This window comes from Jaculus jaculus, chromosome 6 (assembly GCF_020740685.1).
Source record: "Jaculus jaculus isolate mJacJac1 chromosome 6, mJacJac1.mat.Y.cur, whole genome shotgun sequence".
NCBI classification, from domain to species: domain Eukaryota; kingdom Metazoa; phylum Chordata; class Mammalia; order Rodentia; family Dipodidae; genus Jaculus; species Jaculus jaculus.
This window is the reverse complement of record NC_059107.1, coordinates 77,707,719-77,764,224: the sequence shown is the minus strand read 5'-3', so window position 1 is coordinate 77,764,224 and position 56,506 is coordinate 77,707,719. Positions and strand designations below refer to the sequence as shown.

The following is a 56,506-nucleotide window of genomic DNA, read 5'->3' as shown; positions in this document are numbered from 1 at the left end:
CATGTGTATGGATGGGATGTGTGGAAGGGTGCTGTGAAGGTGGAGGCAAGAGGTGTGCTTACCATGGGACAACTAAGGAAACCTCTTCAAGGTAAAAATACCTGTAGAATAACCACAAATGAGTATGGTGTTGTAAGGTCATAGATAACCAAATTCAGTCCTTATAGTGACTGGTTTTGTTTCCCTCCTTTTCTCCTACCCTCTTCTTTCCTGTTGTTGACACCAACTGAACTATAAAAAACTAATGTTCATTTCTATAATGTAGTTAGGATGGCATTATAGATTAATAATCTCACCTCAGACATCTGGGGCAAAGCACTGCTCTGCCAGTACTAACTGATGGAGAAACTTGGTTGACCTATCCCAAGTAGTTATCTGCAAAATGGAGATTAATAATATTATCCACCTCACTGAGTTGCTAAGCATTTCCAGGAGATAATATATGTCATGGGTGGCCTCATACAAGAGATGTTGGCTTTTATTGTTATTGGGAGACTGAGAAATTGCATTTAAATTTCTTCTGGGAATGAGAATGAATTGAAAAGATCCATTTGCACATCATTAGATTTTCCTACCAATAAATCACAGATGTTTATGTACTATGGATTTTCACTTTACAATCTGGAAAAAAAGAGGAGATGAGTATTCTACCTCATCCAGGAATGACTGAAAGTTGGTTGTTTCCTAGGATGCCTGCAGAAAACAAATAGAAAATATACTTTGGGCCTATCAATAATCTACTGGCAGAAATGCTATTTCTACTTGCCAAGAATGTTTGATTGCTAAACTCTCATGAAATATCTGAGAACATTTAATAACCAGTGATGCTTCTTTCTGTTATTAGTTTGTGATATATAGGGATCTATAAAATGTGCATTTTTATTATTCATCATGAACTCATTCACTTATTCAAAAATACTTGTGGATATCTACTGTGGTGGTCAATCTTGATTGTCAACTTGGCTGGATTAGGAATTACCTAGGAGACACACTTTGGGGTATGTCTATGAGGGTGTTTCCAAAAAGGCTTAACTAAGAAGGGAAGACCCTCCATAAGGGTGGGTTTGGTGCTGAAACCTAATGAAGGATTTTGGAAAAAAGGAGAAGGAAAGCCTGATGAGCACAGGCATTCATCTCTCTGTCTCCTGACTGCAGATACGACCTAACCCAAGAGCTGCCTCATGCTCCTGTTGCCATGCCTTTCCTTCAAGACATGAACCAACATAAACCCTTCCTTCCTTTAGGTTATTTTTGCTAGGTATTTTGTAATGTGAATATAGTATAATGATAAACTTTGATTCATGTGCCTATTATACAGAATACCCTGTGATTACAACTAATGTGTACTTCACAAAGTTGAGCTAGGGTGCAGAATGTATAAGCAGTATTAGTACAAAAAGTGGTTACCCATCTGTCAGAGAAAACTCAACATATCCCTTGTACCTCTCCAAGACAATTTCATGAGAATAACAGAATCTTCTTTAATACATTTATTGGGAAGAGTTTTTCAAGGAGATGATTGGATTAAAGCAAGTACTTCTCCCTGCTTGAATGAGATACCTTTTCACTAAGAGACTAAGTGTTCATGGAGGCTCCCAGGTCAATACGACTAAGGTATGGACTATATAAACTGCTTCCTGACCCACTAGAAATCACTAGGGCATAAAGAGCTTGAGAGTAGAGCTGAAGTTAGTAATAAAATACACACTTAACATACGTGTTTGCCTCTGAGCATTGAGTCATTTGGGAACTTCTTGGGAGAAATGAGAACTGGGGCAGATTTTCAGAATGAAATATGTGTATGTCTAAGATGGCTATCTAAGAAACCATCTCATCCCAGACCCTCATATTTGAAAGCATTTGCCCTTCCTGTGACAAGAGTAACAGTGGAGAAATCTTGGGTTACTCTTGTAAGAGTCTGAAAGTGCCCTGCAGTAGGGACCAATTCTGAAACCAGAGCTGATCTAACTTCAAAACAGAGAGTTCAAGGCATAGATGGTGCAACCTTAGGCTTTATTTTCTTCTCTGTTGTATTCCTTATCAAGGGTGAAGCCTGGCCTTCTATGAAGTCTTAATCATATCATAAATTTAGGCACTTAAAAGAAAATAGTGGAGTCAATGAATAAACATAAAGAAGACTAAGGGCCTCTCTAGTTAGGGAAATTTTTATCTTAAGTTGACACAAATGAAATTCTCAATGGAATTCTTACAAATCCAAGTGTCAACAAGGAATTAAAGATCCATACTCAGAAAACTGTCCCCTAGAAACCAGATCTGCCCAGAGGCAGAGAGAAATCTTTGGGAAGTAGATAAGGAGATATCATGATTTGTTGTTTGAATAGAAGGCTGTAAAGCTGAAGTAGCATGGTATTCATTATAAATTAGTAAAATCAGCATAGAACATAGTTCTCAGTCACACACTTGACTCAGGATCTATAGAAAAGAGGAAAGGAAGAGAGGGGGGAAAAATCCAGATCCAGCAAGCAGGGACACCTTATGAATATGGAGTAAGTATTTTTGAAATGCTTTTTCTACATGTTGACAGTTCCATATAAATCATGTTTTTCTAACATAGAATTACTACAATTAAATTGTCTAGCCTTCGTTGCTTCTAAAGGTACTTACACAAACTTCAGTACAGAGGCTGGAGAGATGGCTCAGCAGTTAAAGATGTTTGCTTGCAAATGGTGATCACCCAGGTTTGAGTCCCCAGTACTCACATAAAAGCAGATGCATAAATTTGCTTGAACTGGCAAGAAGCCCTGGTAGTCCATTTTCATTCTCTCCCCCTTTCTCTACTTCCCTCTCTCCTTTTTCTTCCTCCCTCTCTCCCTCCTTCTCTTCTGTCTGCTTGCAAATAAATAGATAAAAATGGTAAAAATACATGCTATAGTACAGCTGTGACTTTCCAGTTAGATGACTTCCCACCCTGCTACAATATATCTTCATATATTTTCTATAACTTTCCCATTATATTTTCCTTCACTCTTAATTGATAATACTGATTTATATTTAATGACAAAATTATAATCCAGAAAATAGTTATGTGAATTTTACACTTAGGAGCAATGTCTCAGAAGACAAGCCAGAGTGTGAGTTGGAGTTATGTGTGTGTTTAAATGCTCCCTAAGGTAAATGAAGAGTGTGATAAGAAAAAAGAGTCAAGGTTGCAACCCAGGAAAACACTAACATTTGTACAAAGCTTGGCACAGAAAGATGTTTCTAGGAGGAAATAATCATGAATACCAATTGGGTAGAGAAATGAGAAAGAGAAAACTCTTCATTAGATTTAACAACTAGAAAGTTCTTTGACAGTCTTCATGAAAGAAGCTTTGTGGGGTATGGGAGAAGAATCCATACTGTGATGACTGGAAGTGTATATGAGGTATCAGATAGAGATGGAGGGCAGAATCTCCCTGGGATTTTTCTCAAAATTCTACAAAAACCAAAGTAGGGGCAGTGAAAACAACAAAACTCATGAGACTAGGAAAGGAATAGTAAACAAAACAGGCAAATCTAAAAGCTGTGGAGCTCCATCTAAGCTGATAGTGGGGAAAATCATGACCACTCTCATCTGTACCACATCCCTTGTAGTGAGGGATGAAGTGTGGCCCTGACAGGAAGACCTTGGTCTGAAAAATGTTTCAGTGTCAGAGCTTCGGAAACTCTCTGGGTAGCCACTCTTTGCCCAACCCAGCAAAAGATTGGGGTGCTGTTCTCTGAACAGCACAATGTAGAGGTTTTCTGGAGAGCCCAAACATAGCTGAGGTTATCATTACTTTGCTGAAAATCATGGGGTTGTGGAACTGGATAGATGTTGGATGCTGGGCCTTTGGGCCCTGCTCCTTCACAGGTTCTAATGTGCTTGCAGGCAGAACTTTACCTTGCATCCAGGCAGGAGACTTGGAATGTGTCAGCTCAAGACAAACATCCCGAAGTTACTGACATCAGGAATTTATTCAGGACTGATAGCCCAGTCACTATGCCCTGAAGCCTACAGAAAAACAAAAAACCCAAGATCAGCCTGAAGACTCACAGCCTTGCATTTTCCTACTCAAACACAGGCAGCTAAACAAGAATTTTCATGCAATCACAGAAAGACTAAGCTACTAAAAGTGGTGATGGAGGTGCATATAGAGAAAAGCACTTAGCAGTAATAAACAGTAAGAAGAAGAAACTCTCAGAATTGTAGTTGTCAGAGAGTTATAGAAGATATTACATCGATAAGGTAAGAAAATGGTACTAGAAAGGAGGAATGTCCATAGGGAAAAGAACTCTTAGAAATTAGAGCCTGATAGTAAACTTGAAAAGCAAGCAAACAACAGCAAAAAATAAAAATAAAACAAACTCAACAGAATAATTGGAAAATAAGCTTGAAGACATTTTGAAGGAAGTAAAGTAAAGCAGACAATGCAATGAAAAGGGAAAGGAGAAGCCATAATTGAAATAATGGATAAATGCAAGATGGTCAACATCTGAGTAGCAGAGTCACAGACTGGGAGAACAGAAAAGAAAACATGTCATAGCAAACAAGTCTTCTTAGAATGAGGGATATGAGTTTCTGGTTTGAAAGAATCTTTTGAGTGCCCAAGAACAAGGGTTAAAAATTACACCTATTTCAAGTTCATTAGTAAACTCCAGAATATTTTTAACAGATTTTATAGATTCTAGAGAAGAAAATCAGGTCACATATAAAGGATCAGGAATCATGCCCCCCCCCCAAGACTATTCAGCAGTAATATGGAGAATCCAGAAGAGAGTGGATGTTCTGAACCTCAGAAAGAAAGCACTTACCACTCACAAGCATGTCCCTAGTCAAACTACCCATGAGCATCAGGATAGCATAAGACAGTTCAACAACAGGCACAGCATTAACAAATTCAACTGTTCAGATGGTGCTGGGAGAGCTCCACTAATATGAAAGAGGAAAGGCAGAAGACATGATGTCAAGGAAACAGGGTGCCCAACTCTTTTTTTTATTTTATTTTTTTATTATAATTTTTTTGTTCATTTTTTATTTATTTATTTGAGAGTGACAGACATAGAGAGAAAGACAGATAGAGGGAGAGAGAGAGAATGGGCGCGCCAGGGCTTCCAGCCACTGCAAATGAACTCCAGACGTGTGCGCCATCTTATGCATCTGGCTAACGTGGGACCTGGGGAACCGAGCCTCGAACTGGGGTCCTTAGGCTTCACAGGCAAGCGCTTAACCGCTAAGCCATCTCTCCAGCCCCAGGGTGCCCAACTCTTGATGGCTAATTTAATGTGTCAACTTGGCTTAGCTATGGTGGCTAGATGTTAGGTTAAATAGCAACCTATAAGTTACTTTGAAGGTTTTTAATGTGTGATTAATAATCATAATAACTGTGATTTAAACATTATTATTATCCTTATTCTGTGAGTGAAAATTTCATGGCTAAATGAGGCCCAGAGAAGTCCAATACCATTCCTAAAATTTGCACTCCTGGAATTGATAGAGCTTGGGTGACACCTAGCCTCCTGTGCTATGCGCATTCTTCCTTATCGCCCTCAGAGATGAAGGGAGGCTATTGATGACTCTACAGTGGGAAGGTGAGGATTGAAGGCTTTGAAAGATTATGCTTACATGTGAAACACAGTAACCCATTTATTATTGATTATTTAATGCACTTATCTTCCTAATTCTTAAGCATTTATTTTTTTCTGCATTTTGTTCATGTCATTGAACTTGGTTGTTTATTCCACCACTGTGAAATTGGTTTTGCATCCTAAGTTTGCAATCTATCTAAATATTATAAATGTTTAAATGATAATATGACCCTTATGTTTAGGTGAGAGGATGACAAAACTTTCCCTTGACTTTTATCAGGGACAACCATCCTTGTTTTCAAGCCCAGGGCTGCCACCTTATTGATTATAAAGTTGCTTTCACAGAAGAGATATGCAAAGCAGGCAAGTGAGGAAGAACCCCTCAGATAAAAGTATCACTGTATCTTCCCCTAGTTGCTCATGCAATATCTGTCCAAGCAACTCATGGTCTAACCTACTCAGCAGCTAACAAACTGATACTTATACAAGTGCAATAGTGGCACACAGCCATGGTGGGCAATCACTTGCTCTTGATTTAGCTAACTGATCTGTTCAGTGGAACAGAACCCATAGCAGGAGCTTGGACACAAGTCAGAACCAGATCCAAAAATGAGCCCACTCAACATTAGCAAGCTCCCACCAATCATGGGCTACAAGTGGGCCTACACCTATTAAACTCTCTCTAAAAATAATGGTCATCAATTTATCTGGTGCTAACTTTACTCCTTTACTCTCCATCAGAGAATCTGCTTCTCTTTGTCAGATAGACACAGATCCTAAGGAGAGAACCACCTCATCATACCTCAAAAGGGCCCCAGCTGAAACTAAGAATAATTGGGGAAACATGCAAGAGTGCTGGTTTCTTGGCAAACTGGGAACCAGCACAAGGGTGAAGGAGATAGACACAGAGAACAATCAACTCCTACCAAATCAGATGTCCAGAAACACAGAGGCTCCCAAGACCTTATCACTGAAGCAGACCTAAAATGAACCCAACATGACTCAGGGAAATTTGCAGAAGAGGAGGTGGAAAGAATGTCAGAGCCACAGGTTAGGTCATGATACACAGAGACATTTCCTCCTACCCAAAACCAATGGCTAACCCCACAATGCATGACACATATACCCCAACAAGGAGGGTCCATGTGGATGGGGGAGGACAGGGAGGAGGCTAACAATGGTACCAACTTGGCTGTATTCACTGACTACAAAAATAAAAATAAAATAAAAAGCATCACTGCATTTAGCTTCCTGGAAGGCTGACCATTCCCATGACCATCCCCATGCCCTGGTAGGTGGGACCCTGGACTTGCTTAGCTGATCTGCCAGGACTTTTTCCAGAATTCTTTGGCCTCTATCCAGCCACATATGTCTGCCCACAGACCTGGTCTCCATGGAGCTTGTGAAATAGAATTTCCAGATACTTCAGGGTCAAAAGTGGGGTGCATCTCCTGGTTGAAAACCTGAATAAATGCATTCCACTTGAATCTAGGTCATTCTGAGTCTCCTTGAAAGCATGCAAGCATGGAGAGCTACCCCTTTCAGCCCTTGTGTGTGTCTACTTCTCCCTGAGTTGCTGGAAAATGAATCCTTTTTGCTTATCCTTAAAGTTTTCCCTTGATGAATGAATACCTTGAAGTTGCTAGTAAAGGAATAGTTAATACTATACTTGTCAAAAGACTTGCATATAGTTGGGCATGTAGCTTGATGGTGCATCATTTTCCTAGAATACTAGGTTCAATCCCTAGTACCTCACCACCACCACCCCCATGCATGCACAACCCCAAAGGGACTGGATAGTCCTGAAAGTAGCAGGTAGAACCAGTGCTGAGAGGGAACTTGGGTACAGGGATGAACAAGAGAATCATGGAGCAGATTTCTGTCAGCCAGGGGTTTTTGCAGCTTGCTTGCTATAAAATAAATCACAAACATAATTTATCTTATTTCCCATGGTTATGTGGGTTGATTTGAGGTTTCTCTTGTGGTTTCAGCAAGATGCCAGCCATTCTAGCTACAGTCATCAGAAACATCAACTGGGTAGATGTTCAAGATATCCACCTGCATGGGTTGTAGTCCATATCTGTTAGGTACCCTACTGTGGCTACAAATCTTCTCATGTATGGGTGCCCTGTCCATGTGGTTTGGGCTTTTTGGAGTATGGCAACTGGTATCCCAAAAGATGTACCCCTCCTCCAAAGTGAGCATTTCAAGGGACTTGGGCAGAGGCAGCAAGCCTTCTCATGCTTTACCTTTGGAAGTCTCAGAATGTCACTTCTGTCTATCTTTATTGACCAAGGGAACTTATTATGAAAAATCTGGGATCTAAAAGGAGAGAACTAGACTTCTTTGTGATTCAAGGCAAAGCATGTCTGTAGAGTGAGGAAAGGAACTGATAGAGGCCCTATTTTCTCTGTGTAACAGCCTGAATAGACTTTAGCCCAGACTTTGAAGCTGATGGGTATGGGTATGGAATCTCGGTAATGGAATAAAATACCACATTAACACCTTTGTGTGCATTGTTGGGTTTAATATTTTCAATAGCCATATAAAATAATGTGTTTTATTATTTTTTTCATTGTGTGTGTGTGTGTGTGTGTGGTGTTTGCATGGGTGCATGTGTGTTTATGTATAGGCCAAAGACAACCTTAGGTGTTATCCTCAGGTACACTGCCTGCCTCTTTTTGAGACAGAATATCTCATTTGTCTTGTAACTCACCAATTAGGCTAGACTAACTGGCCAGTGAACCCCAGAGATCCATCTGTCCCTACCACCCCAGTGCTGGGATTACAGACAAGTGCCATATGTGGCACTTTACATGTGTACTAGAGCTCAAACTCATGCTCATGAGACAAGCACTTTCCCAGCTGAGCTATCTCCGCAACCCTAAAAGATAGAATTTTTACTACCAACTCTTCATAGCACCCTTTATCCATGTCATTGCCCTGTAACTGCTTAGTGCCATGAGAAGACATAGAGGCTTACTTTCCTGCTGCTTGACTTTAGCTCAACTGTGGGACTCACTGTGGCCCAGAGGATAATTATAGCTTTGACACAAACAGTGTTTTTGAATGTACTTGTAAGACTGACCAGGTCTCTGGCACTGCTGTCCTCACCTTGAAGAGTGCCTCTCTGGGATGTGATACCTTTTCTACCTGGAGCCTAGAATGAGACACAGAGCAGACTGGAGCAGCTGGACTTGTATCTTGAAGAAAAGATATTCAGCATCAGTCTGTTAGTTACTAGCTAGCTGCCCAGGCATGGTTAAAAATTAAATGCTTACTTTTGAATGCTGCTAATTTTGTGGTTGCTTTAATGGTGAATAATGTAGTTGCTACTATTAGCTCTAGTCCTGAGCAGTTAATTTAGCCAAGAACCAGTTTTCACATCAATTTCTGCTTAATCTATCACCTCATGTTGTTTTCTGTAGGTACTATAGGACATGGGCTAAGCCAGCTGTGGCCAGGCTTTCATAGTGCCCTTGTGGGGTAGAGGCTGGAAGGAACTAGCGTCTCTGTGGCAAGTCTTCTTATATGTATTTCTTCCCTAGGAAGTTCTTAGAGATTGCTAAGAGCTTTGATCTCTCTCCATGAATACAAGTTCAAGGGAGATGACTATGTTGAGTTTCACTGTTTCCTGAACAATTTCCATTGAAGAGATGAACTAAGGAGGGTGGAACCATTTGCCTTCCTAAAGCATGAAAGACAGCATTGTTGATTGGGCTATTCTGTGTGCTTAGCTAAGGAGCTCCAGAGCCCTAAGCAGGCATTGGTCTTATTGAGATCAACCCATGTGTGTGTGTGTGTGTGTACTTGTGTATGTGGTGTGTGCCCCACAACTGTGGTCTTTGATGCTCCTCACATTGGCATGACCTTCCTCTAATACTTAGCTTAAGAAACTCATGCAGAGTACAATTCTCTCTTCCATAATCCAAGCCTGCTCCCACAATGGAGAGTATTGAATAAAATGTGTCTGAGAAAAAAAACCCTGGACTCGGACACCAAATAAGACTCACGCCTGCTCCTTCATCATTTGCTAGCTATGTGTTCTGAGAAAAGACTTTGCCTTGCCCAGCCCCAATTTCCTCAGAGGACTATGAAGTCCTTATCTACTTCATACTCTGAGAGACAAGAATCTTAGTGCAGACTATACACATTACATATTCTTGGAATATCAGTTGTTAATATGTGAAGAAACTTAGAAAAATAGTTCTTAATGCTGTTGATATTTTTCCAATTGAATCAAGTTAGTTAATAGCATTCTCATGAAATGAGTTTGAGGATATTCTGATTTTTCCTTATAAACTTGAATAGTCTGCATGAGATTAGAAAACTGCATATCTTTAGTGTTTATAAATATGCTGGGAAAAACATTTGTCCTGCACTTTGCTTTTGTGACGCTGTTAAAGTTCTGAACCAATTGCTTTACTGACTATCTAGTATTTAGTTTTTCTCTTTCTTCTGAAGTCAGCTTTAGCAGTTACTTTTTAGAAATCCAGTTGACATAAGCTGTCTAATATGTTGATAAATAAAGTGGTTTACACTGGTTCAGCCCAAGTTTCAGGTATAACATAATAGCATATTGGGGCTTGGACAATAGGGAGGGTAGAGCTTGGGGAAGGGTGGGGGGGGGATACAAAATTTGAACCCAAATAGAACTAGTACCATAGAATCCTATATCCTGGAAATCAGACTAAAAGGTGGAACCCTCAAGCAAACCTTATAGGAAGCACCTGAATTGAAGAGACCTGGAGAGAGTGAGATAAAACCTAACCTGAAATTTCTCCTGTTTCTCTTTCTTCTCTGGCTTTTTCTTTTTTCTTTTACCTTGGCACTGGCCTGTAATTCCCTGTACCAGGATGTGGTCTATATCCTCAATGAGCTGTTGATCAGAGAGACCTACTAGATCTCCCAAAACAAACAAGTCAGAGTTTGTCAGAGCACTTGATTATCCACCAGAGGTTAATGGTAAGACCCTACTGCTGAAGACACCAATCACTGTCAGCATGGACACTAGAGAGACCTGGTTGGAATCCAGAGGAGAGGCAGTCCTCAGATAATTAGCTCATCTAGTGCTGGAAGGCACTGCATGAGCTACCAGGGGAAAGTGGCCAACATCTGTCCAAGGAACTCAAAGTCTAAGCACTCAGAAGCAAACAACCTGGCCTGAAGTTCACACAGTGCAATAGTGGCACACAGCCATAGTGGGTAACCAACTGATCTTGGACTGGCTAACAGACCCACTCAGTGGAAAGGAAATCATATCTGGAACTGGGAAGCAAGTCAGAATCATATCCAGATAATGATTCTACTTTCCATTGTCAAGCTCCCACTAACTTTAGACTATAAAAGTGTCTAAACCCTTGTAATTCTCTCCAAATTAATAATGGTTATCCCATTTAACTGGCACTGACTTAACTCTCCCCTGGAGAATCTGCTTCTCTTTTTCAGATGGGAACTGGACCTGAGGAGACACGCCACCCTGGTCCCAGCTGAAACCACAAAGGAACTAGGGAAATGAGCAAGAATGCTGCTCTCTTAGTTAAATTGATATCAGGATAAGGGTAATGGAGAAAGATACTGGGGACACTCAATACCTAACAAACCAGACATCTAAATGCTCCTAAGTACCCATCAGTGAAGTAGACTTAAAATTCTCCTAGCATGGCTCAGGGAATTTTGCAGAAAAGGGGGTGGAAAGATTGTTAGAGCCATAAGGGACATTTTGCACAGAGACATTGCCTCTCTCCCATAACTGACTGCTGCCCCCATAGTGCATGACCCACAATCCCCATGGAGTTGACCTGCATTCCCAATGAGGAAGGCTTCTTCAGAGAATGGGCAAGAGGAGGGAAGAGATGGTACCAACATGAGATGTTTACATACAAAATATGTCCCTATCTAATAAAAATAATTAAAAAAATAAATAAAAATATGAAGTTAATCAAACAAAGGAAAAATAAAGTGGTTTACAATACCATCTTACTAACAACTTAATTTCTGTAACATTTGTATGTAATTTCCTCTCCTTTATTATTCTGAATTACTTGTTTATGATTTATCCCTTTTTACTTGGTGCTCATTTTACAAGTTTGTTACAAAGAACCAAAATTTGGGCTAGAAGAATGGCTTAGCACTTAAGGCATTTGTCTGCAAAGCCAAAGGACCCAGGTTCAATTCCCCAGGACACATGTTAGCCAGATGCACAAGGGCTACACGTGTCTGGAGTTCATTTGCATTGTCTGGAGTCCTGGCCTGTCCATTCTCTCTCTCTCTTTCTTCCTCTTTCTCTCTGTCAAATAAATAAATAAAAATAAAAATATTTTTTAAAAAGAACCAAAATTTGACTTTGCTGAGCATTATGATTATGAATTTGTTTTTATTAGTGATATCAGTGAATATCTTTCATCTTGCTTTCTTTGGAAATAATATGCTTTTGGAAAAATTTTAAAGGTGAAGACCTTATTCAATGTTCTGCTTTCCTTCTTATACAAAATGAAGATTTAAGATTATGAATTTCTCCTATGCATTGCCATGATACTACTCATGGGGTTTTCTCTGCAGAGATTTCATGAATGAATAGTTCTACCAATTAGTTTTTTTAGGCTGGTATTATAACATTTATTTAATGCTATGGGTTAATAGAAATAGCAAAGAACCAAATAATTAAGATGCAAGCAATGTAAAATCTCAGCTAAATCCAAGAAGTGTCTAATGTAGTCATTCATTAGCTATCTAAAAGCCCAAGAAAGACAAGATATCCAATATAATAAAGTACTGCAAAATAATTGCTAATTTTCAGTTATCAAAGTGTGGCTTTTGCATTTTGTATCCTTTTCTCAATCAACAAAAAATTTAATGCAATACCAGTAAAAATTCCAGCATCATGTTTCACAGAGATAGAGAAAATGATCTCAAAATTCATGTGGAATGGCAGCAGGCCTCAGATAGCCAAATATATTCTCAGCAAAAGAAACACCTCTAGAGGTATCACAATACCTGTTATAAAGCTATTATGCAAAGCCACAGTAACAAAAGCAACATGGTACAGGCATGAAAGCAGAACTATAGATCAAAGGAATAGAATTGAAGACCTGGCCCTTATGTCAAGTAGCTACAGCTACTTGATGTTTGACAAATGTGCCAATAATGTAGACTGGAGAAAAGACAGCATCTTCAACAAAGGGTGCTGGAAAAATTGGATGACCATATGTAGAAAAATGAGACTAGACCCACTCATCTTGCCATACACAAAAATCAACTCCAAATGGGTTAAAGACCTCAATGTAAGACTCAAAACTCTTTAACTCCTAGAAGAAAAATAGGAGGAAGGGTCCATGATATGGGAGTGGGAAGGACTTCCTGAACAATACCCCAGTAGCCCAGGAAATTAAATAATCATTCAACCAATGGGATCTCATGAAACTAAGAAGCTTTTACACAAACAAACATACCATAAACAATGCTAATAGATCACCCACAAAATGGAAGAAAATTTCATCAGCTATACCACTGACAGAGGCCTAATATCTAGGATCTACAAAGGACTCAAAAAAAAAAAATTAAACAATCCACTGAAAAAAATGGGGTAAAGAACTGAATAACTGAATAACTGAATAGGGAGTCCACAGAGAAAGAAATACAAATGGCAAGCACACGCTTAAGAAAATGTTCATCATCCCTAACCATTAGGGAAATGCAAATGAAAACAACTATGAGATTACACCTTACTCCAGTAAGGATGGCCACCATTAAAAAAATTCAAATGACAACAAATGTCGGTGAGAATGTGGGGAAAGAGGAACCACTATGATTGATTTCCACTTTGGAAATATATATAGAATATGAATACAATGAATATAGAACTACCAACAAACCCAGGTATTCCCTACTGGGAATTTATCCTAAATGTTCCATGCTTCACTACAGAGGAATTTGATTAACCACGTTTATAGCTGCTCAATTTATAATAGCTAAGAACTGGATCCAACCCAGGTACCTATCATTGGACAAATGGATAATGAAGTTGTAGTGCATATACACAATGACATCCTACTCAGCAGTCTAAGAACAGATCATAGCAAACATACACAATCACAGAAAGACAAACATCACATGTTCTCACTCATCGGTAGTTCCTCACCTGGGTCAGCTTGAATTGGTGGCATATCAGATAGGCAACTTAAGGCCCAGACAATAGGGATAGAAGGGTTTGGGGGCAAGGGGAACAGGGTGAGTGGGGGAAAATAAACACAAATTAAACCCAAAATGAATTGGTACCATAGAGTCCTTTTTACTTGAAGGTAGACTAAAAGAAAAGATATAACCCTGGAAAGTAGTATAGCAGAAGCCTTTGAACTGAAGGGCCCTGGAGAGGGTGGGATGAAGTCTAATTTTAAAAAGTGATGGCTCTAACCTGTAATCTGCAATACCAGAAATAGGTGTTACCCACATTAAGCTGTTGATCAGAGAGACATACAAAGTCCCCAAAACAAGACAGGCTTCTGTCACATCACTTGATTGCCCACCTGGGGTAAAAGGTAAGACCCTATTGCTAAAGACACCATATGCTGCTCGCACAGAACATGGAGAGGTCTGACTGGAATCAGGAAGACAGCCAGTCCCCAGATGGCCCATCTAGTGCTGGAAGGCACTACATGAGCTACTGGGGGAGAGTGGCCAGCAATGGTGTGCACCACCAGCGGTCTAAGCTGCTCAGAAGCCACCATCCTGACAAGAAGTACACACCAATGCATTGGTGGCACACAACTTTGGTGGGGAACCAAGGGCTTTCTGATTGGCTAAGAGATCCTCTCAGTGGAAAGGAACCCATATTTTGAACTGGGAACCAGGACTGAATCCTATGAAGACAAAGATTATGCTCTCCAATGCCAAGCTTCCTTTTAGACAAGTCTTTGTCTAACAGAAGGGCTACATCCAGCTAATTCTCCCCAAATTAATAATGCTTATCCAATTTAACCTATGCTGACTTTACTTTCCATTGCAGAATCTGTTTTTATTTTTCACAAGGTAGTGAGATCCGAGGAGATAAACCACCCTTCGCATCTCCATCAAGGCCTAGGTGAATCCCCAGAGGAAGTGTGAGGATGAGCAAGAGTGATGCTTGCATGGTGAGCCTGACAATCAGTGCCAGGGTGGAGACTGATGATGCACAACACCTACCAAAAGCAGAGATCCAGAGGCTCCTAAGAGCTCATCACTGAAGTAGACTTACACCCAACAAGTCTCAAGGAATTTTGCGAAAGAGGGGTAGAAAGATTGTAAGAGTCACAGTTTGGGATGTCATGCCCAGAGGCACTACCTCCCTCCAATAACTGACTGTGGCTCCCACTACCCCATGCAGAATACCAGCAACCCTGCTGGGGGGAGAGGAAGGCTGGGGAATGGGGGAAAAATGATAACAACACATGATGTTTCCATACAAAATACATTCTTAATAAAAAAAAAGAAAATGCATTATGTATGATGCTAATGGTTTGAAATTTTGAGATATGAGTTATGATTCAGTATGTGATCAACATTTATGACAGCTCATTGTCAACTTGATTAGAACAGTAATCAAGTAAGATATGTAGCCCTTGGGCAAGTCTGTGAGGTCCTTTCTAGAATGGATTAGCTGAGGGAGGCATGAGTTCCCCAAGAATGGCCAGCCCTTCTTGTGGCAGCCTATATAAAAAGAGGTTCCAGAAAAATGCAGTGCCTTTGGCCTGGCTACTTACTGGTGAGTATATCTACCCTGGCACTGCCCTATTTCAGTGATGTTGGAACCCAGCTTCTTCAGCCTTCAGTAAAGACTGAAGACCAGAAACTCTCCAGGAATCCTCCAGGCTATCAGTGTCTGCTGAGACAGTTGGTCTCATGGACTGGGCAGCTACTAGGTTCTAAGCCTTCCCACTGTGAAAATAGCCACTGCTGGACTGTCCCAGCCTGTACTATGCAAACCAAATAAATCATCTTAATAACATACACTCACTCTATTTGTTCTGTTCCTCTAGAGAACCTTGACTGATACAGTATTGATGCAAGTTCCATATAGTCTTAAGAAGAATATGCTTTTTGTTGCATTCTACATATGCTCATTAATATAAGATAGCACATTTAAGCTTTATGTCCATAATTGCACCACATAAAAGCTACTGAAAACATGTGTGCAAAATGTTTGACTAGGATAGTGAAATTGCTTAATTCTCCATTCAGTTCTTACAATTTTTTCTTTGTTTATTTTGATAGGTGTGTGTAATCTAGAAGTTTCTATATTCCCAGTGAGTTTAATATTGATCGTGAAATAGTGACTAAATAATTTTTCTACAAAGCGTGTATTCTTCAGTGCCCAAAGTCATGCTCTTTGGCATCATAAAGAGCTATGAATAGCAGTTTCATTTCTTTTTTAAACCTTCAGTAAGGCAGCAGCTACAACTGTGATTGTTGATGGGTCTTTGATAAGATTCTATCTGTTATGGATTCAGAATATTTCAGAAATAATGCTGATTTGGTAGTGTACTTCATGCAAAGAGCAATAAAATTGAATCAGAATAAAAAACACTATCTTATTTATCTTGCAACAAGAACTGATCTATAGTGTGTGTGCGCATGCGTACAGATGTGCAGATGTGGAGGTCAGAAGACAACTTTTGAGTGTTGGTCCTTGCCTTCCTCTTCTTTTTCTGAAGCAGGGTCTATGTTTGCTTACCATTTTGTTTACCATGCTATCTAGCCCATGAGCTTTTGGGAGATTCTCCTGTCTCTACTTTCCATCTCACTGTAAGTGTGCTGGGATTAGAGATGACTGCTATGGTAAGTGACTTACACTTGGACAGCAAGCACTTTATACTGAGCCATCTCTTCCCTCCCTGTATTGGCTTTTTCTTAATAGCCAGGAATGCATATCTTTAGCTTTGTTAGGGTTATTTAGGGGTAATTCACCCAAAGACATGGGAGTGGAGTAGGAATCCACTTCTGGCCTTTAGGATTTTGAAGAGTATATGAGAATTTTTATTTTTTAATTTTTTTTTTTTTTTTTTTCGAGGTAGGGTCTCACTCTGGTCCAGGCTGACCTGAAATTAACTCTGTAGTCTCAGGGTGGCCCTCATGGCGATCCTCCTACCTCTGCCTCCCAAGTGCTGGGATTAAAGGTGTGCGCCACCACGCCCGGCTGAGAACAACTTTTAAAATTAAGTCCAAGTTCATGCTGTGATACACAATGTTGGGATCTCTTTCCTTCCAGCTTGTTCTCCTGCAATGGAGACTCTTGTGCTGTGTAAATACCATGTAATTTTACCTTCCTGTCCATCAATGAATAGAGGTTGCAGACTATTGAGCCAAACAGGGTCAAGGAAATTTGAAGGTGGGATTAAACATTAGACAGCATGTAAACATGGAGAAGGATGCTGATTCATCATTCTTGTTCATCTATCAGGTGTAAGAACAAAGGAAAGAGGCCATCTTCAGAATGAAGACTAACATATGGGGGAAGCAATGTGGTTTTAGCGATAGAAGAGGAAGTCTTGGATTCTTGGTGTCAGTAAAGGTTCAGTTCTAGTCTCTGATACCTAGCTCCTCCACTTTTATTACAGATACTCTAGTGTCCCTGGAGGTAGTAAACCTCCCTTTCTGGTTTAGGCTATTAAAATTTTTGTTCTTGCTGATCTGAAATGCCACTTTGCATCCAGCTATATAAGGCAAAATTCCAAGCAGTGGGATGGTGTTGGGACCATTTCCAGGCTGGGAGTTTTAGTCTATGAAGCATCTGAAGAGTCCTTTACAGGGGACAAGTTTTGAATACAGAATGATGGTGGTGCCACCCCACAACTCTGAGCATCATGTGCATTCCTGTATAAATCACGAGCAATGTTAGTTCAAACTGAGTTTGGTGCCAAATACATTTATTGAACTTTAAAGAAACTAAGCATAACTCAAAGAAAACATTTTCCTAATTATGTGATAAAAATGGTTAGAATCCACATTGTATTACAAAGCACATTCTGGTTATTAAATTCGTGGTAGCTTCTAAAATTGTTCCACTGTTGATCCACAGAAGGACATATTCAGAATCCAGAGTATATTAGCAGTATAGCACTTTTTTGAGTAAAAAGGCAAGTTTGACCCTGATAAAAAGAAAAGAAGATGATTATAATGAAAATTCAAAGATTCTTTTTTGTTGTGGGGGGATAGAATGGGAAAGTCACACAACTTTCAACGGAAGAACTAATTTCAAGATTTATCACTGTCTGTCTGTCTATCACTGTCTATCTATATATCATCTATCATCATGTTCTGTGTATCTGTTATTTCTGTAGATTCAAATTAGAAATAGAATCTATAGGCAGATTGTATCTATGTAGATAATCATTTACCTCAGAGATCTGGAAAGTAGCTCTATATAAACACTTTGGTTTTATGTAATCTATTCTTTAATATTCAGAAATTAAGTGCTGAGGCTATAGAAAGTCCATAAATTTCATTGGCATTTTCCTGTCCTTTAGCCATCCATGCTTTCCTTTGACTATGACTAGAGTTTCCCATTCTCCCTGCCATCTGCCAGAGAAAGGCAGAATTCAAAAAAGGTAAAGAGCACAGAACTTTACCCAAATGCTTGGATTGACCCATGCAAAAGTTTTGTGATCTCTCTCTGTACCTCAGCTTATTCCTGCATTAAGGAAGATTGACACTAGAACTTGTAATATAGACTGCTATGGGGAGCTAATGAACTAACACGTGTAAGGCCTGACATGGAGTAAGCACTAGAGTTAGCACTGATGAGTACTCTCGCATGGTTGGTGCCTTCTATGGTCAAGCTTGATAGATCTATTGGCACTAACTTGGGATGTACCTTAGGAAAGGTACTCACCTGGAACCTCCTCAGCAAAATAGGTTGGGAGCCCCTGGCACATGCCAGCAATCTTTGTCCCAAATCTGCTCAAATCCTCCATTTTGTTAGGATTGATGGAATACATCAGGTCCTTGGGAGATGGTCCTCTGGGCTCTTTACCTTGAAGCTGAGTGTGCAGAAGAAGAAAGTAAAGGAAGAAAGAAAGAAAGAAAGAAAGAAAGAAGGAAGGAAGGAAGGAAGGAAGGAAGGAAGGAAGGAAGGAAGGAAGGAAGGAAAGAAAGAAAGAAAGGGAGGTGAAGGGAAAGAAAAAGAGAAGTGATGAGAGCCAAGTTCAGGGGTGTGTTTATTTGAAGGGGTATGAGGACTATGGATATTTCTTAGCTACCACTTTTTGTAACCCAGGAGCCAATTCTAGCTGTGAATGTGTCAGTCTTTCTAAGTCTCTAAGGGAATTAGATGGTTTGAAACCTCAGATGTTCATAAAAACAGAAGTCTGAAGCTGAGTTTATTTTAAAACTTGGACCTCATTTGTTTACCTAAGATACTTTTGGGGTTGGGCTATGTGATAATTCCTGAGAATGTACCTTTTTTATTTTTCTACCTTGTCAATGGAAGCTATCCATTTATTGGCTATAGGAATATAAACAGGCAATGTTTTTGGTAAAAACATTCCTATCTCCTCCTATCCACTACAACTATGGTTTACAGATAAATTTAGGACAATCAGTTACATTTGAATTTCATGTAGCTAATAAATCATTTTCAGTGTAAGAATATCCCAGGTATTACACAGGACATACTTATACCTTAAAAATCTATTATTTGTCTGAAAATTCTAACTTAGCTGGATATCCTCCTTTTTTGCAAATATTGGTAAACTTGACTATTAATCACAGGCTAATGTCCTTGAAGTCCTGAGGGCTTGACTCCACTCTGTAGAGTGAGCCAGAGCCTCTTTTATGGTGGCAATTGCCCCTTCCCACTCAGACAATTTCATGTTCTTCCCTGTGTGCCATTTACTACAACAGAGATTCTGACATATTGTCCCCAAGAGGGAATGAGTGTGATCCATGCATTATTACAAAAGGGGCCATGAGACCTCTCATCCCAAATAAAGACTACTTTTTACCTTCTTCTCCTTGACCAGTGCATCAAGGGCTTGAATGGAGGGCATGACATCCTTGTTCATCTTATGCACAATGCAGGTCTTCTTGGCAAAGAGTCTGGTTGCAGCAAAGCTCTGTTAAAGGAGAGAGAACACATGACGTGTATGTTCCCCAGAGCTTTATCACAAGACAATTCCACCAGCAAAGGGAAATGGAACTCTAGGATCATGATGAGCTAGGACATGCACACTGAATCTGGTTGTCTTGTATTCATGTCTATGACCAATATGCTGTGGATGAATTCTTGCAGGGCAGAGATGGAGAACCTGACTCATCCCCTTGATTTGAGTCTAGCATGATAGGAAGTAGTCTATGTATGCCTCTTCAAAGCTGTTGCAATTTTGTCTCCTTTGCTCCTCCTTACATTTTCAGGAAGCATGTAGAACAGAATTTTCTAATTGATCAGATAATAAAACTGAAACAATATAGTTTGCTTTTAGAAGCACAAAAATACAAAATTAGTCATTGTAGAGGAGTGAGGGTCAATTGGTGTTTGTCCTCTTACCAATTAATATCATCATTTACAATTTCTTTGGTGCTTTTGAGTTACAGCTGAAACATTAAGTTTATAAAATCCTTTCTGAAGCTCTCTGCAGGTAAGGGCAAAGGATGTTTATATTTGCCTTATTGCCCTGCAATTCCTTGAACATAGTTTATCCTTACTGTCCATTGGATTCACCTTTAACTGATTGTGTGACACTTCTTTTCTAGGGAACAAAACTGGATGAACAAAACAGTTGCTTTCACTAATAGCTGATATGCTCAGGCAAAGTTAGAATTTATTTTCATTTTTTAATGGTTGACAGGTTCTGCCCATCTTTGCAGAGAGGAGCCTGCATATTAGTTACCTACATTTTCGTAATCCCAGAGGGCGTTCCAGGAGTCCCAGCCATTATTATTGTCAACATTGGCCACGTTATGTTCATTGTTGACGCTCACTGACTGTTGCCCGCTTCCTGCCACGTTGTTATCATCACTGATGTTGATATTCTGAGGTTCATGAGAAATGTAGAATGACTTAAAAATACATTTCTTTGCAAATTCATTTGGGTAATATCCTTTAACAAGTGAGACTTACATAATCAGCAAAACCAGGAACTATGAAGAGTCCAAGGAGTCCAATAACGATCATCTGAAACAACAGATAACATGGACTGCAGTTACTAGGCAGGACAATAGTCAAGCTTATTAAATATATTTACTAATTTTACCTATATGTTGAGTTGTATTTTCTTCTTTCACCTTATATTTTTAGCTGTAGACAGTTCCAATGATGATAATATAGAATTGATTAATTATAACTATATCAACATACATATAGTTTTATAATTTCAAATAGACATTATTAATGGTTGATTAATAACTTTTCAAATGAATATATTCATAGTATAAAAATGGCCCTAAAATTCCTGAAAAATCACATCTTAAAACTAATCTATTTTCTTCTGTGGTCTTGGATACTTTCCTCTTAACAGAAGAGAAATGCTCTTACTATTCTTCTTAATTAAAAGTTTACATTATTTTTTATTATTTTGAGAAAGGGTTAACATCAGTTTCTCAAAAGTTAGATGTATAAGAAAATTTGAGAACATGTAGTATGATGTCATCTTGTACACATTAGGAAAGAACAGAGAGGTCAATGGCATACAGCCATTCTCGGCAGAAGTAGGAGGGAAGGGAAGCCTTTGGCAGGTGTTTGGAGTTCTCCCTGCTTTTGTGCAGCCTCACTGCTTTAAAGAAGGCATTTATAGACCATATTTTACAGTTATAACCCCTTTATGAAGCAGTTTGCCATCACAAACTCAGGTGTGGAGTAATGCTGACACCAAAAGGTATCCACATGATTCTGTCCCCCCTTTTTTTGTTTGTTTGTTTGTTTTGTTTTTGTTTGTTTTTCGAGGTAGGTTCTCACTCTAGTTCAGACTGACCTGGAATTCACTATGTTGTCTCAGGGTGGCCTCGAACTCATAGCAATCCTCCTACTTCTGCCTCCCAAGTGCTGGGATTAAAGACATGTGCCACCACACCCGGCAGATTCTGTCCCCTTTGTACCCTGCTATCAGAAATGGTACCAGGAGCAGCCTGGTAGAGCCTTTGGGGGTGAGGCTCCACATGATACTCTTGACATCTGTTTGAAGCTACAGGAGAGAATCTGCTTTATCTTCTTCACCAGACGCTTTCCCAAAGAAATACTGGGACAGGGCCCAAGGGAGACCTTTCTTATTTGGATCCATTTTATAACAAGAATTCAAAAAGCCTCTTACCCACTGGTTTGGATAATAAGCTTTCAGTCTGGCCTGAACATGCTCAGGAGTTTCATTCAGTAAAGGGGAAATCAAGGATGAGAAAGATCAGGCACTTAGAAACCAGTTGGGGCTTAGAAACCACTTGGTCCATGTAGAAACCCAAATCAGGTGATATGGAAGGTAATTTTAGTGTAAGATGCCCTACAGCAGTCTAATTCCAGTACAATTTCACTGTTCTGTGTAGTTGTTTATAAAGGCTGTAATTCTATCAGAAGGAAAGAGTAACATTTTTTTTCAAAGTTTTCCATTATGGTAATAGTGCCATAAGCAGCAGACTTCCTTACCCCAATATTAGCAGTCTCTAGTGATAAGGTCATAAGTTCCAAATAAAAATCTGACTTACTGTGAACTTCATAGTCTCAGCAGTGTAGTGGAGCAGAGGAGCAGGCAGGTATGGACATGACACACAGCCCTCTCATATTTGTACCTGACCAGCTTTGCTCAAAGTAGGTGTGTTTGGGTGGAGTCAAGGATTTATCTCTCCCTTTCTTGTATCTGAACCATGACCTAGGTCCTTGAAGCCTTTCAAAATCACTGCCTGGTTAGCAAGGCACTTTGACAAGGAGTTGATCTGGCTCATGACCTCCTGAAATCCAAGGTATCTTAACAAACTCAATGGATTTGTGATAACTTCTGATCTAATCAAATATATTGACAATGCTCAGATTCAGGTAAAGAATAATCCCTAAAACCAAACACCACCACAGATGTAATCTGTGTGCATACCTGGCCTGCCAGATATCAGTTCTTATAGGACTGTGGGAAAAGTTTCCTCTCCTTACCTTTTCCTGATCCTATTGTATGTTTTGCTTGGTAAAAATATGAATTATGAGCTACTCTCACCAACATTCCCAAGGTCCTCACTCATCAACCATTTATCCTGTTAGAACCCAGTTGGTAGTTTTCAGCACTTCACACTATACATGGAATTAGTTACTAATCCTTATCATTACATCTCAGAAATGTCTCTCAGCTCAGGCCTTGGCCATGGCTTTCCCTGATAGACTTTCTATGGTTGTATGATTGGTCATCCTTGTAATGACTATCTTAAATTTTAGTGTGTTTTCCCACTCCCTCCACCCCAGGTTTGCCCTTCTAAAGCATATGATGTGAATAGAACTTTACCATGCTTAGAAACTCTCACTGGCAGCCTTCAAGGTGGAGTTGAAGCTCACTAGAATGTTATCCAGTGTCCTTCCTAATGAAGGTTCTAGCTTCCCCAAATTTCTGTCCTGGATGTCAGGCGCCTGTATTCCAACCACCCCAGACTTCCATGGTCGTGGAACATTCAAGATGTTTCACACCCCTGTGTCTTTGTACATGCTGTCTCTTGTCCTGGACTATTACCCCTTGCTTTTCTTTAGTTGGAAAATTGCTATTGATTTCTCAAGTCCCAACTCCAATACTGCTATCTTTACCACCTCTTCTCCATCTCTCAGATAGAAACTCCTTCAATGTCTCTTGGAGATAGCAAAAAACTCAGTGTCTTTTTATTTGCTTCTGGAATATAAAACTTAAAGAGATCATATTATATAATGTGATATAACATATAATAATATAGAAAGTTTTGCCACTGAAAGGAAGTAGAAACTGTGATTTGGGCAAACAAGTAAATATTTAAAATAACCTTAGAAGTGAATTAAAGCTTAAGGTTTTTCCTGCTTTCTTCTACAGAGTGAAGTTGTAACTCAGATTTGCTAAAGAGGAAAACCAGTTCATTGATTACCGATGTACAGATTTCTACAATTGTCCTCGAGAGTATGGACTGGAGCTGAAGGGGCTGCATGGTTCTCAAGCTTGGCTCACTCACAATGTCTCTTCCAATATGCTGCTATATGTGGATTAGAGCTGTTAGAGTAAAACTTGGCGCATGTTTTTAATTCATCCACAAGACAATTCAAACTCATTCTTTAGCTGTATAAGGCCAATAATCATGGGGCTAGGGACAGATACATATGATGAGGCATCTGCTTTAGAGACCGTCATTGTACCACAAGGTAAGAGTGGACAGCAAAGGATCTAATTTTAGATCTAGTGTGTAGATTTTGAGTCACAAGCTTGGAACACTCATGCAGCCTCCAACACACATTTATTTATTTATTTAGATAGAGAAAGAGAAAGAGGCAGATAGAGACAGAGAGAGAATGGGTGTGCCAGGGCTTCCAGCCACTGCAAATGAACTCCAGATGCATGTACCTTGTGCATCTGTCTCACGTGGGTCTTGGGGAACCAAACCTGAGTCCTTTAGCTTTGCAGGCAAGTACCTTAATCACTAAGCCATCTCTCCAGCCCACATTCTTAATGTTATACTTTCCCTAGGACTCCAGGTGGCATAAGCTAGGGTGGATCTGTGAAATGTTCATGTGGTGCATGATCATGACAGATAGGAGGGGGGGGAGAGAGTGGGAGGGAGAGGGAGAGAGAGGGAGAGAAAGAGGATATTATTTAGAGCCTTTTAGAGAAGGAAAATTTCCATTCATATGTCAAGTATGCTGGGAAAAAAAGTCTTTAAGGAAACAATCTGTACCAGGTGGTGACATCCAGATTCTCCTAAATTCAAATGTCCTAAGCCTTGTTGTGTTCCTTTTTTTTTCATTTTTCCCTAGCACCATGAGCCTCTCCCTGCCCAGAGAGGAGTCCTTCTTAGAAAATTCTGCCACTGAGAATGCACTTGGATTTGAAATCCTACTAGGGAGCTGATTAGAACTAAGAGCCAGGAGACCTAGATTCTGTTCTTCCTTCTTTCCATGAGTCATTTTTAATTTTTGCTGTTTATTTTTATTTATTTATTTGAGAGCAACAGATAGAGGGAGGGAGAGAGAGAGAGAGAGAGAGAGAGAGAGAGAGAGAGAGAGAGAGAGAGAGAATGGGCACACCAGGGTTTCCAGCCACTGCAAATGAACTCCAGATGTGTGCACCCTCTTGTGCATCTGGCTAATGTTGGTCTTGGGGAATTGAGCCTCAAACTGGGGTCCCTAGGCTTCACAGGTAAGCGCTTAACTGCTAAGCAATGTCTCCAGCCCCTGTGAGTCATTTTTTCTTCCTCTGGTCTTTAAATTTCCTATGGGTAAAAGAGAAGAAGTTCTTTACACACTATTATTATCCACTTAGCTCCCAAGTCAGAAGCCTTTGCCTATAATTTGTGGGGTAGATGAGTCTCCTGGCTAACCTGGGTGGTAGAAAGTTAACATTTGCCTCCAAACTATAATGACACTGACAAATTAAAGAATGAGTCATCCAAGTATATCTTGATGAGTAAAATGAGTTTTCTAGGGATCAGTTATGGAATGGTAGAGACAACAGATGGATGCATTTTGTAGAAATTTCCACCTCTAATCAAATTTCTGGAATCAGTCATGCTGCCATTAGGCTACAAAACCAGTCACCAGTCAAATCCCTATTTTATATGCCTTCATATCTAAAGCAGAATTATTACAGACATGGGCTCAGGCTACCTAATGTGAAGACATCAGAAGTAACTATGCACTCAGACAACATAAGCCAATGACAAAGCCAGACATTAGGAAAGTTATACTTTTCACCTATAGTAAAGATTATTTGCTTTGTTGTAGTCTAGCATGTAGAGCACAGAAATGTTAGATTGCTGCATGATGGAGTCACCCTGACTAGGATCAAGAGGACTTGTTTCATTATAGTGAAACTGTGTGTGCACACATGCAAATGGATACCAACCTTCTCCTCAATTCTGGTATTATTTAAGGTCAAATGTCATCATCAAAGGTTAATCTGCTGTTCCCTGCCACCCTATGAGCTGTGTTCATATGTTTCCTGTCTTTTCATGGGAGGAAGCCATGTTAGTGTTTTTGTCACCTCCATAGGGCTTAGGGCATGCTGACACATACATGGTGCTTACTTGGCCCCTCTATCTCATTTGGAATAGCCTAAAGTTGATGAGCTAGGTAGAGGACACAAAATGGATTATATTTATCCATTTCTGGGTTTAGTGACACACTGAGGGAGTCTTAGGTGACAGTGCATAGTGCCCTAGGATTAGCGTGGGACAAGTCATCTCATGGGTAAATAGGGTCTGCCCTGCCCAAGGAGGTTAATACTGGGCCATTCTCCAGGCAAGGGCCTATCATCACTTTATCTCCCAGTGTGTACACCCAAGGCTTCCTTTTAGCCCACACCCTGCCTGCCATGTGAACTAAGTGAAAACTCCCTTTCTCTGGAATAAATGAGATATATTCCATGTACACCATGGACAGTTGGGCCCTGAAAGGCCCAGGCATGAGGCCTAGTGGAACTTCCTGAGCCTAGCTAAAGTTTGGCGACCTGTCTCTGGCCAGCTATGACTCAGCAAGACACCTAATGGCTTCTAGCCTGCTACCTCTGCATGGCAATTGTAATTACCATTTCAATAGTTACAGTTTACTATTGGCCCTTACCTCTTCCCCCATCCTAAAATCCCCACCTTCGTCCCCAACATGATATAGGCAACTGCTCAGAGTAATAAAGCAAGTTGTTCCTGCATGGAAAAGACTCCGGACTCAGGGTGGTTGGTTTTTCTCCGGTGGCCAGGAGAGGTTTCTGAGTCATCTGATGCTCATCATCTTCCTTCAACCCCTAGGGAGGAACCAGCAGGCCTGGTCCTTCCCTCGGCACTACCTGACCGGGAAGAAACCCCGCAATGGACCTAGAGGAGATACAGAGCTTTCACACAGAAATCAGGCTTTCTGTATACTTTGAGTTTTCCCTGTGAGTGGAAGGGGACATTTACCTATAGAATACATCTCCATCAAGGAGGATAGATTTCCACTCGGGAGTCTCTCTGCTATATGGGCCAGCTAGTTATTAAATCTTTAAAGTCTTTAGCAATCTTGTCTTCTCTTGAATTCTTCCCCTATTTTCTGATATTTAGGACTTAGCTAGCTTTGTCCAACTCACAAAAATTACAATACTGTGAAATATGTGTTTGAGGACTGGGAAGATGGCTCGGTGGGCAAAAGCACTTGCTGATAATCTGAGTTTAGAACCCCAGAACCCTCATAAAAGCTGGACACAGGAGCAAGCATCTATAATTCCAGCACACCTGTGGTGAAATAGAAGGAGGAGACAGGAGAATTTCCTGAAACTCATGTGCCAGCTAGCCAGGCTATTGCAGTGGTGAACTAGAGACCTTTCCTCAAGCAAGGTACAAGGTGAGGACCAATACCTGAGGTTGTCCTACTCTGACCTCCACATTCTCAGAGTGGCACCCATACTCATACAACTCACATAAATAATTAACAATAATAATAATAATAATAATAATTGTTGAGTGAGGAAGCCCTGTCATTCAGAGATTTTGCTTCTCTCTCTTTGCCTTGGTTATTTCCCTGCAAAGCAAGGCACCAGTTTGATGGTTTTTGTGATGACCCCAAGTCAACTGTTCACTGAGAAATCTGAACACATTTCATTTCTCAGAAACTTTTACGCTTTTGTATCTTGGTCTGCCTGCCTATAGTTAAACCTGTAATGCCAGCCCCCAAGCCCTAGTGTTTGAGGGTGGCATACATGCATTGTACTCCCCGTACATACTGCAGTCAGGAATAACATGGCCAACAAACAGCCACAGGAACATGTAAAACAGCATGTTACTAACTATTGCAAGAAAGCTTTAATTCAAGAAAATCCAAACTTATTACATTAGTTGTTTGTATACAGGAGAGAAACCCTTTTCAAAGCACAACAAAGTTGAGGAGCTCTTTCTTAAGGCATCACTGATCTGTTTGTTCTGGGACCATTGCCTTCCAAACACACATACACACACATTTTGCCTTTATGCTGCTGCTTAAGCTTGTCCAATCACATTTTCCAAGCCTTCTGGATCTCATCAGAGGCAAGCAGTGATGTATCATACATCTGCACAGTTACCTTGAATATTGTAAGGAGGATTTGGAAATGTTTTGCCAAAAGAAGATCTCCTGAGTAATTTCATCATCTGTGTAGAAGATAAATAGAATGTTGGCCAATAGTCTCATTTTTCATCATCACAAAGAATGATTGAAACTGGCTGAGCACTTCTGGTTCTGAAAAAGTCTCTAGGAAACATGATGTGCCTGTGTGAGGAATGATGATCACAGTGATGGTGCACATTGCTTATAACTGCCTCGTGGCAGTTGGAAAGTAATATCACTACTCCCTGTCCCATCACTGTTACATCTTGCTCATTTGTAAGGAAGCAGTTTAGTGAGTTGTAGAACTCATGGATAAAGTGTGCTTATTCAGTCCTAGCCACCAGGTCTGGATGACTGAACCACTCATTGAAAGATGAGCTTTGGATTTGATTAGAATCCTAGTGCTAGAGTCACACCCAGAGTGGGCCAGGAGAGGACCCTGGGACCAGCCTATCTTCTGTAGCTTCCTGGCAGGTGAGGCCAAAGCGAAGGGCCTGTTGCTATAGTCCATGAGCGATGAAGCACACCTCTGTCCAGAAGCGCTGTTTTCTGCAGGGTCACTGATCAGAACTGGTTTCCTTTCTACAGCTCAAAGAGACCATGTGGACTCTATTATGTCTGGAAGGGCATGTCCTCAGATGAAGACACTGGATCCTCAGAACTGCCTCAGGAAACCCAGACTTCCTTCCATTATTCACCCATGCTCTCCTATCAGCGTACCCAGTCTCTAGTCCCTGAAAGTGCTCAATGAAACATCGTGCCCATTATCAGGAGTGCATTTTTCCTTGTTTGCACTGGACTTGAATAAAAGTCACCTCTCCTCATGTAGTCCAGGAAAGCTGTTTCAATTTGCTATTTAACAAGGGGCCACAGGGCCAGCAACCCTATGCTCATATTGAAAACCAACCAGTTAAAAGCAATCCACTGTGTTCTCTATGAGGCGAAGCCCTGTCTCATATAGTTGTAGTAGATTTAAAGGTGTAAATCTACCAATGCTCATACTATGAAGTCCTGAAATTTGCATGAAAGATGGTGCTGGCTTTATGGGCTTGGGACCAGGGTGGTCCTCCAGGGCTCATGCTCTCGTGCAGGAAGGGTCAAGGGACACACGTGTGCATGCGCACGCGCACACAGACACAAACACAGATACTTTAGATATTGGCAACTTACCTGACAAATATGTCTCCACCCGAGGAACTGTGACATCAAATAAAACCTACCATCACAGGCTGAGAGAGACAGGAGAGATACAGCTAAAAAGAAAAAGAAAAGCTGTTAATTTCTGCTCTTTTAACAGGGGTACTGCATTTCCATGTTGCACTGGGATTATACAATATGCCCTGAGGGGAGCTGAGACATATGAATAAGATAGGTACCAAAGTGTGGTAATAGACAGGTCCTGGGGTAATAAGACAAGGTCCCAGCGGCCTTATAACTTGCCTGTGGTCATATGGCAGGTAAGAATGCAATGACTAGTTCACACAATCTTTTAACCCATGCTTTTTCATTCATGCCCCAGAGCTTCTCCACATGACCTGAGGCATAAACTGCAGTGGTCACAGAAGCTGCATGCCTCAAACAGACCTTTGCCTGAGCCCTTTGGACCAGAGTGACAGGATATACAGAGGGGAGGTGCCTCTTCTGCCTGGAGGAGCAGCAGAGTTGGTCAGTGGTTCTGGGGAGACCTCCTTATAACATGATAACATTTTACTTTATGGCCATTAACTATTTCATTCAAAGTACAGAAAAATGGGGTATAAATTCTCAACTTATTAAAAACCAGTCTTCTACACAGTGAGCTGGAGGCATTACAGGGATATAGGCTTCAACAGCAGCCATCTGAACCTGCCCTTTCTCTTTGCCCAAGGCTTCCCAATGTGTCTTGGGGTTCCTTGTTCTTCTCCACACCCACATGTTTCAACAGCCTACAGCTCCTCCCACTAAATTAATATTTTAGTTGGTGCCCATGGGTGTTTCTCTAAAAAAGCAATCTCATTAACTTTTGTATAACTGACACACCTATAAATGTGATTTAGGCTCTTCTTAAGGGACTATCAGGCACGTATAAAGGGAGGTATATAAACATACACATCTACTTTTAAAAGGTGGTCAATTTCATGAGTCACCTTAAAATGGACAGAATGCACATGTAGATGTTGTCTGGGGCTTCTCTTATCTATTCACATGAGCATTTCTTATTGCAGAAATCATATCCCTTGTATGTATACCTCCTGCACTGACATCATTAGGGCTCAATAAAGGACTACTTCAGTAGAAATTATAATATAAAATGGATTCTATTGTGTTGATCTTTCCCTCAAATCAATGGGAGGTCAGGCAATTTCCTGCAGACCCCGTTCTGTCTTCTTGAGTGAGAATAGAGCTAGAAAACCTTGGACATGTGATAGCATTGGAGGTATTCAGCCTTATTTATAGTCAGTCATCTATTTTTCAGTGACTGTTGAGATCTCTGCCACTGCTGTATTCACTCTAACTCCTCACCTACCTACTACTAAGCTATGGCAGTAGAAGGCATTAGGCTTGAACTGCCAAGTCTCCAGCTCTACTCTACCTACCTTCATGGAGTCCCTGACTTCCCCGCCGGGGGAATGCGTTCTTACCGCAGTGTTGCCAGACTGACATCTTTTCCTCACTTTCGCCTTTCTCCATCCAATAGCTTTCCTTTCTCTTAGACTTCCATTTTTTCCCCTTTCAGCTTGCTCCTTCATTTTGCTGCACATGGTCAAATTGCACGAATACTAAGAAGACAAAAATGAACTGAAAACCATTCTCACCTTTCTCAGAAACAGACTTTGTACCACATCCTTCACATCTCTCAAGAGCCACAAATTTTCTGATTCCACTTCCTAACTATCAGTCATAGCTCTCATTCTACTGCAGTTGGCATCAGGATGGGGAAAGGATATCTGGATGAAATAGGCCAGGCGGTGAGCTCAGCCTGGAATGGGTGATAAGGTAGCATCTTTTCAGGCCCACTTGGCCTACTTTCTTGCACACATTGACTGCTATTCCCCCGGTTTTTGAAGTCCTCTCCTCTTTTTGATTCTGTGGCATCCATTACTTCATTTCTACTTCTGCTGCTGCTGCCACCACCCCATCATCCCGCCAGTTGCTTCCATTGTTTCTTCTTGCTTCTGTCGGTGTTGACACCAGATTCCATCTTTGATCTTCCCTTTTACTCTGTGCCTTCTCACATCACATCACCTCACTCTGAGGGGCATTTGTGTCCATGACCACTCACATAATTTGCTCCTTTTCCTTTGTTCTCTCTCTGGTGTTTCAGTTATGCATATTTTATACACTTTAAAATGTCCACCAGTTTTGCCATTCCATCCCTTTATTTTTTTCACTGTATTCTCTCTGGTTTTGAGTTTGGGAAATTTCTATTGACATATCTCCAAGCTAGAAGTTCTTTCTTCCCTTGTCTATTAATGAACTCATCAAAAGCATTCATTTCTTTTAGTTTTAAATTTTTACTTCTAGGGCTGGAGAGATGGCTTAGCAGTTAAGTGCTTGCCTAAGGACCCAGGTTCAAGGCTCGATTCCCCAGGACCCACGTTAGCCAGATGCACAAGGGGGCACACGCATCTGGAGTTCATTTGCAGTGGCTGGAAGCCCTGGCACGCCCATTCTCTCTCTCTCTTTCTGTCTCCTTCTTTCTGTCTGTCGCTCTCAAATAAATAAATAAAAATAAACAAAAATTTATAAAAATTTTTTACTTCTAGCATTTCCTCTGGCTCTTTCTTAGAGCCACAGAGCATGCTAAAGAGACAGATCAAACATGACCAAACCTGAGGCTGTGATATACTGAATAACCAAGCTCAAAATCAAGTTAGCTTCAAACCAAGCCAGTTCATTAATTCTTAAGTGTGATGGTTTTTCTGTAATCTCTATTTATTCAAACCAAGCCATTGTCCTTAATTTTCAAACCTTCTGTTTTTTATGTAATTTCCATTTATTTAATGGCATTTTACACCACAAATCAATCAAGATAGGAACCTCAGCTACTCTCAGCTCTAATTCTTTACTCACTATCCTCCCAACTTAATTGCTCAGAGTATCCTTTAAATTCTTTTACTTTATTTTCAAAAGTTTACTGGGAACTGTAATATATGAACAAACTGTGATTAGGACATTTTCTCATCACTTATCTATCCACTTTTGTCTCTTCTCCCTAACCCCCATTGCACCAACGACTCCTCTTTCAAGGCAGTCCTTCCTGTGTTTTGTTGTCTCGTTCCTTTTGTCCCTCTCTGTGCTCTATATAAAATGTTGATGGGCTCAGAACAGTGCAGGTCTTGGCTATCATTAATCACTGTGGCCAAGGCTGCACCAGTTGATTGTTTCAGGAGAACAGGGCCCCAAAGTACACCTTCCCGCCCTATAGCTCTTGCATTCTTTCTGCCTGCTTTTTCTCAATGTTTGCTGACCCTTGCAGGGCATGTTAAAAATCTCCTTTAGGGGCTGGAGAGATGGATTAGTGGTTAAGTGCTTGTCTGTGAAGGCTAAGGACCCCAGTTCGAGGCTCGATTCCCCAGGACCCACGTTAGCCAGATGTACAAGGGGGTGCACACATTTGGAGTTCATTTGCAGTGTCTGGAAGCCCTGGCACATCCATTCTCTCTCTCTCTTTCTTTCCCTCTTTTTCTTTCTGTCTCGCTCTCAAGTAAATAAATAAAAACTTAAAAAAAGAAATCTCCTTTAGTGTTGAGATATCTTTTATTTTTTTATTTATTTTTCTGTTTTTTTTAAATATTTTATTTATTTGAGACAGAGAGGCATATAGAGTGAATGGGTGTGCCAGGTCCTCCAGCCATATCGAATGAACTCCAGATGCATGCTCCACCTTGTGCATCTGGCTTATGTGGGTACTAGGTGTGGTGGTTTGATTCAGGTGTCCCCCATAAACTTAGGTGTTCTGAATGCTAGGTTCCCAGCTGATGGATATTTGGGAATTAATGCCTCCTGGAGGGAGTATATTGTTGGGGGCGGGCTTATGGGCTTTAAAGCCAGTTTCCCCATGCCAGTGTTTGGCACACCCTCCTGTTGCTGTGGTCTACCTTAGGTTGGCCAGGGGGTGATGTCCACCCTCTGCTCATGCCATCGTTTTCCCCTGCCATCATGGAGCTTCCCCTCGAGCCTGTAAGCCAAAATAAACCTCTTTTTCCCACAAGCTGCTCTTGGTTGGGTGATTTCTACCAGCAATGCAAACCAGACTGCAACACTAGGGAATTGAATCTTGGTCCTTAGACTTCACTTGTCTGTGACCCAAATGAACCACTAAGCATCCCTCCATCCCTTGAACTATCCTTTAAATATCACTTTAATATAATAATCTAAAACTTTTTATGGTTAAAAATAAATTAATTGAAAGTTATTTAAAATGTGGAAAAATGTAATGATATCATTCTACTATGCAGAAATATTTACTGTTACTTTTTTAGGATGTTTCTATATAATTTTCCTTAAAACTTCTTTGACATGATTCATTTAGAAGTATGTTGTTATGTCTCCGAGTATTTTGGGATTTTCCAGTTATCTTTCTTGAGTTAATTTCCAATTTAATTCCTTTGCAGTCTAAGAATATACTTGATATGATTTCTAACCCAAAGCTGGGAAGGTAGGAGACAGGTAATCCCTGGGTCTTCCTGCCTAGCTAGTCTAGCTGAATTAGTGACCTGTAGGCTCAGTAAGAGATACTATTTCAAAAATAAATGTGGAGGGCTGGAGAGATGGCATAGTGGTTAAGGCACCTGCCTATGAAGCCTAAGGACCTGGGTTCAATTTCCCAGTACCCATGTAAGCCAGTTGCACATGGTGGTGTATGCATCTGGAGTTCATTTGCATTGGCTGAGAGCCCTGGTGCACCCATTCTCTCTTTGTCAAATAAATAAACAAACAAAAGTATATTTACAAAATTAAGGTGGAGAGTGACTAAAGAAGCCTCCTGACACCAGATTTCTGGCCCACCACATGTATGCATGTGTACATACACATGTAATCGAACACATAGAAACATGCATACATATACATGGAGCATACACATTAAAAACAGTAACATAAGTAAATAAATAAATAAAAGTTTTACAGCAAAATTTATGAGAAGTAGGCTGGAGGGATGGCTTAGCAGTTAAGGTGCTTGCCTGCTAAGCCAAAGGACCCAGGTTCGATTCTTCAGGACCCACATTATCAGATGCACAAGGTGGTACATGCGTCTGGAGTTCATTTGCTGTGGCTGGAGGTTCTGTCGTGCCTGTTCTCTCTCTCTTTCCCCCTCCCTCTTTCTCTGTGTTAAATAAGCAAATAAAAATAAAATATTTTTTTAAATTATGAGAAGGTGTATCAAATTTATGATTCTATTGATTTTTGCCTTAAATATTTTGATAGTCTATTGTTAGGTGTATACATGTTAGGCATTGTTATATCCTATTGGAAAATTTCTTCTTTTTTAATTCTGCAAATTATCTCTACAGTTGTATATATATAATGTGAAGTTTACTTTGTCTAAAATTGGTACAGCTCTTTTAGCTTTCATTGTTTCTTCTTGTTTGTTTCTTTGTAGTCCAGGTTGACCTGGCGCTACAGCAGTCTCCTGCCTCTGCTCTCTGAGTGTGGTGACTACAGGCTACCATGTCAGATTGCCAGCTGTCTCTTTTTTTAATAAAATATTTTAAATACTTTATTTATTTTTAAAGTCTTCTGGTATTATTTTATTTTATTTATTTGAGAGAGAGAGAAGAGGCAGAGAGAAAGAGAATGGGTGCTCCAGGGCCTCTAGCCACTGCAAACAAACTCCAGATGCATGCTCCATCTTGTGTATCTGACTTACATGGGTAATTGAATTGAACTTGGATCCTTAGGCTTTGCAGGTAAGCGACTTAACTGCTAAGCCATCCCTCTAGCCTGCCAGCTTTCTCCTGATTGGCATTCAGTGGCATAGCTTTCACCACCACCCACTTTTGACCTATCCATATATCTTGGCTACTCTACTCCACTTAAAATTGTTTTTATTTATGAGAGAGAGAGAAAGAAAGAGAGGGGGTAGAGAGAGAAAGAGAATGGATGAATCAGGGCCTCCTGCCACTGCAAATGCACTCCAGATGCATGCATGCTCCACTTTGTGCATCTGACTTTACCTGAGATCTGGGGAATCAACCTAGCCATCAGGCATTGCAAGCAAGTGTCTTTAACCATTAAGCATTTTCTCCAACCCACATTCCATGTTTTTTCATTCTTTATTCTGTTTTTCAGCTTGGGAAATTTCTACTGACATATCTCCAAGTTCCCAGTTCATTTTCCCTCTGCTCAGTGTTTTTATGAGCTCATCAAAGGCATTGTTCATTTCTATTAGTGTTTTGGAATTCTAGCATTTCCTTTAGATCTTTCTTAGCATTAAGTCTCTGGCTGATACTACCCATGATTCCCTAGTACTCATGTAGTCTCTTCATATTGTACTTTTTCATTATCACTCACTCTTTTTTATTGAAAGCTTGGTAAGGTGCACTACATGGCAGGAATTGAGGAAGGTAGGTCTTATGCATAAGGCATTATGTTAATTCTACAGGAGTTGGACTGTGTTTTCTGCTTCCTGATTACACAGAGTTGTCAGATGCTTTACTCAGCATAATCTGTTGCAGATGCTTGTGTGTTGTTGTGAATTCCTTTACACTGTTGCTCCTTTTCATTGTTAAGTTGTATTTCATTGCATACGTTAATCTTCCGCAGCCTATTTACTCACTCGCCAGTTGAAAGGAGTTTGTGTTGTTTTCAGTACCCTCCCCCCTTTTGTGCATGTGCACATATGAGTATGGGTGTTCATGTGTGTATATGTCTGTCTGCATGTGCCTATGGCCGCGTGACATGTGAAGGCCAGAAAACAACCTTAGGGTGCCATTCCTCAGGTGCCACCACCTTTTTTTAAAGACAACTTGGAACTTGACAAGTAGGTTAGAATGGCTGGTCAGCAAGCCCCAGCAATCCTTCTGTCTGGTATCACAGGGGCATGCCACTACACCTGGCATTTTTACCTGAGATTGAACTCACGTCTAATTCATGCAAAAGAAGTATTTTGTCAACTGATCTTCCCCTCAGCGGCAATGTCCTCTTTTCATTGCTGACAGGAATGATGATCCTTTTCCATTCTCCTGAACAGCTTGGCTAGATGTTTAACATTTTGACTGATGTGTTGTGTTTTCCAATGACTTATCCATGTTTTCCTAATTTCAGTTCTATTGGCTGGTACTCTTTATTATTTCTTCTCTTCTTATTTTTTGATTTAGAGTTACTTTGATATTTGTTTTCGCATTTCTTTAACTGCTAAGCCAACTCTCCAGCCTAGATTTCAATTTTCTTAAATGCAGATATTTAGATACTTATTCAACATTTTTCCCCCAATATAAGTATCTTCAGGAGATTTCTCAGTGGTTAGAGATGCTTGCTGGCAAAACCTGCGTCTCTGTTCTATTCTTCAGCACCTGTGTAAATCCAGACACAAAAAGTGGCACATATGTCTGGTTTTTTTTTTTTTTTGCAGTGGCAGGAGACCCTGACATGTATACACACACACACACACACACACACACACACACACACACAGAGAGAGAGAGAGAGAGAGAGAGAGAGAGAGAGAGAGAGAAGCAAATAAATTTAAAAAAATAAAATATAAGTATCTTTAAACTATAGTAAAGCTCTCTGAAAGTATACTTTCCCTAACATAAATATTTACTATTTTTTTCTAAACACTATTTAAGGATTCTACAAGTTTTATGATGTGTTTGTATATCTATTCAAATCGAGATAGTCTATAATTTCTGAATGACTTCTTTTATACCCTATGACTTAATTAACAGTGATTTTTTTTTTCTGTTTTTTTGAGGCAGAGTTTCACTCTAGCTCAGACTGACCTGGACTTCACTGTGTAGTCTCAGGGTGGCCTTGAACTCATGGTGATCCTCCTACTTCTGCCTCCTGAGTGCTGGGATTAAAGGCATATGCCACCATATCTGGCTCAGTGATTTTTAATAAATACAAATATGTAGGGATTTCCAGATATTTTAGTTTCATCTACATTTGATAATTCTTCTTGAATTTCGAATTTCCTGCTAATTCAAGGATTTCAATATGTGTTCATAATAAGTAGCGGTGACATTGGTAAGTCTCATCCTCAGCTTGCTGTGCACTAGCAGCTGCCTTCAGTACTTCTATATGTGTGAGTCATAGATGTTCACAAAGAAGCTCCGAGCAGAGTTCTGTTATCCTTCTCTCTAGGTGAGTGTACTGATGCATGCTGGAGAAAGCAGAGGACATGGAACTCAACCTTACTAGTTAAAAAACAATCATCATTTACATCTCATAGCTGTATTTATATGTCTTTTATTATTGTCTATTTTAACATCTTCAGCTTTATAAAATCCCTTGTGTTGCCAAAATCAGATCAAAATTTACCTATATCTTTAAGAACTGGATTCTTTTATAACATGGACATTGTTCATGTTTATTGAAAAATTAATTTGAAATTAATATTGCTTATGTGTAAATCTACATTAGCTTCTCTCAAATAACCATATTATCACCCAGGACCATTCAAAGTTGAATATCCTCCTCTAACAATTTCTGATCCTTTTGCTTGGAGTGTACCAGAAAATGAAAAAAAAAAAAGGTAATGAACTGGTAGGTGACACACTTTGTCAAAATGGAACTTGAGCAGAGCCAGGGCCAGGGCAAGCATATGTTACCATCTAATTATGGACTCTTCGAGTCTTCTGCATAATCAGAGGTGAATTCAGCATCACCAGAGGAAGCAAATTATTTTCTATAGTACAGAAAACTTGGGAATAGAGAGAAATCTCGGCAGTTAAGCGTGCTTTCTGTGCAAGCAAGAGGGGCTGAGAGAGGCCGAGATGGCCAGAGTTTGAATCTCCAAAACCCAGTAGCAGTTCTCTTCTCATTGCTGGGGAAGAAAACTCCCAATCAGAGAAAGTTCATGGAAAGAAAGGGCTTATTTTGGTTTTCGGTTTGTGTTTGGATGTGAGAATGTCACAGAGTACATGTAGAAATTTGAGGGAAACTTAGAGATTTTATCCGTTCCCTCAACCCTTCTTGAGACAGTGTCTCACTTGTGCTTTTGTTTTCATTGCTGTGCTTCATGTGTGCCTGTCTAGGCAGCCTGGGAGATTCCACATTATCCTGGTTCTGCCTCCTATTGCCCTAGGCCACTAGGATTGCAGACACACGTGGCACTGCACATACAGTTTTTCCATGAGAGCTGGGGAATTGAACTAGGGCTGGCAGGAAGGTTTGCAAGCAAGTGTCTTTAACCACTGAGCAATCTCTCCAGCTTCCACATTTTCTATTTTTAACAGTTATGTTTATTTTCTGCCAGACAGAAAATTCTCTGAGAGCAGAGATACTACTTGATTCTGGGAACTAAGCTTTTGGGGCAAAAGGGAGGAGAGAGAGAGAGAGAGATAGAAATAGAGAGAGAGAGACAGAGAGACAGAGAGAGAAAGTACAAAAAAGAAGAAAATATTTACTCAAAAATATCCTCCTAATAACTCTGAATAACTGGTGAGCCTGAAGAGACATTCAAGATCCAAACTATAGCACCTTATCTCATATCATTGTCAAGTTATATTGGATGATGGCTGTATAGTGAGTTAAATGCCAAGCTCAGAGTTCTCAACTTTATTGTATGTTTGGTGGGACATTATTTGAAGATTTTGAACAAAGAGAACGAAGACAAAGTAGATTTGTCAGGCTGTGCAATAATAGTGACACTGAGGAAAGAGCAATGGGCAGCTTCGAGGTGGGAATATACCCCGAGTCTTTGGGTAGCCTGATATCTTCCCAGGCACAGAGTTCAGCTCTGTCTCCCTCACATCTAGGTGGGGCCACATGACTTCCCTTCACTAAGGAATATGAGAGGAAGTGGGACCTTTCAATTTGAAGAAGTTAAGAGCAGGTGTGTTTTCTCTACATTGTTCCAAACTTCTGCCTATCCACTGGACAATGCCAGGATAACCACAAGGCCACATTCTGAAAATGGGGAAGCTCTACCAGGAGGAGGCTGAAACCCACAAATCATTGCACCAAATCAGAATCATTCCTGCTATCTGTGGTGACTTCAGAGACATTTACTGAATTTGCACACTTGGGGGGGTTATTTATGTTTGTTTTTGTTTTCAAGGTAGTGTCTCACTCTAGTCCAGGCTGATCTGGAGCTTACTATGTAGTTTCAGGATCGCCTTGAGCTCATGCAATACTCCTACCTCTGCCTTCCGAGTGCTGGGATTAAAGGCATGCACACTTTATTTATTTATTTATTTTTATAATTTAATTTATTAGTTTTCTTTTCAGTAAATACAGGCAGTTTGGTACCATTGTTTAGGCTCACCTGTGATCTACCCCCTCCCATTGGACCCTCTTTGTTGATGTAAATGGTTCGTGCATTGTGGAGTTAGCCCCCAGTTATTGGTATGATAAATGTCTCTGCAAATCATGACCCAACATGTGACTCTGACATTCTTTCCGCCCCCTCTTCCACAAAATTTCCCTGAGCCATGTTGGGTTCATTTGTGGTCTGCTTCAGTGCTGAGGTGTTGGGGGCCTCTGAGGCTCTGGCTCTCTGATTTGGTAGGAGTTGATTTTCCTCTGCGTTGGTCTCCTTCCCCTTTGTGCTGGTATCTGGTTCACAGGAAAACATCACCCTTGCTTGTTTCGCCAATTGTCCTTAGTTTCAGTTGGGCCCCTTTTGAGGTATGTTGGGGCAGCTCTCTCCTTAGGATCTGCATCTATCTGAAAAAGAGAAGCAGACTCTCCAATGGAGAATAAGTTAGCACCCAGAAAATTGAGATAACACTTACTTTTTTGATAGACAGTTTGATAGGTGTAGGCCCTCTTATACCCCGTGATTGATGGTAGCTTGATATTGTAGAGTGGGCTTGTGTTTGGGTATGTTTCTGACTTGTTTCCCAGCTCCAGCTATGGGTCTAGTACCACTGAGTGGATCAGTTAGCCAAATCAAGAGCAATTGGTTCCTCACCATGGCTGTGTACCACTATTGCACTTGTGTGGGCATCACCTCAGTTTATTTGTTGCTAATTAGGTTAAACAATGAGTTGCTTGGACAGATCTTGGTCATTTCCCCCAGTCGCCTATGTAGCACCTTCTGGCACTAGACACGCTGACTGTCTGGGGACTGACTCTCTCCTGGCTTCCAGCCATGTCATTCCATTTTACGTGTCAGCTGCATGTGGAGTCTTCAGAAATAGGGTCTTACCACTGGCCTTTGGTGGGTCATCAAGTACTCTGACAGAAGTCTGTCATTGTTTTGGGAAACCTTGTAGGTTTCTCTGATCAAAAGCTCATTGTGGATGGTAGGCCCAAGCTGGAAGAAAGACCTCCCATGCTCCTGGATAGGCAGAATTAACATTGTGAAGATGACAATCCTACCAAAGGCAATATATAGATTTAATGCAATTCCAATTAAAATCCCTACAGTGTTCTTCACAGAGATAGAAAAAATGATCTCAAATTTCATATGGAAAGGCAGAAGGCCTTGCATATCCAAACATATCCTCAGCAAAAGAAATACCTCTGGTGGCATCACCATACCTGATATAAAGCTATATTACAAAGCCATAGTAATAAAAACAGCATGCTACTGGCATAAAAACAGGAGTATAGACCAATGGAATAGACTTGAGGACCCGGATTTTGGGCCAAGCAACTATAGCTACTTGATATTCGACAAAAGCCCAAACAATATAGACTGGAAAAAAGATAGCATCTTCAACAAATGGTGCTGGACAAACTGGATAACCACATGCAGGAAACTAAAACTTGATCCACACATTTCACCATGCACTACACTCAAATCCAAATGGATCAAAGACCTCAAAATAAAACCAGAAACTCGAAAACTACTGGAAGAAAATTTAGGAAGTACTTTCCATGATATAGGAATGGAAAAAGACTTCCTGAACAAAACCCCAGTGGCTCAAGTTCTTAAACAGTCACTCAACCATTGGGATCATATGAAGCTGAAGAGTTTATTTACAGACAAGCATATAATAAGCAAAGCCAATAGAATACCCACAGGATGGGAGAAAATATTTGCAGGTTATCAAACTGACAGAGGCCTTATCTCTAGAATTTACAAAGAACTCAAAAGTCTAAACAATAAGAAGAAAATACCCCACTCACAAAATGGGGCACAGAGTTGAACAGGCAATTCACAGAAGAAGAGATACAAATGGCAAACACACACTTAAGAAAATGTTCATCATCCCTAATCATCAGAGAAATGCAAATTAAAACAACTATGAGATTCCCCCTTACCACAATAAGGATAGCCAACATCAAAAAGTCAAATGAAAATAAATGCTGGCGAGGATGTGGAGAAGCAGGGACACTCATTCACTGTTGGTGGGAATGCAGGATGGTACAACCACTTTGGAAAGCAATATGGAGACTCCTGAAAAAGCTGACTATAGAAATACCAACAGACCCAGCTATACCCTAACTGGGCATCTACCCTAAAACCTTCAAACCAAAGGCCAGAGAGATTTGCTCAACCATGTTTGTAGCGGCTCAATTCGTAATAGCTAAAAGCTGGAATCAACCCAGATGTCCATCATTAGAAGAATGGATAACAAAGATGTGGTATATCTACACAATGGAATTCTATACAGCAGTAAGAAAAAACAACATAAAGAAATTTAAGGAAAAATGGTTGAACCTGGAACAGATCATTCTCAGCGAACTTACCCAATCACAGAAAAAAAATTGACACATAGTCTCACTCATCTACAACACCTAACCTGAATCTACCCAAGATACCTTACATACCCAGCAAGCACCTCATGGACTAGACAATAGGATGGATGGGAGGGCGGGGAGGGCATCGAAGGGTGGAAAACAGTAATCTGGACCCAAACAGCAATGGTACCATAAAATTCTACTTCCTAAAAGACAGACCAAATGGCTGAACCTTCACTAGACCCTTACAGGAAACACCTGAACTACAAGACACTGGAGAGGGTAGGATCAAGACTAACCTAAATCTCCTACATCTTCCCTCCCTCCCTCTCTCCCTCTCCCCTCTATCTCTCTCCTCTCTGACTCTTGTATATTACTTATGTTCTTCCTCAATTTCTTAGTGCATGCACACTTTAAATCCACCCCATCCAAGCAACTTGGCAGAGGACTCCAGCCTATTTCTAGAGATCCCCATTTTAAAAATACTGCTCTGTCCAAGCAACTCATGGTCTAACCTACTTAGCAGCAAACAACCTGACGTGATGCTCACACAAGTGCAATAGTGGTGCACAGCCATGGTGGGAAACCAACTGCTCTTGATTTGGCTAACTAAACCACTCAGTGGAATAGCACCCATAGCTGGAGCTGGGAAACAAGTCAGAACAACATTCCAAAATTGAGCCCACTCTCCATTATCAAGCTCCCACTAATCATGGGCTATAAGTGGGCCTACAACTATTAAACTCTCTCTAAAAAATAATGGTTATCTGGTGCTAACTTTACTCTCTGTCGGAGAATCTGCTTCTCTTTTTCAGATAGACGCAAATCCTAAGGACAGGGAGGAGGCTAACAATGGTACCAACTTGATCGTATTCACTGACTACAAAAATAAAAAAAAATTAAAGAGTAAAAAAATACTGTTACTCAGACAGTTGTTTTAGCTGTAAAACAACATTCGTTACTACCTTGCTTGTGGTACTGATTCCTAATGTTTTACAATTTAAATTCGGATTTTTACAAAACTTCCTTTCCTATAAACTCGTCGCCTCACCCTAATACTAATTTACCATTTCTAACTGTGGCACCAAAAAACGAAACTCTGCTCTCTCTTTTACAATGTTGAGAATTTCTCAGTGATCCTCCATATAACTGTAGAAGATACACGAGCCAGTCCTTAAGGGAACAAGGCTCAGAGCAAACATTGGTTCAGGCTTGTAATGGGACAGAGGGCTTGCCCGGCCTTTTCCTTGGTAATCTCTGTGGATTGCCACCAACTCTAAAGGGAAGAAGACAGTCATGAAAGTTGCTCATTTTCAAAGCAGGGCTCTCAGCCCCTCTCCTTGTTTCTGTTTTCATTCTAACCAGCAAGCCAGTGATGAAGAGATGTCAAGTGGAGCCAGCTCAAATCTTAAGGAAGGCCATAACACTCAGGAGAAGGTTCTAGGCATGTGTTCTTATGTGTCTGCGTGTGGAGAACAAGCATCTTGCAATATTGGTAAAGGGTGGGAAATGAAGTCTCAAATACAGCCTGGACAGATAAGCAAGGGTTATTTGCCGAGTGACCAGTAGGGAGTTTTCAATACTGACTAATGAACTTTGCAGATATGTGGTTGAGCCTCAGTCCTGATAAAGGAGTTTGCTGGGGTGTGTTGGAGATATGGACATGATCCTTTCCGACGTGATCATTTGAGAAAGAGATTTCCATGCCCACAAAGTGGTATAAATGGTGGAGGCTGCGCCTGGCCACACCACTTGCTGCAGCACCTTCTTCCTGCGGGCACAATGAAAACCCTTGTGAGTACCTGTTCATGCTTTGGGGTCCTCTTGATGATGCTGTGTCCAGTGTGGCATGGACTTCAGGGAACCTGGAGACACACTGGGTAGAACTCTTGTGCTTTTCTAAGATTGAATGAACAGTGTCTTTGGCAGGGTTACTGTTGACTCTTAAGTTGAGTGTGTGTGTGTGTGTGTGTATTTTGTGGGATGTTTACAAAAATGGATAAAAAGATTTTGGAACTCTAAAGGGATTTTTAATTTGGAGAATATCTCATAATTCCTTATCATGACTGCAAAATATGGAGGCATTTAAAACAATTTACAAATAAAAATGTCAGTAATAATGATGTTAGTGGCTTTGGCTTCCCAAATGCAATCTGAGCCTTAAACATTGTTCAAGCTTGCCCTTGCTATACAGAAGTGGAAACTGAGGCAAAAGGGAATGTAATTTCCCCAAATCTGTGCATGTGGGATTTAAGATGTTACTTCTCTATCTGGATCCTAGACTAATGGGAAATCGAGCCTAGGTCATTAGGCTTTGCAGGCAAGTGCCTTAACGTTACACTGAATAATCTCCTTATACCTTAACCTACTTTTTAACACAAATATAACTTCAGTGACTGCCCAATACCATATCTGATCCTAGTTTTCATGGTTCCACACTGCAAGCTTGGATAGAGACTGGAAGCCTTCACCCAGTCTCTGCCTGTGGTTTTCATTTAGCTGCTAAGGGAGAAAGCCCTAAGGTGACAAAGGCTGTCAATTTGAGGAGTTTCCTCCCCCAGAGATTACTGACCTTAAAGTACAAACTTATAACTGTGGTGTTACTAATCATGGTATGAGTCAGGAGGAATTTGGAGACAGATGACACTCTCCCTGAGCTCTCTTGATATCCATTGGATGGATCCATTAAAAAGAACCTACAGGAGCATCCAAGGTTCAAGAGCTGGCGTGGGGTATAGAAGATGTGCCCATGCAAGCCAGTAGGCAGGGTGCTTTGCATAGAACTTTGTTAGGGTCTCTACCCCACAAGCAAGAGAAGAGAAATGTGAGGAGAGGGATGGAAAGAGAAGTGGAAAAGTCTTGTGGACAGTTCTTATTTGCCTTTCTCACATCCTGCTCCCTTAGTAGTTAGAATAATACTGTTCACCATGATGGAGATAGAGAGAGAGACAGAGAGAGAGAGAGAAAGAGAGGGAGAACAATCTCTGGTTAAAGTTCTAGACCCATCCTTTGAAGTATGGAAGCAGCTTTGGAGGCAGTGGCGCTCATGGCTTGCTGGCCCAGCCACGTGGTATGGTTTGGGGCAGCAGACAAAGGTTAGCCTCAGAGGTTAACCATGGCTCCAGCAGCCTTCCTCTTAGGTTGCTCTTAAAACGTGACTATCTCTGTATCGCTCATAAATCCATTTTAAATGCCTCAGTTTCAAGAAATTAGTCCTTTTTAAATTTTCCCTACCAGAGGACATAACTTATCCACTACTCCAAAGCTGGAATGGCTCACACTGGGGTTTTCTTACCTCTCTCACCTGCTCGAGTCTCTCTTGCAATCCATATGGTGATGATGTTGAAAAGAGTTGGGAATGGGGTAGCCAAGGTAGAGCTTTGTGTCTGACAAATGACACAACACAAGTGTCTAGTAAATGTGTGTGTTTTCCTCTCTGTGGGCTGCTGGCCACCCGTGACCCTTTGCTTATGTCCCTAGGAGTCCAGTGTCCTATGTTTGGCCACTGTCAGTGACTGACTACACCACAGGGAGTGAATATGGCTGCTCTATTTTTCAGGTGGTCTTTCTGGTGGTACTGGCTGTTTTTGCGAAACAATCTTACGGATATGAGGTGAGTGTGAAGGACCACAGAGAGTCCATTTGCTGCCTTTGGAAGGTAAACCTAGAAATAACCAATAGTAGAAACAATGAGGTGGTTCTTTCTTTCTGATTGGATATCTTCACGCGTAGAATCCACTACTGTAAGTTGTGGTGAGACTCTTTTCTCTTGTACTGCCATTGCCCCTCTCATATATAATATGGCAAATCATGAAGAGAAACTTTGTAAGCTTTCTCAACATGGGCTCCCAGTGCTGTTTCAGCCTTTAGTTACTTGCTCATTACAAATAGATAGCTTTATTCTGCTGGAGGAGCTGTGCTTACAAATGCATGTGATTTATACTGAACTCACTGGTTTTTGTTGTCAATTCTAGGTGCATAATCTCTTCACCCAAAACAACAATGGTGGCAATGTTCAGGAGACAGTGACAATCGACAATGAACAAAATATTGCCACCATTAACATCCATGCAGGATCATGCTCTTCTACCACGATTTTTGATTATAAACATGTAAGCCCCAAAGCAAATAGAAGATTCTTGCATCCTTTAAGACTAATTTCCTCATTCTTCCTTCCTTCCTTCCTTTCTTTTTCTTTTCTTTTTTTTGAGGCAAGATGTTACTCTAGCCTAGGCTTACTCTGTATCCCAAGGTGACCATGAACTCATAACGACACTCCTGTTTTAGTTTCTTGAGTGCTGGGATTTAAAGGTGTGACTCCAGTACAAGACTAGTTCTATAAAGGGTATTATTATTAATTCTATAATGTATCTTTGTGACTCCTTAAACATTTCCTTACTTTCTTTCCCTTTAAATAATCAAGCAATTGATTAACAAAAAAAACTATTTATAAGGAAAAAATACACACTTATTTGGCCTTTCCAGGTAGAAATTATGAGAGTCCTGAAGTTGTCCCATTACAGGCTCAGAAGGTGACTAGAAGAATGACAAAGCAATGTTCAGCATATGGGTGCTGTAAAATATTTGTTGAATGAATAAATTATAGCTTCTAATGCAAAAATTATGCAGTAAAAGAATGCTTATAAGACAGCAGAAACCAGAAGTAACAGCATACATTTAAAATATCTATATAGGCTAGACAACCTCATACTTTGTGGTAAGAAGAAATTCCCAAATTTTAGGTAATTACAATAAGTCTCATAAAGCTGCTCTAAAAACTTATTCTGTCCTCACCCACTTATTTATTTTAATGAGTTTATTAATTTCTTACACCAATATCAGTTATGAGCCTGCCTTATCCACCTTATCCAGAGTTACATATGATGGTTATAAACACTGGATGTTTAAATTTGATTTTAATTTCCTTGTGCCACCTAGTGGGCATTTGCCTCACCTTTGTGCATCTGGCTTATGTGGGAACTGGAGAGTCAAGGATGGGTCCTTAGGCTTTGCAGGCAAATGCCTTAAACGCAAAGCCATCTCTCCAGCCCCAGAAATGGTTACTATACTATCAGACAGCATAGTTCTGAAGGGCATTGTGTTTGCTCAACATAGTGGAAGAGGCTGAGTAAAGCCAATGGAAAGAGACTGGGTGCTGTTGCTCCTCAGTCTTTCAATCTCTGACTACAGACCCGGATTCCACAGTGTAATGAGTGAGGACATATTTTCACAATTTTAAAGGGAACAAATTACATGTAGAAAAACAAAATCAACATGCCAAAGATGAGTGAAGAACTGAAAAACAATGACTTTTGCTCCCCACATGTGCTGGGGAGTGAGTAATTGTGCTCTTGGCCCCTTAGGGATACATTGCATCTCGGGTCCTCTCCCGAAGAGCCTGCTACATCCTCAAGATGAACCATCAGGCCATCCCGGCTCTGGACAAACTCCAGAGGTATATCTACGAGAGGAAGGTAATTGGGAGCATCTTGAAAATGCTCTACTCCTGAACCAACCCTACTAGTCCCTATAGAGAAGTGAAGAAAGTGAGAAAGAAGACCATAATATTCCTTCCCATAGATATGATACTCAATTTATTAAAGTATTTTTTACAGATTTCTTCCAAGATCAGAAGTACATCAACTTGTATTATACAATTCTAAATGCATGAACTTAGAAGAAATTCTATTGTCTTTGGTGAGAGGATGGGAAGCCTCTCAGGGGTACAATCTAAGAAATAGTGTCTAGCAGAAAGAATAAATAAATTTATATTATTCGGTGACACAAAGAAGCAACATAATAGCACAGGAATATACAAACACCACACTGAAGCCAGGTACCTTTTACAACTTCCCATTCATGCCACTGTTAGCATTAGAGTTTCCTTCTCTGGATTTCATTGCCAACAGCAGTAAAATACTACTGGTAAATAATGAAGCTTTTCTGCCGACCAAGTACATGGACGAGAGGATGGTATGCTGTGCCTGACTAGCTTGTTCACTCACAATTTGGAACAAAGGCCACCAGACTTACCTGTTTCTTTGATGCTATCCTTCTATCCTCTGTGCATGTAGACATTAAATGCTATGGCCACCAGTGAATACACCTGGGTCAAGTACAACCCTCTGGAGTCTCTGCTCACGAAGGTGGACTGGTTCCTGTTTGGGTCTCCCATTGAGAAGCTCTGCAAGCACATCCCCCTGTATGAAGCGGAGGTTGTTGAAAAGCCAAGTGAGTACCAAACAGGTTCTGAAAGCGACTACATGCCCAGCAGTTGTGAAGGACTATGTGAACTACAAGTACATGTCAACTCTCCTCTGTTCAGTTTACCTTGGAAATTAAATACTTACTCTGTGGAAATTGTGCTGAATGTGAGGGGTACAAAGGCTGGGGCAGAGAAAGAGTCCTGAGTGTCAAGGAAAAGCTACTGGAGTCTCTTCTTTCATGTGTAACTACTTCATGAAAGAAAACTCCTTCTAGAGCATCTTTTTGGAGGCATCTTTTGGAGATGGCGAGAAGCAGATCCCTAAGAGATGCTACCAGATTATAGCCTAGAACTGACCCAGGACAGAGACAGCACAGCACACTGACAGGCAGGGGATAATGGCCTTGTCCCCAGCAAATGTCACAGAGCACCGTTATCATTGTTGAGTTTTGCACTTAACTGAGGTAGAGAGGTCAGAGCCAATGGATGATGAGTCAACAAAATAAATCCCCAGAGTAAAGGGAGAGAGACAAGGAGGGGGCATGCTATCATCGTTACATGTGCATTGCCCAGAAACAAAATAAAGTACTCCTTAGCACGAGCATGGGCACGAGGTGTGCCATCACCAGAAGATCACTGCATCAACTGGAAGCACTTCCAGGGCTGTCTCATGTCAGTTAATATTATTAACAATTATTCTCTGCAGTACAGATATAGCTAAAATCTTGAGCAATGTGACATTACAAGTACAGTCCTTTGTCATTTACAGAAATATTGATTCATTGTATCATAACATATTTTAATGCTGCTTCTTTAAAATATCTCTCCTTTCCAGAGCATGTGGCTACTGGTGCCTGTGCAAAGGTTGGGCTTCTTGGGATCCTGGGAATCTCCATCTGTGGAGGTGTTCACAATTAGGATGCTTAGCCAACCTGTTTCATCTTTCAAAGAAATACAACCTCGGTTTCCACTCTGAAGCCAAACTAAATTCTCTCCCAATATCCTACCTAATTGTGAGACTCAATAATAATACATAAATGTTACATTTACAGATACCTGGTTATTTGTTCCTTTTGTGGGCAGTAGAGGGAAGCAAAGACATGTTAATGTCAATATAGAAGGACTTCAAATAAAGTGTATGATGTGTGAAAATACCCAGATGATGTAGTTGAGCCATGTGCAACCTAACCAGTGGGGTGCAAGTCTCCATCTCTCTCTCAGCTGCCTGCTGGTCAGTCCCAAGATTTTGGGCAGCTGGGGTGGAGCAGGGAAATAGGTGGCAATGGCCTTGACCCACAGGGGGCACTCAGTATATCTTTATCAAACAACTTGACTACTCAGGTGAAGAAAATTCTTCCCCTTGACAGAGTACTCAGCTTTGAAGTCCATTCACATATCATTTAGGACATGTCTTTCAGCTCACCAAAGCAATGGACTTAGCCACATGAGCAATAACTTTTGTGTTGTCCTAGGAAAAGAGGCAGTATACTGAAAAGTTTACATTTTTTAATTTTTTAAAATTTATTTGCAATGAGAGAGAGAGAGAGAGAGAGAATGAATGGGTATGCCAGGGCCTTCAAATGCTGCAAATGAACACCAGATGCATGTGCCACTTTGTGCATCTGGTTTTATGTGGGTACTGGGGAATTAAACCCAAGCTGTCAGGCATGATGCACAAGCACCATCAACCACCAAACCATATCCTCAGCTCTCAAGTTGGCTTTAATCTGTAAAATCTCTGATGACCCAACTCGTTCACATGGGGCACAGTCTCACTCCAATGGTCAGGATAGTATGGTGGGTGAGGTTCAGGTGTTACGAAGCATAATCTTCTTTGGAGTGTACTTCTTAAAGATGTGTTTTCTCTATTAGTCTCATCATTTTGGTTCAATTTGAAGGCAAAGCCCTGAGTTCTACTTTTTCTTCACTCTACTCTCTCTCTAAATTCCTTGATTCTCCTGCCTCCCAGGGAGGTTGTGGCCCTGCTATCTTTTCTCATAGTTAGCCCCTTGTTGAGGGCTGAGACAAGTAGGTATCAGGTTGTCAGCTCACACAGTGCTCAAGCCTTAGAACCCTGGGCCAGGAAAAGGAGAGCAAGGCTGAACGAAACATAATTTATTGGGGATGTCTAAAGAGCCTTCGGGTAAGAAGGGCTGAAGAGAGTGGCTGGTCCTTGACTGGACATGACCAAAAAGTTTGTGCAAGAAGCCTGGAGAGGCTTATAGATGGAGCTTTTACATCCCATAAAGTTATATTCCTCATAAGAAATGAAATATTGCATGTCTTTTTTTTTTTTTTTCTGAGGACGGGTCTCACTCTAACCCAGGCTGACCTAGAACTTACTCTGTATTCTCAGGGTGGCCTTAAACTCATGAAGATCCTCTACCTTTGCCTCCCAAGTGCTGGGACTAAGGCATGCACCACCACACCTGACTATTATATGTTCTATACACATGAGAGTTGGAACTTCATACATTGGGTTCATTCATCATTCCCAGGGTAAGGATATATAAACCCAAATACTCTATTATACAATTATTTTTTCAGATAATTGACTCAATGAACAAATTCAAGTGTTAGTTGACCAAACATAATAATTGGTAGAGATCAGTCTTAACAATTATAAACCTGAACACAATATTAAAAAATGCTATCAAAAGGCATTGGAGTGACTTGCAGCAGAGAGAAACCCAAGGAAAGGCCACTCATCTATTGCTGAACAGAGCTGCCTATGAACAACATGAATCCCCAGACTAGAACCCTTTCCCCATCTTCTTTCCTGTGAACATAACCTAAAAATTTTAAAGTAGCAGATATATATTATTCCTTCAGTTCCAGGAGATTAATAATGATTAGTCCAAGTTAGTTTTCAACTGGGCGGTGACTTCCTCCTCTCTTCTACAGACATTGTTACTGTCACAGCTGAACAGGTCCTGCTATCAGAGCATTGAGACTAGAACTCCTGTTCAGCACACTGCATACACACACACACACACACACACACACACACACACACACACACACACTACCACAGTAAGAAGAATTGTCTGGCTCAAAATGTTAATAGTGCCAAGGCTGGGGAAATCCCAAGCTAAGCTGTCTTGTTTTTCCTAAGAAAAGAAGGTGATCACATTTTCCTTACTCTGTGATTGGCCTGTAGTGGTCAGATGTCCAGAGTTCTGGCTAGGGAGGTGTAGATAGACACCTGCTAGGTGAGGCTTGCTGGGAGACCATTCTTTCCTGAAAAGGAAGGACAGATTCAGGGGGCTCACAGGCTGAACGTTGCCTTCTCTTATTAGTCTCCTTTAAGTGAGGACACGGTGCTGACATCAGGGGATGCCTTAGCCATTTAGAACCATGAGGTAACAACCCTAGCGAGGAAAGGAAGAACTAGAATGTAGGTTATGCCATTCCCCAGATGCACAACTCTGTCCTTACACTGGACTTGCAAACCTGACTGATCTCCATCTCTTTAGGTCACTATTGTAACCAGCCCAGCAGAAAGGAAGACATTCTAAAGAGACCTCTATGACATTTTTGTTGGCTATCAGATTATTGTAACAAAGGACCCCTGGAAATTGGAATTTCCCTAGGAATTTCATCCTGTGAGAAAGAAAAGCCCAAAGCCTGGTTCAGTCAGGGGAGAAACACAGTGCAAACAACTTGTGAGACCACCTTACAAGAGAGACTGGAGCACAGGCAATGATGGACAGACAGGTCCATACCTTGACCAGAACTGTTTAGCTATGCATGCCTCTGGCCCTTTATTTAAATACAAACCTTGATCTCTTAGGACTTCCAGCCAAGATGGTGACCTCCTAACTGTGCTGCACATCCCCGGGAAAGAGGCAAGGCATTAAGGGTTCACTGGATCTTTTAGGGGACAGCAATCTCTAATAGATTGCCAGTGGGAGGGCACTGAGGGGGAAGAAAGGGAATCACTGATTCCCTCACTTGTGGGTAGCCCACCAGTCCCCTAATCCCCCCCCCCCAAGCAGCCACTATACCAAACAGTCCCAGCTTCAGGATACTCCCACACTTACTGTAGAAAAGGGGACCCAAGCCAGCATAGTTCCACTTGCCTCACTGCACAGGGGCGATCGCCCTGCTACCCTAGCCAACATGTGATCTTGGTCAGGCTGTGCCCGCTGGCCTGCTGGAGCTCAGGCTCCATTTGCCACATGTGCACCACTTGTGCAAGCTTAGCCTGCTCTCTCTGCTCATTTGCCCACTTACTGCTCTGGCTGCCGCCCATTCCCAAGCAAGCTCAGGCCCATTCCACCTGCCATGCAAACTCAGGCTCACTCTGCCTGTCTGCCTGGGTAAGCTCAGGTGCCAGCCCCTCCCTGCCTGCACTGCCGGCTGGTCACCATTGTCCTGTTGCAGGGGAGATCAGACTGCTTCTGGGTCCCAGTATTCTACCATGTGCAAGTAGTTTAGGCTGCCTCAGTGCTTGGTGCTTCAGTGTCCCTCCTAGTGTGGGGGCAGGCAGCTTTGGGGCATCACCTCATGAGAACTCAGGCAACTTTCACTCCCCTGTCACACAGGAGCTCAGGCTGCTTGGCATTAGCCTCAGGATGCTTCAGCTTCCCACTGTGCTTGAGCTCAGGCTGATCCACCCGCCTACATGTTAGCTTAAGACCACTCAGCCCATCTGCTTGCCTGCTGGCTAGCCCAGGCCAGCTCCCCCAAGAGGCACCATTTCCCCCACCCACTGAGACCACAGTCCTACTCTCCCTGCCCATACACTGTGATGGGCAGACCACAGCATAAAAGACATAACATGAAAAATCAAATGCAAGAAAACCCAGTTAGGTCACCCAGTCCTACAATGAATATCTCTAATCAAAACATAGAAGAGTCATTAGGATCAGAACACCAAAATGAAGCTATGAGCAATGCAACCATGACCAAGGTATTGGTAGAACTTTCAGAAAAGCAACAAAGGACTGATAATTGTGTGGATGCTGCCATCACTAGACTAGACCTAATAGATAAGAAAATGGAAGGAATTCAAAGACAGTTAAGAGATATGGAGGAGACTGAAAAAAAAAAAAAGAGGACCTCAAAAATCAGCTGATGATGCTAAATGAAGACATAAAGAAATGCAAGGATGAATTCCAAGAATCATCAAGAAAATCAGAATATGATGTGAAAAGGGAGCTTGACAGAGGGATGGAAACTATACATAGAGAAGTAGTAGAAAATGCAAACCTAATTGAACAAGTCCAAAACTCTCTAGAAGCTCTCAAGAATAGAGTCAGCCATGTGGAGGATAGAAATTCTGATCTGGAGGATAAGATGGAAGAAACAGATAAAGAGTTCAAAAGTTTCAATAAATTCAAAAATTACTGTGAACTGAACATGAGGGAATTGTGGGATACCCTTAAACATCCTATTATCAGGATCATTGGAATACCAGAAGAAGAAATTCAGACCAAAGGCATAGAGACCTTATTTAACAAAATAATTGAAGAAAACTTCCCCACTCTCTCAAAAGAAAGGCCCATCAAGATACAAAAAACTAAGAGAACTCCAAACAGATTGGACCAAAGGAGAAACTCTCCAAGACATATTGTCATTAAGACTCTAAACTTTGACACCAAACAGAAAATCCTAAAATCAGCTAGGCAAAAACAGCACATCATTTTTAAAGGTAACTCCATCAGAATTACTTCAGATTTCTCAATGGAAACCCTGAAAGCCAGAAGGGCCTGGAATGAAACACTGCAAAGTCTAAGAACCTATGGCTTCCAACTCAAACTACTCTACCTCGCAAAAGTATCCCTCATAATAGATGGTGAAAGAAAAACTTTCCATGACAAAACTCAGCTTCAAAATTATGTGAACACAAAATCAAACCTGCAGAGAGTATTTCGGAAAATTCTCCACACAGAAGAATCAAATAGCCAACCTCAAATGCCTACAAGAAGCAGATCACAATAACGAAACTCGTGGAAGGTACAAAAAACTTCTAAGTCCATGAAAACACCAAACCACATATACCAACACAATATGGAAAGGATCAAATAAAACTTCAGAGTCATTACCCTAAATATTAATGGCCTTAATTCACCCAAGAGACACAAGCTAACAGGATGGATCAGAAAATTAGACCCCTCAATCTGCTGTCTTCAAGAAACCCATCTCACCACTAAAGATAGTCACCTCCTCAGGGTGAAAGTGTGGAAAACAATATTCCAAACAAATGGGAATAAGAAACAAGCAGGTGTAGCTATATTAATATTGGACAAAATAGACTTCAAACCAAAAATAATGAAAAAGACAAAGTAGCTCACTTCCTACTTATCAAGGGAATGATCTATCAAGAGGATATTATAATCATAAATTTGTCTGCACCAAACACAGGGGTACCACAGTTCATAAAGCAAAACCTACTTGACAATAAAACAGAAATAACTGCCAACACCTCATAGTTGAGGACTTCAATACACCATTATCAGTAATAGATGGATAATCCAAACAGAAACTCAACAGGGAAGTAAGAGAGCTCAACAAAACCATAGATCACTTAGACCTAACAGACATCTACAGAACATTCCATCCCAAATCCACAGACTATACATTCTTCTCATCAGCCCATGGAACATTCTCTAAAATAGATCATATACTGGGTCAGATAACAGATCACAATGCAATATTGCTAGAAATTAAAAACAAAATAACTACGAAGAATCCCATCAGTGCCTAGAAACTGAACAGCACACTTTTAAACAATAAATGGATAGTGGACAAAATAAAAAATGAAATGGAAAAATTTCTAGAAATGAAGATGATGATAACACATGGTACCTAAACTTATAGGACACAATGAAGGCAGTCCACAGGGGAAATTTCATAGCACTAAATACCTTCATAACAAACACAGAGAGATCCCAAATCAATAACCTAACCATACACCTAAAGGCACTGGAAAAGCAAGGAAAATCCAACCCAAAAAGCTCCAGGTAGAGGGCTGGAGAGATGGCTTAGCGGTTAAGCGTTTGCCTGTGAATCCTAAGGACCCCGGTTCGAGGCTCGGTTCCCCAGGTCCCACGTTAGCCAGATGCACAAGGGGGCGCACGCGTCTGGAGTTCGTTTGCAGAGGCTGGAAGCCCTGGCGCGCCCATTATCTCTCTCTTCCTCTATGGGTCTTTCTCTCTGTGTCTGTCGCTCTCAAATAAATAAATAAATAAAAATTAAAAAAAAAACATTTAAAAGCTCCAGAAAGAAAGAAATAATAAAGATCAGAGCAGAAATTAATGAATTGGAAACTACAAAAATAAGGAAATTGACAAAACAAAGAGCTGGTTCTTTGAAAAAATAAACAAGATTGACAAACCCGTGGCCAATTTGATCAAGCAAATAAATAAAAAAGAGACACTTCAAATTAACAAAATTTGAAATGAAAAAGGAGAGATCACAATAGACATAAGTGAAATTGGGAGAATCATCAGGACTTATTTCAAAAACCTCTACTCCACAAAACTGGATAATGTGGAGGAGATAGATAAATTCCTGAACACATACCATCTATCAAAGCCAAACTCAGATCAGATTAATCTCCTAAACAAACCTATCACACACATTGAGATTGAAAAAGTAATAAAAATCCTTCCCCAAAAGAAGAGTCCAGGACCAGATGGTGTCTCAGCTGAATTCCATCAAATCTTCATGGAAGAACTCAAACCAATCTTCCTCAAACTGTGCCACACAATTGGAGAACAGGGAAAACTACTGAACTCCTTTTATGAAGCTAGTATCACCCTAGTTCCAAAACCAGGCAGAAATGCTCAAGAAAAGAAAACTACAGCCTATTTCCCTGATGAACTTAGATGCAAAGATCCTGGACAAAATCCTTACAAACCAAATCCAACAACACATCAAAAGCATTATCCTCCTTGACCAAGTGGGATTCATCCCAGGAATGCAGGGGTGGTTCAACATATGGAAATCTGTCAATGTAATACACCACATAAATAAGGTTAAACACAAAAAGCAAATGATCATTTCAATAGATGCAGAAAAGGACTTTGACAAAATACAGCATCACTTCATGATCAAAACATTGGAGAGAATTGGCATGGTTGGTTCATATCTTAATATAATAAAGGCAATATACAAAGCTCTGAAGTCCCAAATAATACTTAATGAAGAAAGGCTGGTGGAAAGCCCATTGAGATCAGGAACAAGACAGGGTTGTCCACTCTCACCTCTGCTCTTCAATATAGTACTGGAAGTCCTAGCTCAAGCAATAAGACAGGAGAAGGAAATAAAAGGGATACAATTTGGAAAGGAAGAAGTTAAGTTAGCTCTATTCGCTGATGACATCATTGTATTTGTAAGAGACCTGAGAGACTCCATCCCAAAACTCCTGAAGGTGATTAACTCCTATAGCAAAGAAGCAGGATACAAAATCAATGCACGAAATCAGTAGTCTTTCTATATGCAAATGACAAAGACACAGAGAAAGAAGTAAGGGACATGGTCCCATTTTCAATAGCAACAACAACAAAAATATCTTGGAATAATGTTAACAAAGAAAGTGAAAGATCTATACAATGAAAATATAAAAACACTCAAAAAAGAAATTGAGGAGGACTTGTGAAAATGGAAAGACCTCCCATGCTCCTGGATAGGCAGAATTAACATTGTCAAGATGGCAATCCTACTGAAGGCAATATACAGATTTAATGCAATTCCAATTAAAATTCCAACATTGTTCGTCACAGAGA

General features: G+C 40.7%; 2 protein-coding genes across 2 annotated transcripts; one reads left to right on the top strand and one right to left on the bottom strand.

Annotated features, from left to right (window-relative positions):
• Window positions 1-17,592: 17,592 nt before the first annotated feature.
• Gkn1 (gastrokine 1) lies at window positions 17,593-22,242 on the bottom strand. The gene is made up of 6 exons (XM_004662160.2): window positions 22,231-22,242; window positions 20,660-20,713; window positions 20,434-20,571; window positions 19,545-19,655; window positions 18,434-18,581; window positions 17,593-17,690 (listed from the first exon to the last, which is right to left on the bottom strand). Exons 1-6 carry the CDS (start codon window positions 22,240-22,242, stop codon window positions 17,593-17,595), a joined length of 561 nt encoding a protein of 186 aa, XP_004662217.2.
• A 21,106-nt stretch (window positions 22,243-43,348) lies between these two features.
• On the top strand, window positions 43,349-48,689 carry Gkn2 (gastrokine 2). Its single transcript, XM_045152206.1, has 6 exons — window positions 43,349-43,360; window positions 45,126-45,179; window positions 45,541-45,678; window positions 46,930-47,040; window positions 47,641-47,797; window positions 48,607-48,689. The coding sequence occupies exons 1-6, from the start codon at window positions 43,349-43,351 to the stop codon at window positions 48,687-48,689; spliced, it is 555 nt and encodes a 184-aa protein (XP_045008141.1).
• The last annotated feature ends 7,817 nt before the right edge of the window (window positions 48,690-56,506 follow it).

Excerpts from the sequence above, each read along its gene's own strand:
- Gkn1 (XM_004662160.2), bottom strand. Across the intron at positions 20,572-20,659 it reads TTCCTGGTTTTGCTGATTAT|AATATCAACATCAGTGATGA; the intron begins GTAAGTCTCACT and ends CATGAACCTCAG. Across the intron at positions 17,691-18,433 it reads TTTTGCTGAGGAGGTTCCAG|GGTCAAACTTGCCTTTTTAC; the intron begins GTGAGTACCTTT and ends TCTTTTTATCAG.
- Gkn2 (XM_045152206.1), top strand. Across the intron at positions 47,041-47,640 it reads GGTATATCTACGAGAGGAAG|ACATTAAATGCTATGGCCAC; the intron begins GTAATTGGGAGC and ends CTGTGCATGTAG. Across the intron at positions 47,798-48,606 it reads GGAGGTTGTTGAAAAGCCAA|AGCATGTGGCTACTGGTGCC; the intron begins GTGAGTACCAAA and ends TCTCCTTTCCAG.